The sequence below is a fragment of the Cajanus cajan genome, chromosome 2 (assembly GCF_000230855.2).
Source record: "Cajanus cajan strain Asha chromosome 2, NIPB_CcT2T_4, whole genome shotgun sequence".
In the NCBI taxonomy this organism is placed as follows: Eukaryota; Viridiplantae; Streptophyta; class Magnoliopsida; order Fabales; family Fabaceae; genus Cajanus; species Cajanus cajan.
The window spans coordinates 54,809,363-54,881,451 of record NC_138518.1 but is presented as its reverse complement, the minus strand read 5'-3'; the positions used below and the strand labels follow the sequence as shown (position 1 = coordinate 54,881,451).

Below are 72,089 nucleotides of genomic sequence, written 5' to 3'. Positions count from 1 at the left end.
ATATATATATATTACTTAATTTATCAAAACTAAGAAAAACTATTTAATTAATTAATTTTAATTAATAATATATCATAATTTTACTTTAGAAGTATACCTATATCATTAAATGATTTAGGCGTAGTTATATTGTAGTAAAACAAAAGGTATAATTATATTTCATTTAATAGCAGTACTAATTATTTTTATCGATAATAATGTTTGAATTTAAGATTTTGTATAGATATATCCCAACTCTCACCACTAATTTAATGAATACATCAACTTTCATGAAAAATAAGTGAATGTCACATTAATAGACTTTACAATAAATTAGACAAATAAAAATAAATTAACAATTAATATATTTGAAAGTGAGCGTACCTTTTATATATATATATATATTCTTTTTGTTTCTCATATATTTTTTTTGATAAAGATAAAAAAATTATAAAAATAATTATAATGAAGATTGAATTAGGTCTCCAAATTACTAACTATCTCATTCTCTACTCTCATTCTATTGATGTTGTGCTTCTTTTATATATATAAGAGATAGTAATTTTTAATTAATAATTATCTTAATTTTTATTTTAAATTTAAATATAATTTCTTTATATCATATATATAAATAAATATTTTAACTTTAACTATTTTTATTTATTATAATATGCATTTTTTAGTCTTTATTTAAACTAATTATGTACAAATTTTCCAAATTTTTTTATTTAAATATAATAAACAAGACTTAGTTATATTAACTTTCTCTCTCTCTCTATATATATATATATATATATATATTAATTAGATTACTTTACATTATGATAATACATACTTTTTCAAACTAATAATTGTAACTAATTTTTTTTAATCATTTCTTACATAAATCTTTTGAAGAAAAAGTTAAAATGAAGTGATGATGTAATTGCTTTTGAAAAAAAATTAAAAATATTTTCTCAAATCAAGCATATCTTTAATTTATCTTAAATTTTTTACTTTTACTGAGAAACTGAGGAAAAAAAAACTTTTGAGAGTTTATTAATTTTTAATTACTCTGGACTTTAACTATAACTTTATTCATTTATTAATTAGACTTTTTTTAGGCGTTAAAATATTTATGATATTATTCAAATAATAACTTCTAATATATTTTATGAAGTCATATATATATAGAGAGAGGGGGGGGGGGGGGGGGGGGTAGGTTGGAGTCAGTCATATATAAATTATCTTAATTAATTAGTTTGAGTCTTAAAAACATCAGTTATAAAAATGGACTAATATTATTTCATCTTGTAAAGAAATTTTCAAATTGAAGGAGTCGCGGAAATATATTTTATGCAAAATGGGCTTTTTGGGTAATAAAACAATCAACATCTATGCTCGTGATTCAATTAAAGTCCTAAGATTTTAAACGCAAAGACTTTTCAAATCAATCACCGAAAGATCATGCCTACACGAGAACAAGCTCCATCATGTTCTTGAACCATTTGGAAGGAAATTTATATACCTCTCATATATAGTCACGAGATTATTCTTCATGAATTCAAATATATATATATATATATATATATATATATATATATATATATATATATATATATATATATATATATATAGGAATTTATTATCAGAGATGAGAGGATTAAAATATAATCTTTAGATTAATTTCCTCTCACTTGATTAAATTTAAAATTTTTTTTCACTTGATTAATCTAAAGGTTATATTTTAACCCTCTCATCTCTCATAATAAATTCTCTCTCACTTGATATGCTCTCTCTCTCTCTCTCTCTCTCTCTCTATATATATATATATATATATATATATATATATATATATATATATATATATATATATTCGCTTACTTTACAAGTAAGTTTACTTAAATTTATTCAATTTAATAACTTATATTCTACATTAAATTTCAACGACCCAATCATTAATTTAAAAGTTTTTAATACTTAGATCAAGTCTGTAAATTTTAAATAAATTTAAGAATTATTAGATGCTTTATTTTATTAATTTAAATTAATATATAAAATATTTTTATGATTATTTGTTAATTTCAATATATATAAAGAGAGAGAGGAGGAGGAAGGATGTGTGACACATTCTATCCCATGTGTAATAATATATAATAGAAATTTCTATAAAAGAATACTCCATTAAATGATTCAAAACTAAGGTAGAAGGTACCACATTATAAATTCAAAATTTAAGAATTGAAGCTAAATCAAACTATTACAATAAATTGTGGAAACATTTTTAAAAGAAGTAAACTATAATCCCTATTGCAAAAGAATGTAAAAATAATCCTATCTAATTTTGATGTCACATGTAATCAAAACATTTCTATCCATCAAATAATCTCCTCCAAAGTGAAAATCACTTGCATACACGTACCTTGAAACAAACACAAGGAAATAAGGGAGTGAGAAAATATCTCACTCCAATTACTAGTGTAGAAGAAAATCAAGTAGTCACACACAAACAACACACACACACATATGTATGGAATATACACAAGCTCATCAATAATTAATCCATACATGACCTTACAACAATTAAAGCAATAATTCTTAATTTATACTTCATCATATCACCACATAAATCAAATTAATAATTCAAATGCAAATAATATGCAATATTCATGCAAGGAAAATACTCTCCTATCTATATGCGTTGCTAGTAAAGCATGTTATTACTGCTTGAAGGCCAAGTAGTATAGGAATACATGTTGGGTCATGTCATCACAACACTCTACATAGAAGAACATACAACTAGGGTTTCGTTGGGATAACTGAGTCATGTGGGATTTTCCCCATGCACATAATGGGTGAGACTAAGGCTTCCTAAACCAAACTATTCTCGAGGACTAATCTCTAAACTTTTACACAAGGGACCTTCCCTAACAATGCATTCCGTATCATATCCATCACAAAAACACTTATACAAATGATGAATGACATACATGACTCTATGCATATTCACGTAAACCACATTCACTTAATATTTCACAGTTCCCAACACTTATCACGATTCTCAATGTTGCTAAGTTATACAATACACCATATTGATTCTTCATTACACATTATATAAACAACTAATTCCAAACAAGTAAGTTTAAAATAAGAACCAACACTTGAAGCACCCTACCTTTGCACTAAGTGAAGAAAATTCGGTCCAAGCACCTAGAAATTCACCTTAAGCAAGCACAATTAGGGAACACCCTTGAATATTCACATCTCCTTGCTTTGAACGTGTAAATCCTTACTTTGAATGCGTAAGTCCTTGCTCGAAGCGTCCGAATTTCACTAAGAGCAATCATAACTTGCTTTGACCTAGCCAAGTTAGAAGGCAGGCTAGACTTGGTTGCACAAGCTCGCTTGGAGCAAGTAAGTTCTTGCTACACTTGCATACTTTACGATTTTCTCACATATAATTTTCCACAACTCACACGAATTAATCAAGTAAAGGGGCATCTAAAGTCTAACTAATTCATTCTATCATAAATAATTACTATAGTCAATTGTTTCTTCAATAATTTGCTTTGTATTCGTCCTTAGGGTTCCCCTAGGAACCTACAAGCAGTCACAAATTCATAAACAAAGGCAACTCATAGATCAAACATATAGTCACATGCATATATCATTCAAAACACAACAATTATACATGGCAGATTCATACTAGGTACAAGTTTAATCTCTTAAACACATACATACGTATACAACCTAGGGATTGGAGGCTAATCCCACTACCCAACAGTTAATCCACACCCCAGAGTGATGTTCTCACTCCCCGTTTACCTTATTGGATGCTAAAATCAGGGTTCTAATCTTTAAGCCTTTCTTCGACTACCTCAAGTTTTCTTTCCTCTTCAAATTGTAATACACACATCATATTTGTAAAACTGAGATAGACCTAATACTACTAACGTTTTTAAATGAAAACCCTAACCCTCATCCATACACATAACCCATTAGCAAAAGTGCAACTTAATTATCCTCACAATTTCTAATTTAAAAGGATAAATAACAACTATTATATTATCTTATCCATCAGAATATATTATTTGCCAATTAATTACCTAAAAAAATATTTTATTACTTTATTTAGGTGGGATGTTATAGGATCCACTTCTCTAAGATTATGTCTTAGTAGACTTACTCCACTTAATAACTCATCATGTATATTGAGTTTTAACAATACAACCATTAAATTAAAAGTTCTTAATGCATAGATCAAATCTGTAAATTTTAAAAAATTAAAAATGATTTAATACTCGTTTTAGTAATTCAAATTGACAGCTAATTATAAAAGTATTTCATTCATTAATTTGAATTAATGAAATGAAGTATCATATGATTTTAAATTTTTAAGCCTTTCTTCGACTACCTCAAGTTTTCCTTCCTCTTCAGATTGTAATACACACATCATATTTGTAAAACTGAGATAGACCTAATACTACTAACGTTTTTAAATGAAAACCCTACACATAACCCATTAGCAAAAGTGCAACTTAATTATCCTCACAATTTCTAATTTAAAAGGATAAATAACAACTATTATATTATCTTATCCATCAGAATATATTATTTGCCAATTAATTACCTAAAAAATATTTTATTACTTTATTTAGGTGGGATGTTATAGGATCCACTTCTCTAAGATTATGTCTTAGTAGACTTACTCCACTTAATAACTCATCATCTATATTGAGTTTTAACAATACAACCATTAAATTAAAAGTTCTTAATGCATAGATCAAATCTGTAAATTTTAAAAAATTAAAAATGATTTAATACTCGTTTTAGTAATTCAAATTGACAGATAATTATAAAAGTATTTCATTCATTAATTTGAATTAATGAAATGAAGTATCATATGATTTTAAATTTTTAAGCCTTTCTTCGACTACCTCAAGTTTTCCTTCCTCTTCAGATTGTAATACACACATCATATTTGTAAAACTGAGATAGACCTAATACTACTAACGTTTTTAAATGAAAACTCTAACCCTCATCCATACACATAACCCATTAGCAAAAGTGCAACTTAATTATCCTCACAATTTCTAATTTAAAAGGATAAATAACAACTATTATATTATCTTATCCATCAGAATATATTATTTGCCAATTAATTAACTAGAAAATATTTTATTACTTTATTTAGGTGGGTTGTTATAGGATCCACTTACTCTAAGATTAAGTCTTGGTAGACTTACTCCACTTAATAACTCATCATCTATATTGAGTTTTAACAATACAACCATTAAATTAAAAGTTCTTAATGCATAGATCAAACCTGTAAATTTTAAAAAATTAAAAATAATTTAATACTTGTTTTAGTAATTCAAATTGACAGATAATTATAAAAGTATTTTATTCATCAATTTGAATTAATGAAATGAAGTATCATATGGTTTTAAATTTGTTTAAAAATTTGCACACTAGCTTGATCAATATAAGAACTTTTAATTTAACAATTTGATTATTGAAACTTAACGTAGATAATGAGTTATTGAGTGAAGTAAGTCTACCAAAACTTACTCTTGGAGTAAGTCAATCCCTCCTTCTATATATATAACCTATCCTTGTCCTGCTCTTATACCACATATGATCATCGTAGTCTAAACCATATGAAAACACACAAGGGTAAGTTAGAATTTAAAGAATCACTTATGTACAACGTAAAAACATCAACAACTATAAATCCATCATCACATCATTGTCTCCGACACTCTCAACAAAAGACATCACAATATACAACACATATTAGTGCAACAACTCAGTTTACCACAATATAATATCAATTTAGCATCACAACATTCTCAACATAGATTAATCATCACAACAACATAATATTTTCAACACAACAATTACATGCATCATCATGCATTTTAACTAGGAGATTTATTAAAACACAAGGTGAACAGTTTAAGTGGCTTGACCCTACCGAACCGAAAATACATGGTGATCTTTTTGGGCTTGCTAAATCAACAACAAATTGGATATAAATTCACAACACAACAACTCAATTTTTTTGAATGTCGTCACTTAAACTAAGAAGTCTAGTACTACTGTTTGGGTAGAACAGTGGGGTATGAGCCTACTACAACATTAGTTAGCTTAACCAAATCTATTATGAGATTAGCCCACTAAGTAACCTCCAAATACTATGCCCTTCCGATACTCGGTTAGGAACTAAGTTCCGAATTTCATACTTTACTTGGTTGTTCGCTTGTAATTAGTATATCTTGACCTGACCCTTATACTATGGCTGCTTTATACATGTGTGCCTCGACCTTTCCCGCACACGGTGCCAACTAAGTCCTAAAAGAGACTCAACACAACTATCCACTTCAAGGGTCAACTTCCCAAGAAATATTTTCAACAAATTTAGCTCTCGGTGCTCAACACAATATCCACATAATGGGATATACAAATTTCAAAATCTCTTCTCTAGTCCTAGGTTGGTCATCACATCTCAACAACAAAATGTCTAAATGCCTGAAGCATTCTTAGCATTCCCAGCATTCCTCATCTCATCAACATAGTAACATTATGCATATAGTAATATTCAACACATCTACACAACTACACAATTTGAAACTTTCAACTAACGACTCACAATGAAATCATCACATACAATTATATCCATGCAACTCATTCATCCATATGTAGTCAACACATAGTTCAATCACCAGGTAATTCAACAATTCATCACATAATTCAACAACTTTTCTTCAGCAACTAGCACCTGACACTAACTTGGCTCAATCAAACATATAGTTCACTGGCACAAACATCTCAAATGTATATATCTCATAGCACAATAGTTTATCACACAACATCTCAAGCACATAACTTTAATCTTTAACATAATTACTCTTTAAACTTTCATACAACAAGTCTAAGACTAAGTCCCTCATAGTTTGTTCATGGTTTTTAATACTCACCATTATAACTCACAAATGTTATTTTCCTATCTTAAGTTTCTATGAGATCGTGTGGCATATTATACCTACGATATAAAGTTGGTCTTAATTTTATTAGAAATTTAAGACAATAATCTACAACTCTTGTGTTTACCTCAAGTATTAGTTTTAACATTTACTATTTTTAAAAATATAAAATTGCAATATTTAAACCTTAATTTGATAGCTTGACTTTCACTCACTAATTTGGATCATATCTTGGGTTCTATACCTCTTTTTTTTAGGTGATTCTAATGTCATTGCAAAGATAACATCCAAAGATACAACTTTTATGAAGATTACAAAACCTTATTTGATCGATCATTTAAGTCTCCTCGCAAGGCTTACAAGGTAAAAATGCTACTTTTCGCACACATGTACAAGATGTAAGACTCATCTTCTAACTCATATAACTTGGTCATTTCTTAATATTTTTTTTTGTGATTCTTGAGTCTAAACTATAGCCCCCAAATGTGTACTTTCCAAACAAATAAATAAAACTCTATTTGGTTACTCACATGAGGAAAAATAGCATAAATATTGAGATATGTTCATATGAAAAATTTTAGACAACAAAGCACTACTTTCATCATTAAACAAATTACTATGAACTATTAATTACCCATCAATTACTTGGCCACAAGTCATATGCTTCAATCTCTATCTTGCTTTATAGATTAGATCTCTTACAAGAACCTAAAGGTTCTAACAAAATTTCACAATATCATGTTGTTAAATCAAAAGATAATCTTGGATCCTTCAAGATTTGAAATTTTATTTTTAACAAATGAACCATTTTTAAAAGAGAAAATATCTTCGAAAATGATTATTAGATAAAGTGTAAGATATAGATTGTCTATAAGACGATGTGAACAATGAAGCATACAATTTGTCTCATATGTATTAAATATTCATTATTTATTGAGACTAATGATACAATTCATTTGAATGCTTTATTCCTTAACAAATTAAATTGGATAGTTATCTTGCAACTCACAAATTTGTTAAAGAGAACAAAATCATGCTTTCTGTCGGAACCTAAGTTATATATGCATGTTATATTACTCATGATCTGATATGCATCATAAGAAAGAGATAAAACAAACATGCTTTGTCATATATACAATCCATTTTGTATGCTCTACTTTAACTCTAAAATCTATGAAATGTTAAGACTAGAACTCATATGATATGTATGCACACTCAGTTTGTAGGCTCTAAAAATAAAAATTGAATGTCATTATTGCTACTTTGCTATGACCCCTTAGTATATTTCTAATGTTATATCGACTGATGATAAAACTAAGAGAATATGAGAAATTAAATGTCTTTAAGGAATGCACTCGTAAAAATCAATTTGCTTGAATGATCTTACAATGTCTTAAATGTGTGCCTTAAATCACTTTGGAAAAACGATCCAAATCGCTTTTGTTCTCCTTAAGAAAAATATCTTAGGAAAAATTTAAGAACATCTCAAAAGTTAAAATTCAAAATGCCTTTTAAGAAAAATATCTTTTAAAACATGAAAGCATTTCGAAAAGTCAAAAGTCTTTGCTGAAATTGAAAAATCATTGTGTCTTACTAAAATGAAAACATTTGCTAGAGACAAATAAAAATAGACATTTCAAAAACTCAAAATCATGTTTGTTACCATAAAATAGGGGGGGGGGGGAATTATTAATTCAAAAGACAATCTTGGATTTGAAATTTTATTGTCAACAAACAAAATATTTTAACAACAAAAAATGTCTTCGAAAATGATTATTAGACAAAGTATAAGACGTAAGTTTTCTGTAAGATGATGTGAATCAAATGAAGTATATAGTTTGTCTCATACACATTAAATATTCATTATTTATTGAGACTAATGACAATTTTTTTGAATATTTTATTCCTTACTAGATTGAACTAGAAAGTTAATTATCTTAAAAATCACAGATCTGTTAAGGAAAACAAAATAATGTTTTCCATTAGGACTAAGGACAAAGATCCTTGAAATCACAGAGAAAAGTAGATAAAGGTATTATTGTAGTTGCTCTATGCTGACATTGTTTTTACAAGCTCCGTTTAGTATGAAAAAATTAATAAGTAGCTCCCTTGATGAGATAAGAGATACCATTTGGTAAAATGCATGTAATGCTTGTATTAAATGAGTTAATGATTATCTCTCATCTCAAGGAAAGACGTTGAAGATAAATGAAGCAAACTTGTAAATTGGATTTAAAGTGTTGCAATGGTCATTTTCTCCAGAGCTACTATATAAGAAGACCTAAAGTTTAGAAAGAATAGAAATAGGAAAGATACATTCATAAAAGATGCACTTTGTAAATTATGCTTATGTATAAATTTTATTCTTTCTTATACAAAGCTTATGCACTATATTGGTTATATAACATCTATGTGAGACAAAATAACATCTTTGTAACTTTTATAACTATTGTTGTAAGGTTGAACTTAGAGAGACTCGTTTATAAAACAATACTTGATTGAGCCTAAAGAGGTTTGTTTGAAAAAGAATACTTGGTTGTTAAGCTTGGAGAAGTTTGTTGTGAAAAGAATACTTGGGTAGTTGCTTGAAAAGGCAAAACAAAGAATATTTAGGATTGAGCCATAAGTGGCTTGTTGAAAGAATACTTGTATCTTTGTTTAAAGATAATGGAATTCAATCTGTTTGGATTGAGAATTAGACATAATCTCAGTGGTTGAGATGAACCAGTATAAAATACCTAGTGTTCTGGTTGACTTTTCTTCGTATTCCATTTGACTGGCGTTACTACTTCACTGTGAAAAATGCAAGTTCTTGATATACACTATTCAACTCCCTTCTAGTGTTTATCTTTTCTCCACACACATGCACAAAGACAAACATGCATTTGAGGGCATTCATATGTCATCAAGATCAATAATTCAATATAAATAACTGACTATCTCCTTCAAACAATCAAACAAGGGGGCTCCCAAGTTCCCTTACAAATCAACACATGTTACCAAACATTTATGTGATTTTCTTAAACCAAATAAGGAGCTCTCAAGGTCCCTATAGAAAAACAAAATCACAACAAAGAGATTGTGTCCAATCTTGCTATGTAAACAATTACCTTACACTTAAAACGAGATAACTCACTCTCCTTTTACTTTGTTAAACATTAGATGAAAGACTGAGATTTCTGGGTGTGCTTTGAAAACCTCTATGTTCTCCTCAAGGGATTTTTTAGTTTTAGAGAGAAATGAAAGAAACACAAGATAAGAAACATTAGTTAACGATTGATTCTCAAACCTCCTTTTAAACCAACCGACCTTTATTTGTAATTAAAACAAGTGATAAAGTGCATATCTCTCCTAAATAAATAATATAATAAATAAATATTACAATTTCACAAAATCCATCATAATTTTATAAAAACACATTTAATAAAAGCCTTTTTAGTTATTTTTCAGAAACGTAGTTTTATTTACTTCATCTATTTTTGGAAAACCAAGGTGTTACAACATGCAATGGTAAAGCTATGTTTTTATTGTCTATTTAGTCTATTATGGATGTATAACTTCTAATTTTCTCCCAGAGCTGTCCTTAGAAAGGTAAAATAATCCTCAAATTGTGACTTTATATCCAAATTAGGAATTGAACTTTAACCCTTAATTAAAGAACACAAATATCAAATCACTTGAATTAATAGTTTTTAGTCAGTAAAGCTATATATAAATCATGGTTTTTATATGTCATCCAAAATGCGAAAGGTGGTTGCAATGTTAATTTTAATTTTTTTTATATCTTCTTGATTATGTGGCGATCAAAATAACAAGTTTTAAAAAAAGGGTCTAGTTTTACAATTTTGATCACAATGTCAAGACTTTTTACTTCTTCACAATCACTTGTAATTGTATTATTTATGTATAATTCCCTACAATATGGAAAAATAAATGCAAGAATTCAATTTAAAAGATATAATAATTGTAAATCATCCATGTGTAACAAGAAATTTGTGTTCGATCCTCGTCATGTGTAAAAACTCGTCAAGTTAGTAGTGGTGACAATATCGTAAACAAGATTAGTTTCTAATTCAATGAATTAGGAAAAACTTATGGTAGGAAAAAAAAAGGAATTGTTAAAACTCTTCGACTACAATTGAAGGCAAGGTAAAATAATTATCAAGAGAACCCTATATATATAACACATAATGTCTTTAAAAATCTTATACAACGAGATATACGACTCTAGTAAACATGTCTCGGTCTTCCAAAAGAGTGATATCCAATTAGCATTTTTGGAAGGGTGCAAATAATAGAAGTAAAGAAATAGGGGTTTTTTGTCCTCATGTTAAGAAACAAGCATAGATACCAAAAATGCTTACATCGTAGCCTAATTGGTCAGGTGCAACTGTGTTGATGCAACATTTAATACCCAAAGCGCAACCATAAAAAAATTATCAAATGACAAAGTTATTCCAAAGTCCCAAAACAAGTAGTCCTACACAAAATTGATGCTTACAGTTCCCTTGACCCAAAAGTATGAAATCAAGGTTTGTCCACTGTCATTCTAACACGACTAAAGAATAATCAAAAATGGCTCGTCAATAAAATCCCTATTGATTCCCTATCATTGTATCAGGAGTAAATGTTGGCAACTTATTTATCTACCCATTCATAACTAGAAATGGTTATAAGCGCATATTTTTTACTCGCCCCTACACGTCACATTCAATAGGGAATACCATCCGAAATGATGATGGACGACTCACCAGCTTCGCTCACCCCCCACATAACCCTATATTCTACTTTGTCACTTGTTGGAACATTTGAGGCCAAAGCAGAGTCTAGCCAAAGTCGACAATGATAACGAATTTGTATTGATTTGAGACAACGAACCACTCTAACCTCCAGATGAGGAACAAACCTCAATCATCTCCCCTTGAAACTATTCCTTAACAACTGACATGGAAATTGCAAATTGAAATGTACCTTGTTGAAAGTTCACTTGGCTCTAATCTTAGTTGCTCGAAACAAATATAGAGAATGTGAGGATGACTTTACTTCACCCTCAATCAATAACCATCATCAAGTGGAACCCTAATCGACATGACCCTTCCCAACCATTGGATTAACTAGATCTAAAGGCTCACAAGATGTGACTCTTTGACTTTCAAAATGAAGGGTCACATCCATTACACTTTTTGAGAACAACATCATCATCGACTTATCTTTTCTTACCCTTTTTGTCGCTTCACTCCTTAAGGTTGAGGGCTTGTATACCAACAAACACCGAAGGACATGTCTCGGTCTCCTCTTCGGACATTTTGGCCATCGAGATGGCCAATAACAACAGTTTGATCAAAACATAATGCACTATTATCTTAGTCTCAACCACCCTAATGGTTGAGATAGACAAAATGATCATGTTACATAGCGTAACAACAACAACACTACAATTGATATTAAGAAACTACATTGTTGTCTCAGTCTCAACAATTATAGTGTCCAATATGGTTAATGTGTTTACGCTACATGGATTTGTTATTATGAAATGGGATCATTGACAACTTAAGTAGCCAAAATGATTCATGGTAGGTTTATTTATATATGCACAACTCGTCCAAGATATTCCAAGCACTCTTCGGCATTGACCAGGTTGAGATGGTGAGATTGTCCGGTCATAAGAGCACATTATGAGTTATCTAACTAATAAAAGAAGTAAAACAAGATTAAAAGGTTAATCCATCATTAACAACTGTAATACTTAATTGGTAATCAAGGAACAAAGTCCCTTAAACTCAAGCTCATTATGATCAATATAAATAGTTACACAAAACAAGATAAAATAATTGTTCATTTATTGTTATTCTAGATACTTAAACTCGTCCTAACTTGAGTGTTAGAGTGTCTTTTGTAGATATTCTATCTCTTAGAGTTGTCAGTCAATCAAGGAATTCAGTACTCGATGTCAAAGATTTACCACTCTAACCTCGGACATGTGCATACAAGATCCAAGTCTTTTGGTTTAGTTGCTGATTTCAATCATTAGCTGTCTCAGTTGCTCTCCACTCCAAAACTTAGTAGTCCTTTTAGATTTTTGTTTCGATTCACTCCGACCACTTGCTTAACTAACATGTTGAACTTTTTAACTTCCAAGTTATCTCTGGCGAGGGTCATATACTAAAAGAAAAAAGAAATGTTTCCTATGAAATATTAGCATGAATAAATTATACATAAAGGACATCTCTTTTGTCAAAGACATACTTTTCGGATTTTTTTTATTTTTATTTATATTTTTATTTAGAATGCATAGAAAACAGCTACGTAAATTTTGGTGCAATTGTGCATGCAAGATTTCGTGCAATTCGCTAACCAAACCGGTTGATAAGAATAAGTCTCATACATCACAAATACATGAATTTGAATTTCTATAAGCACTTCTTGGCCGTGGGATCCACTCTCATATGTCTCGAAGTGTTTCTTAACCAGCTCACTTAAACTTCATATAAAAGAAAAATTCGTGCAATTCGTGCGTAAACAGGTTGGTACCATATAGCTATAGCAAGGTTCAATAAATAATCACCCCTATGATATTGGTTATAAAATATTTAATTGATCAACAAAATGCAAACATGCATACCAACCATTTCCTATAAAAGGAAACAAGACGTTAAGACCATTATCCATTTTGGTTGAAACTAAACTCGCCCGTGACTGGACTCATGCATTAATCATAACAAGTTGATACAACAACAAAAGCTAGCAAAGATATCATGTTTGATTAGACTTTCTTCTTGAGCGTTCAGCATGTTTGATAATGTCCTTGCCATTCCTCGATAAGATTTACGATGTTATAATATAATTATTTTAAAAAATAACAAATTTCTTTTTTAATAATAGTTTATGATTGAATAATAATGTGAAAAGTTTTACAAATTTATAAATATATACTTATATTTTTATATTAAAAGTTATAGAAGTTAGAAACTTAAGTCAATAAAGTTATATTAAGTTTTATTATCCATTGTTATTTATAAGATTCAACTTAAAATAATTATTTAATTCGTTATATGGGACTTAATTCATAATACATAATATTTAATGTATTAATTATTTTTAGACTAAAATACTCTTAATTAAAATATGTTATCTTAATTTGATATAATATATTAATTATAGACTATTTAAAAAACATGCGTTCTTAGTAAATAAGAGAGTAAATAATATTAATTATGAGAAGGAAGTAATATAATACACACTCTAATTGATTAAGAGAGAGGTAAGTATTAATTAAGAGAGAAAAGTAATATAAGATAATTTTAACAAAATAATATAAAAATATGAATTTATTATTATTAATTAGATTAATTACTTTTCTTTATTATAATTGTACAGGTAGGGATGTTTGGTCATTCCCACATCGGCCACCGAATGGAAGAATCAGGTAGCCGAACGCCAATCGGCCACCTGAATCAGCCCATCATCACTTAGCACTTAATCTAGGCTTAGGAGATAATTACTTGATTAAACCCTAAACCCTAAACCCTAATACGGTAAATACGCCATAGGGCCCATAAGGCTCAAGGCCCATAAATGTCGGTATAAATAGCTCAGGTCAAAAGGTAACGTCACTGTTCATTAATTACTCTCGATATTTGTGTTTGTCCTGACTTGAGCGTTGGAGTGCCTGTTGCAGGTACATTTGGCGCCCACCGTGGGGCCTGAACGAAGTTGGTTGAAAGTTTGCTGAGAAGAACGATGCCGATAACTAGGAGAACGAACACACAAGACCGTCCAGCGGAAGAACATGTCGAAGTCGTGGATGAAACAGACCTCACCGAAACAGTGCGACTACTCAAGCAAGAAATGGAGCTGATGAAACAACAGAGAGAAAAAGATGCGAGGGAGCTTTCGGCCTTGAGGGCTGAGAATGAAGCGTTGAAGAGTCAGGATACTTCCTGGAAGCCTACTCATATCACCAACACACAAACTCAAGGGTCGTATCAATCTCACGCGGTCCATACATCGGTTCCTCATGCTTCAGCAGTAGCCCCTGAGAGGTTCCCTTCGGCCTTACCTACCGTGGGTCGTCCTGCAGATATAACCACTGTCGGATCTCACCGACATCCGTTCACTCCCTCTATTATGCAACTCCCTTTAATGGATAATTGGAAGGCTTTACCTATTGACAAATATGATGGTACCACTGATCCTGATGAACATTTAGATGTTTTTCTGACACAGGTAACTCTGAGTACGACCGATGACGCTGCGTTGTGTCGGATCTTTCCTACGTCCCTCAAAGGCAGAGCTCTCAGCTGGTTCACTCGTCTCCCACCCAACTCAATAGATTCCTTCGACACATTGTCATCACAGTTCACTATGCAATTTGCGACGAGTCGCCCTCATAGTCTAACGTCTTTATCTCTGGTTAGTCTTAGACAGGACAAAAAGGAATCTCTTCGGGCGTTTATGGATCGGTTCAACAAGGCTACTTTGGAAATCAGAGATCTCAACCCAGCTGTGGCGCTACATCATCTTACAACAGCTTTGAAACCAGACCCATTCGTCAACAGCATCTGTAAAAAGCCTCGTTCGTACATGAACGACTTACGTAGGAGGGCTGATAAGTACATGCAGATGGAGGAGTTGACAGAATTCAGAAATCAGGCCCGAGCCGAGCAGTCTACTAAATCCGAAAAACCGGTAGAACAATCATACAGGGGGAGAGGCAAAGAAATATCCCTTCGGGAGCGGCCTATCCGGGGTCCAAAGTATACTCAGTACACTCCGCTTAATGCCAATCGCGCGGCGGTTCTCGAACAGGCTTTGGCGTCTGAAGTGTTGACAATTCCGAAGAGAGCTTCCACTCCACCACGGGCAGATACTAGCAAATCTTGTCGGTATCATCGGAATCGTGGACACTCAACTGATGAATGTGCGACCCTTAAAGATAAGATTGAAGACTTAATTAAGCAAGGAAAACTGCATAACTTTGTGGACCGATCAGGTTCATCCCAGAATCGTTCATATCAACCCAGGTATCAAGATCGACACAGACAAGACCGTTATGATAAAACCTCTGATAGAGTTCGACGTGAAAGAAGCAGGTCGCGCGAAAGAAAAGATGACTCGGCACCTTCGCACAGAAGAGTTATCAATACTATTGCTGGTGGCTTTGCGGGTGGGGGCACAACTTCTTCGGCCCAAAAGAGACATCTCCGAGCTATCCGATCGGTCAACACTGTTCATAGACAGTCATCTCGGCGATTGCCAGCAATAACCTTCACTGATGCTGACTTCAAAGGTATTGACCCAGAGCAAGACGATCCGATGGTCATCAGTGTAGAAATTCATAATTGCATCGTCAAGAAAACATTGATTGATCAGGGCAGTTCGGCAGATATTATATATTGGAACACATTCAAGCAGTTGGGCATTTCTGAAAAAGAATTGCTTCCCTATGACGATCCGTTGGTTGGTTTTGCAGGAGAGAGGGTCAGTACCAAGGGTTATATTAAACTCTTCACACGCTTTTGTTTTGACGAACAGGAAAGCAGAGAAGTTCAAGTAAAATATATTGTGGTGGATGCAAGTACCTCATATAATATCCTCCTCGGCAGACCGTCTTTGAATGCATTGGGAGCTATCGTTTCAACACCACATTTGGCGATGAAGTTTCCTTCCGACCAAGGAAAAGTAATCACAATTTATGCTGATCAGAAGGCGGCGAGAGAATGTTATTATGCTAGTTTGCGAGTTTTGCCGTTGGAAGAAAGAAAATCCAAGTCAAACAGAATCCATGCTGTGAACGCTTCGGCAACTGTAGACGAGGCCATATGGGATCTTGATCCTAGAATGAATAATGAAGAAAGGGTGGAGCCGATTGAGCCAAAAGTGCAGTTCCAGATAGGTTCATACCCTGAGCAGGTTACGTACATCGGTGCCAAAATCTCCGAAGATGATCGCTCGGCCCTATGTAAAGTTATAAAGGAGAATAAAGATCTCTTTGCATGGACACCTTCTGACATGCCGGGTGTAGACCCAAAAATCATGTGTCATAAGTTATCAGTATGTGCCGAAGCAAAACCAATCGCACAGCGTAAAAGAAAAATGGGGACCGAAAGAAAACTCGCAGTTGAAACGGAGGTTGCCAAGTTGCTTGAGGCCGGATTCATTCGGGAGGTCCATTACACCACTTGGCTGGCAAATGTGGTGATGGTCAAAAAGTCGAATGGAAAGTGGAGAATGTGCACTGATTACACAAGTCTCAACAAGGCATGCCCTAAGGATGCCTATCCACTTCCAAACATAGATCGATTAGTTGATGGAGCCTCAGGACATGAGATGCTGACTTTTCTTGATGCTTACTCGGGATACAATCAAATTCCCATGCATGCCCGCGATGAGGAAAAGACAACCTTCATAACCGATTCGGCTAATTACTGCTATCGGGTAATGCCGTTTGGGTTGAAGAATGCAGGGGCAACGTACCAAAGGTTGATGAATAAAGTGTTTCAACATCAAATAGGCAAGAATGTGGAGGTATACGTGGATGACATGGTTGTAAAATCCAGAAACGTTGATCGGCATGTAATGGATCTTTCGGAAATTTTCCAACAGTTGCGCAAGTACGAAATGAGGCTCAATCCGGAGAAATGCGTGTTTGGGGTGTCCGGAGGAAAGTTCCTCGGCTTCATGCTTTCGGTTAGGGGAATCGAAGCAAATCCTGATAAATGTATGGCAATCGTCAACATGCATGATAAGCCCTAGGACCCTTAAACAAGTTCAACAGCTAGCAGGTCGGCTTACAGCGTTGTCCCGATTTCTCCCGTGTTTAGCTGAAATAACAAAACCTGTGGTGAGATTGTTGAGAAAAGCAAACAAGTTTGAATGGTCCGATGAATGCGAGAAGGCTTTTCAGACTTTAAAGGAACGCCTCGGTTCCCCACCAGTCCTTTCTAAGCCCGATCCAGAAGTACCAATTGTGGTTTACTTGTGTGTGTCAAATGATACAATAAGCGCAGTTCTAATTCAAGAAAAGGAGGGACAGCAGCCCATTTACTTCGTCAGCCGTATGTCACAAGAGGCCGAAACAAGGTACCAGCTCTTGGAAAAAGTGGCACTAGGGCTGGTTCACACTGCTCGGCGCCTCCGGCAATATTTTCAGAGTCACCAAATTATTGTTCGAACCGATTGCCCAATAGCTAAAGTACTACGTAAACCTGAGTTGGCAGGAAGGATGATGGCTTGGTCTATTGAGTTATCGGAGTTCGACATTTGTTTCCAACCGAGAGGACCAATCAAGTCTCAATGTTTGGTGGACTTCATCAATGAGTTGCAGCCGAGAGGTTGTTTCGTCAACGATTTATGGACAATACATGTGGATGGTTCCTCCAACAATCAAGGCAGTGGAGCAGGTATAATTTTGGAGGGACCAACAGGATTAATCCTAGAGCAATCATTACGATTCGCGTTCAAGGCTTCAAATAATCAGGCCGAATACGAAGCATTATTGGCTGGTTTAAGGCTTGCACGAGAAATTGGTGTAAACCGACTGGAGTGTTGGACCGATTCGAAAGTTGTAGCCGAACAAGTGAATGATAATTTTCAGGTCAAAGATGCAAACTTGTTGAAATACTACCATTTGTTTCAACAAATGCGCGATACGTTCGAAGAAGTTTACGTAAAGCATACACCAAGAGAACACAACGCGAGGGCGGACCAGTTGGCTCGGTTGGCAAGCAGTACCAGAAAACCTAGACAGCTACGAACCACACTTCACTTGGATCTTGAAACGCCAAGTGTGGTAGCTGCTGAATGTTTGGTAGTAGAGGGGTCTGTTCGTACATGGATCACCGAGATAATAGATTATCTTGAGCATGGTACCCTACCATCTCACCCAACGGTGGCTAAAAAGCTCCGAACGCAGGCCGCTAGATATGTCGTGATTGGAGGAGATTTGTATAGAAGAGGATTCTCGGCTCCGTTGCTGAAATGCGTCGATGCAGAACAGGCTAATTACATATTGAGAGAGATGCATGAAGGGATATGTGGTTTCCACTCGGGAGGACGGACTTTAGCGACTAAAGTGCTTCGGGCCGGATACTACTGGCCTACTCTCAGGGAAGATTGTGTAAAGTTTGTAAAGCATTGTGTATCGTGTCAGCGGCACGGTAACCTTATCCATGCCTCGGCTGAAGAACTTCATGGCATCAGTTCACCTTGGCCATTCGCAATGTGGGGGATGGATATTCTTGGACCCTTCCCAATCGCCAAGGGTCAGTGCAAATTTTTGTTGGTTGCAGTAGATTATTTCACGAAATGGGTAGAGGTCGAGCCGCTTGCCAATATCACAGCAGCCAATGTTCAAAAGTTTTTATGGAAAAACATCATTACCCGTTTTGGCATTCCATATGCACTTGTCACTGACAATGGTTTGCAGTTCACCGATCAAAAACTTAATCGGTTCATTCAGGATCTCGGTATCAAACACAGGTTCACCTCGGTCGAACACCCGCAAGCCAATGGACAAGCCGAAGCAGCAAACAAAGTAATCCTTGGAGAATTAAAGAAACGATTGGGGGACGCTAAAGGAGCTTGGGCAGAGGAGTTATTAGAAGTTTTATGGGCGTACCGGTGTACACCTCAATCCACAACTAAAGAAACACCCTTTCGGCTTACGTATGACACAGATGCCATGGTACCTGTTGAGGTGGGCGAACCGTCTTTTCGGCGACAATATTTTCAAGAAAACACTAATGATATTTCTCTTCGAGCTGAAGTTGATATGGTCGATGAAGTACGTGTTCGAGCCGAAATCATAGCAGAAGCTTGCAAGCAGAGGATGACTCGTAGGTTTAACTCCAATCTTATCAAGAGAAGTTTCAAGGAGGGCGACTTAGTATGGAGAGTGCAAGGAACGACAAGACGCAATTCAAAAGAAGGCAAGTTGGCCGCTAATTGGGATGGCCCTTTTCGGGTCCGACACAGTTTAGAAAATGGGGCATACAAATTGGAAGAACTTTCGGGCAAGATCATTCCCAGAACATGGAACGCTTCTCATCTGAAGACATATTATAGCTAGTATACATTGTAAAAAGACTTTGTGTAAACAGCGGGTGTACTCTTTTCCTTAATCGGTCTTTTCTCCCCTTATAAAAAAGTGAAAAGGGGTTTTGGCCGATAAGGTTTTTAACGAGGCACCCAGTAATAAAACTTCATCAGTTCTTCCATTCTATTGTTAGTTTATCAATTCCTAAAGGTTGAAAAAATCTCGCAACAGGCTTCCCTCCCGAGTTGTTCAACTCGGCCAAGGACGTGCCTCGAAAAATCTCGCAACAGGCTTCCCTCCCGAGTTGTTCAACTCGGCTAAGGACGTGCCTCGAAAAATCTCGCAACAGGCTTCCCTCCCGAGTTGTTCAACTCGGCCAAGGACGTGCCTTGAAAAATCTCGCAACAGGCTTCCCTCCCGAGTTGTTCAACTCGGCCAAGGATGTGCCTTGAAAAATCTCGCAACAGGCTTCCCTCCCGAGTTGTTCAACTCGGCCAAGGACGTGCCTTGAAAAATCTCGCAACAGGCTTCCCTCCCGAGTTGTTCAACTCGGCCAAGGACGTGCCTTGAAAAATCTCGCAACAGGCTTCCCTCCCGAGTTGTTCAACTCGGCCGAGGACGTGCCTTGAAAAATCTCGCAAAAGGCTTCCCTCCCGAGTTGTTCAACTCGGCCAAGGATGTGCCTTGAAAAATCTCGCAACAAGCTCCCCTCCCGAGTTGTTCAACTCGGCATTGTCAAGAAAGCATCATAAATCCGAATGACTCTTTTCGGATTTGTCAGAAAACATCACAAATCCGAACGAACCCGTTCGGACTTGTCAAGAAAATAGCACAAATCCGAATGCACCCGTTCGGACTTGTCAAAAAAGCAAGCAATTCCGAATGCACCCAATCGGAATTGCTCGAAAAGCAAGCAATTCCGAATGCACCCAATCGGAATTGCTCGAAAAGCAAGCAATTCCGAATGCACCCAATCGGAATTGCTCGAAAAGCAAGCAATTCCGAATGCACCCAATCGGAATTGCTCAAAAAGCAAGCAATTCCGAATGCACCCAATCGGAATTGCTCAAAAAGCAAGCAATTCCGAATGCACCCAATCGGAATTGCTCGAAAAGCAAGCAATTCCGAATGCACCCAATCGGAATTGCTCGAAAAGCAAGCAATTCCGAATGCATCCAATCGGAATTGCTTAAAAAACGAGCAATTCCGATTGGATGCATTCGGCATCGCTCAAAAAGCAAGTAATTCCGAATGAACCCGTTCGGAATTACTCAAAAAAGCAGGCAATTCCGAATGAATCTCTTCGGAATTGCTCAAAAAGCATGTAATTCCACACAAGTGTTCTCTTAGTTTTGATCAAGTCAAGTTTTACAATTTAATCGGTTCAATCTGTTGGTAACATATATTTGTCGGCTTAGAACATTAGACACTCATGCAGATTGGTAGCAATTCAAGATGACACGTTTCAAAAGCGAAAATATTAATTCATTCAAAAGTTAAATGGAGGCTCTATCGGCCCCCTTGCTACCTGATTATAAAGTCCTAACACTACTCATTGGGGTTGCTCACTGGGTCATCCTGAGCTGGGGCCTCCGTTTCCTCCTCAGGACGGGGATTGGCAACTTCTTCATCTTCCTCGTCAGATGAAGTATGAACATCTGTGGCTTGGGGGGCATCAAACGGCTCCTCGTCGTCCGGATTCGCCCCTTCGGGCATATCAGCAAATGACACGAGAGATCCTTGGTAAAAATCTTGAGTCATGTCGAACTCAAAATCCTCAGGAAATTGGGCGAAGTGCTTGGCCTGCCGAACGACATGCTTAAACCCGGCCTCATGTTGAGCAACAATCTTCTCTTTTGCTTGCTCTTTAAGATTGTCATATGCAGCTTGAGCTTCCTCCATTCGGCGACGATTCTCGTTGGCTGCTTTCTGGAGGTCCAGACGAAGAGTATCGTTGTCTCGCCGAGCAGCATCCAGCTCAGCTGCCAGCTCCCGGTTCTTAACTAATATTTGTTCATTAGCCGCCATCGCCTCGGCCGCAAGCTTCTCGGCTTCCTCCACACTTCGCTTCAAATGCTCCACCTCGCCGACAGGCTCCATGGCTAGATGATGGGCTAAGGCCAATGAACGAGTTTGTACCTCGCAAAAAAGCCTCCACTTGACCTTTGTGTCCAAAGTGGCCAGAAATTCCTGTCCGAATGGAGACACCATATCAGGCCGAATTACTGTCTCGGCCGGAGCGTCATCACTCAGAAAGGCTCGAGACATCAGCGGTGGCGGTACCACAATCACAGTTCGGTTAGGCGAAGCTATAGGCGTAGATTTGGCCTTTTTAGCTTGCTCTTGACGTTCCTCGACGTTCTTCCTTTTTACATGCTCCCGACCGGAATCTTTCCCTTTCTTTTCTTTCTTCTTCTTGCGTTCGGGTTGAGGAGGCAATCGGTCATCATTGGCCGGTCGAGGGGAGCGTGCAATGGTAGAAGTCCCCTCCCCTCCGGATTGCCGAACTTGCTTCACCCGAGCAGCAAGCAAATGACGAATATCCAGCTCGTTAGCACCACTGGTAACCATGATTCCTGCAAAAAGGATTATGTAAAATATCAATAAGAATTAAGTTTACAGGTTAATTCGGACAAATAACATACCTATCAAGTCATTCCACCAACGAGGGGATTCAACCACGTTGACTAAAGACCTGATCGGCAAACGCCGAGGAAGACGAAGTAGTAACTTGAGATCTGTTCGCTCTTCGGCTGTCAGCATCTTTTTTGGTACGACGTCATAAGGCCGAGGGGTGCGCGTCCAGTACAATGGAAATAAAGGCCTTTCGTCCTTATCAAAGAAAAACCGTCTCCCATTTGGCCGGATAGTCACTCGAAAAAATCCTGCCTTGAAATTTTTGTAAGAAGAAGTGAAGCTATCTAATAATAGTCGATCACTCACTCGGCTTAGGGAATGCCATTTCGCCAATATGGTAGGCCGAGACGAATAGAAATACAAGAATAGGAAGGGAGAAAGCTTAATATTAAGACACCTGCACAAATGTTTGAACCCTTGTAACTGTGCCCAACTGTTCGGATGCAGTTGTGTCGGCGCAACGTTCAAAATCTTTAGTACTCCCATGGTAAACACATCAAATGGCAGTTTCACTTTAAGATCCCGAAGAAGACAGTCGTACATATAAAATGACTCCATTCTAGCACCACTTCGATCCAGGCAAACCAGGTCGGGATCTGAAAACGCGTTGTTTCGGCATGACCGAACCCCAATTGGGTAGGGATTCTCAGTAGCATCGAAGTTAAGACAATTGGTGTAATCCAATAGTCTCGTGACCATGTCTGTGTCTCGGTACCGAGAGTAGTAGGAAGTTACCTCCCCGTTTACCCATTCGTATCCAGGCAGCTCGGATGGACCGTATCGTTGACGATTTGACGCCTGCTTTGGCTTCTTCTCAACCTCTTCATTCCCACTAGTAGACGCCTCTCCCGAAGCGGAATCGCCCTGCTCTGACCTTTCGGCACTCACAGGAGACGAAGATGCTGTGGGACGACTCAAGTCACTGGACGAAGACCCCCCGGATGACGACGACCGCGAGCTGCTGGCCGAAGAAGTTACAGAAGTAGTAGCCATGGCAACAAAAAACTTACCAGTTATCCGAAAGACCACACTCGTTTGTTTGATCGACTTGCGAGATCTTTAGCTATCACAGTTCGGATGAGAGTAATGCGTGTGAATGGCCCTACCACACCACCTATTTATAAACTTAAAGAAGCGGGAAAATTTGAATTTTCAACTTACATATAACCGTTCGATCCTCCAGATCCAACGGTTACAATGGTGCATATAACCGTTCGATCCTCCAGATCCAACGGTTACAATAGTGCTCCCGGTCACATTCCCCTAACAATCGTCTCTTTGTTACCCTTAAGGGAAGCCTCACCTTCCCCTAAGGCTGGGGGGCAGTGTACAGGTAGGGATGTTTGGTCATTCCCACATCGGCCACCGAATGGAAGAATCAGGTAGCCGAACGCCAATCGGCCACCTGAATCAGCCCATCATCACTTAGCACTTAATCTAGGCTTAGGAGATAATTACTTGATTAAACCCTAAACCCTAAACCCTAATACGGTAAATACGCCATAGGGCCCATAAGGCTCAAGGCCCATAAATGTCGGTATAAATAGCTCAGGTCAAAAGGTAACGTCACTGTTCATTAATTACTCTCGATATTTGTGTTTGTCCTGACTTGAACGTTGGAGTGCCTGTTGCAGGTACCAACCCTTACTCACATCGGATTGGAGCAAAGCGTTCGGCCCTCTACATACAAGAAGATCATTGGTGTATCCTCTTTGCAGGTACAATAATGAATTAGGTAGGAAGGAAAATACTATATAAGTCTCGGTGTGAGTTCAAACGTCTCTTTTAAAATGAATCAACAATTCTGAAACTTCTTAAAAGGTGATTAAACATGGATTTTTCCATTACAATGCTTGTACGACTATTATTTGTGACACAGTCAACCAAAAACTATTAATTTGCCAAGTTTTATTCGTTAGTCATTCAAGTTAGATAAGCCACCTTACCATTGTTATTGCTTGCTATAAATTGTCCTCCTCTCACCCTTATTTTGAATTTTGAAACTTTTGGAAAGTAATTAGAGATTGATGTCGTGATCTAAGTGTCACATTTATCTTTTAATATATAACATAAGAGAATATAATAAGGCACATATAACGCGTGAGGGAAATAATATTAATTACCATGAAGCCACTGGATAAGGATCGCCAATTTGCGCGAGTGTAACTTTCATCATCATTTAATATATTAACTAATAAGCTTCTTTAAAAACGCACGATGAACATCTTTACCAAAAAAAATAAAATTAAATATGGTATTAGTGTAAAATATCCATTGCAGGAAGTGTATATGTCAACATTCATAATTAGGAACCAACAATTAAATAAATCGAATAAAATCATTGATTAATTAAAAACTAAAGGAGTTTATAAAATGCCTCAACAAAAAGAGGGCTAATCACATTCGTTTTCAATATAAACAAGTTCTCAACATAATATAAACTAACATGAGTAACAACTGAAAACATAAGGCACTCCAAACGTCATTACATAGTTTAAAAGATATTAACAAGACCCTTAACAAAAGTAAAATAAATGTAAAGTAAAGTAAAAGCCTAAATTAAAGATTTGGATGTCACCCTATCAGAGTTTCATCCATGAAACAAGACCTATTGATAGATCATGGGCCAAGGGCCCAGTCACTAGATATGGCTAGAAGAATTCAAGAAGAGTTGGACCTCTTGAAGATTAGTGGGCTTTTCAAGCCCAATGTATTCTTCACTTAGACCACTCAATCATAAAGAGAAGGCCTAGTTCTACTTGTGTATATTGTATAGTTTATACATAGTCTCTTGTATAGGTTATTTTTGCCTTTGTATTTGTGAGACACTTTTTCTTGCTTTTTTTAGTGTTTGTATATTGATTTTAGGGTAAGCTACTTGGAGAGTTTAACTCCATTTAACCTCCCTAGTTGATACATTCATTTTGTATTTTTTCAGTAGGGAAAAATGGGTAGCATTTAGCAATACTAGAGGGTGTGACTAGTAATTAGGCCAAAACTGGACCTAGGCAAAATTTTGCATATTGGACTCATTTTGCTCCTAATTTTTTCATAGATTTGATTTAGCTAGGTCTCATCATCATATGATGAACCTAGCTAAACCAAATCAAGGATTTTTAAAATAAATCATGGAGCAAATTGGAGCCAAGGCCGCCTAGCTTCCTTCTTTAGTTTTGGCCGAAATTTACTTGTCTCTTCTTCAAGGATTGAAGCTTGCCTTCCAAGTTTCTAAACCTTGGTAGGTTAGGCTTACCTTACCATGGTTCTTAAGTGAACCATGGTCAAAGTTAGCTTCTCCTACAAGCTTTCTAAACCGTGGAAGGTTAGCTAAACCTTACCATGGTTCCTAGTGAACCATGGTTAAGGTTAGCTTCTCCTAGAAGCTATCTCTCCCTATATATTTGTAAATACCTCTCATGTAATCACTTTTGAGTATTTTGAGAAATAAACTTCAGATTTCTCTCCAAAAGTCTCTCCTCAAAACCGTAGAGAACTATCTCTCTTAGGTTTCTCACCAAAGGTTTTCAACCTTTGCTTGGTTCCTCAAGCTTCCTACACAAGCTAAGGAGAACCGAATCTCTTCAAGACTTCTACTCCATGAAGAACACTTCGTGGAGCTTCAAGTGTCATTGAAGGTGACCTCAAGAGAACTCACGGTCCTTGCATGGAATACTTGAAGAATATCAACCTTCTCCAAGTAGTTCCATCACCTATGTTTCATCACTAACATCATCCTTTTGATGATCTTTACCTGCAAAACATATATAAACAAACAACAAAATAAATAGGAGAGTGAGATATATCTCACTTGGACTTTAAGTGTCAGATAAGATCGGACTGTCACACACATAACATAAAATACAACATTTACGAGTAATATCAAACATGTATCCATCACAATATTGATATAACAAGTAACATAAAGACATATGTAACCAATCACAATTCGCACACCAGATGCAATGGACACAAACTCATCTAGATCTAAATGCATGTGACGTTAGTAATCTCACATATGTTAATCGTTATGTATGATTATCATATTTACAATTATCAACACTTCATGAACATGATGCATGTTATGCACGCCAGACTCTATACAATACTTCACATCCTAAATTCATCACATACTCATATCATTCACATACCACATCATCATCGTTTCCTTCTCATGTAAACTTCAATCAATCATTCAAATGAAGAATCATATAACTAAGTTAAGCACCACTAACGTACCTCAAATTACATAGGCTCACTTAACAATTACGTGGTTCACACATGACCATAGTTCAAGCATAATATTAAACACAACATCCTTTAATAAAGCCTTAATTAGTGTAACACTGTAAGTTGTATAGTGTTAAAAACAATTTAGTCGTTTCTTGTTGTTAAATTGAGTTGTTACTCAATGTTGGGAGACTCTGGGATATGAGGGTCCCTTAAGTGTTTTAATAGTGTTGGGGATTTCCTTAAATAAAGATCTTGTTTGATCGTGAGAGGAAGAGTATATAAGGTTTCTATTTTGAATAGAGCCTTATAAACTCCATTCCTCAAGAGCCTAGAGAGAAGATTTTGGAGAGAAGGACTTTGGTCTGTGAGCTTCTCTTTTCTCTGAATCTTCTCCTTTTCCTTCTCTGATTCACATTGTGTTGCCTTGTTGGTGAATTCAGGTGCTTAAAGACTTGAATCTTGTTGCTTAATTTGTTTCGATGTGGTAGTGCAAAGTTTTGAGTTTTACTATTCTTCATCGGTTAACTTCGAGTCTGAGGTAAGGGAATATAGATTTATTGCATTTTGGATGAGTTTCTAGCTAGAAAATGATTCCTAAGTTGCACATTGTTTGAAATTTCAAGGATTTGTGATTGTGTTGATAAATTCAAAGTAAAAACATGTTGGAAATTAGGGTTTTGGGTAGTGAATGAAATATGATGATTTGAGGCGAGTTGATTGCTGCAAGTTTTTGAGATAGATTTGTGTTGCTTGTGTTGAATAAGATCATTTTGTGTTGCATGTGTGAATTGACACTAGTAGAAAAATAGTCTTTTACGTCACTATTTTCTCGTCGGTCTAGACAAAAACCGACGTAAAAAAAATGCGGTGACATTTTTGTAATATTTTTGAACTTTTTTACGTCGGACTTAATAAGGTCCGACGTAAAATGTAGAATCTACGTCGGAACTATTTAATATCCGACGTAAATTTTACATTTTACGTCGGACTTTATTACACCCGACGTAAAAAAGTTCCTATATTAAAATGTAGGCCAAGGCTTTCCAAGAAAGCTCCTTCTTTGCTTTTCCGCAGATCTCATTGTGGACGTGTAGAGATAGACACCTTATCTATGCAATATAGATCTCTCTAGACAGATTCGTGAAAGATCCATTTACGCCATGGAAGTTTCATTGCTGAAACAGGGCTTCTTTGAACGTGCTAAGCTGGTAGAGAGCTTGAAAGCTGGTACGCTGGTTCTCTCCGCTGAAACAGGGCTTGGAGCCTTTGAAAAATTTTGCAAATCTGCGCCTTTTGCTTGCGGCGCGGCTTTGGCTTCCACGACGACGGCGAGTCAAATGCTTACGTTTGTGAGAACGGTACGTTTGCAAGTTCCCTTTTTTATGTATTTTTCATTTCATTTTCCCTGTCTACTTTCCATCTTCACTACTACTGTTCTTTTCTTCAATAGCATGTTGGCATGGAGCTGGGTCTGCACCCTCTCGTTTCTTCACAGGGAGAAAATGCTTTGCACGTGGGTGGATCTGCAGCAGAACGGGCCGTTCTACAAGGAGAATGGGCCGTTCTCCAAGGAGAACGGGACGTTCTCCAAGTAGAACGGGACGTTCTCCTTGCAGAACGGCCCGTTCTCCTTGCACTCAACTTTTTTTTATAAATTTTTTATAACTTTTTTACGTCGGACCTTGGCATGTCCGACGTAAATTTACGTCCGTTTTCGCGCCCCGACGTAAATTTACGTCTACCGCTTCAACGTCAGAAGTTTTTCTGACGTAAAAATCCCTAAAATGGCCAACGTAAAAAGTGTATTATGTACTAGTGTGATTGAGTTTTAGGTGGAATAGGTGATCATGATTTTCATCAGTGTAGATTACTCATCATGTTAGGTGAACCTTCATGGTGTCGAATGTTGTTCCAACATGAAGCTCTTTGTCTCGATCACATCGGACGCATGATCGGTAGTGTCAAGTGTGAGGAGAGAGACTCGTCTCAGGTTAGAATAGCACTGAGAGTGTTTTAAATGGTGTTGGTCATGAGAACATTGAGAGGTATGTGACTTGGTGATGTATAGCCCAAGGTAAAGTGGCGCCCAGCATGGCCAAACCAAGACTCTCTATTTGGATGATGTCGGGCGCTAGTATGGTGATGTTGGGCGTGAGTTAGGTAAAGACTCTGCCTAAGATGAGGCTAGGCTTGATACTTTTTCATGCTAGGTGAAGGTCATAAGAGCCTCTACCTTATCCATGTTGAGCGCGAGTTGAGTAACATCATGCATGGACGAGGTAGAGAGTCCCCTACCTGGATGGCGCCAGGAGCTACGTGTGTGGCATTGGCCACTAATTGTTAAAGGAAAAACATGTTGGTTTATTTGATGATTTGTTGAATACTTGTTGATTTAGTTGTTAAGTAAATAAATGGTGATGAATAAGTTGTAGGGACAATGTGGTATGTGATGATTGTGTTGTGAGTTGCTAGTTGAAAGTTAGGATGAGGTGTAGGTTGTGTGGTTGTATATCTGTGTCGAAATTGCTATATGCATGATGTTTTCATGTTATTGAGATGATAAATATTGATAATGCTTTAGGCATTTAGGCATGGTGTTGTTGTGTTGAGATGACCAACCTAGGAGTAAAGGAGAGGTTTTTAAAGTTGTATGACTAATTGTGTAGATATTGTGTAATGGTGCTTTAAGAGTTCAATTTGTTAAAAAATATTTCTTGGGAAGTTGACCCTTGAAGTAGATAGTTGTGTTGAATCTTCTCTAAGACTTAGTTGGTACCATGTATGGTGCAAAAGTTAGATATCTCTTTTTGATCACTACCTTTGGGTGGTTCTTGTATAAATAGTAGTTGTTTGATCAACAACTTAGGTTGTATAGTTTATATTATAGGATTATTGTATTTGTATTGCATATATTTGAATAGTTATTTTTATCTCTATATACAAGCTTTATAATACATATTCTTGTATTTGTAGGTATACAACCCTAAGTTAGTAATTTTTTCACTACTAGTTGTTTGTCGTTAAGTGTAGGGACCATAACAGATTGTTACAATTAGGATCATTACAAGATGTCAAGATCCCCCATTACTACTATGATTATATATTGTTAACTTAATCACTTTTTTATTGCCATTAATGACAAGGATTGTATCCCTAAACTGACCGTCATCAAATTATCTCGAACTCCCTATTATAAACTCATCTCATCACAAATTAATATCTCAACATAGTCACTAGGAGATCAACACCAAACTAAGAAATTTAATCAATAAATTAACCAATTTCACAGCATTATTAGTATCACACACCATTCCCTCAAGCATAGTTATCACCAAATCATCTCCAATTAATATACTAATTAACCAATCAAAATAATTAAAGATTAACTTTAAATACACTTGGTCCAATATTATTACTTAAATATTATTGGATTACTCTCAATATCAAGAATTGTTAACTCAAAAGACGATATTGGATTTTTTGAATTTATAGTTTTAATATTAACAAACGAAATATTTTTATAAGAAAAAATGTCTTCAAAAATGTCTTTGTGGAAATGTTTGTCAGGCGAAATGTAAGACGCGAATTGTTTATAAGACGATGTAAATCAAATGAAGCATACAATCTATCTCATATACATTAAATCCTTATTATTTATTGAGACTAACGACATGTAATGAATGCTTAATTTCTTAACAGATCAAACCAGAAAATCATTTTGGAATTCACAAATCTATTAAAGAGAAAAAAAATTAAGTTTTTTGTTAGATTCAAAATCCTTGAAATCATGAAGAAAAGCAGGTAAAGTCATTGCTATAATTTTTTTGCACTAACATTACTTCTACAAGCTTTGTTTGGTGTGGAAAGTTGATAAGTAGCTTCCTTGATTAGATAAGAGGTACCATTGGGTAAAATGCATTTAATGCTCACATTAAATGAGTCAAACGGTTACTTGTCATCACAAGAAAAGATAATGAATTAGACAAATCAAACTTGTGAGCTAGACTCAAAGTTTTGCAACAGTCATCTTCTCCTAGCTACTATATAAAAAGACTCAAAACTCAAGAAAAAAAAGAATGCATATATAAATACACTTATACAGAAACATATACTCTCTCTAAAATACACTTGTGCATAAACTTCATTATTTCTTGTAAGTGAGACGAACACAACATTTGTGTAACTTTTATAATCATTGTTATAAGGTTGAGTCTAGAGAGATTTATTGGTAAAAGAATACTTGCTTTGAATTTGAAGAGGATTGCCTGTAAAAGAATACTTGCTTTGAATTTAGAGAGGATTGCCTGCAAAAGAATACTTAGATGTTAAGCTTGGAGAGACTTGTTATTGAAAGAATACTTGAGTAATTACTTGAATAGGAAATCAGCATACTTAGTGTTGAGCTAGAAAGTGACTTACTGAAAGAATACTTGTATCTTTATTTTAAGATAGTAGAACTCAATTTAGTTAGATTGAAAACTAGACGAAGTCTCAATGGTTGAGATGAACCAATATAAAAATACCCAATATTTCATGTGATTACTCTTCGTGTTTCAAGTGACTAGCGTTACTACTTCATTATGAAAAACATACAAGTTTTTAATACACATTTCAACCTTCCATTTCTAGTGGTTATCTTTTCTCGACAAGAATCATAATCTTAAGTTATTCACCATCAATTTACTTGAAAAACCACAATTTTACAAGTTCTCACGTGGTTTTGGGTTGGCACTTATACATGTATATAGTTGTAGTTCTTTTTACCCGTGTAAATGTATATAGTTGTATGAACTATTGAGGGATGTTGCATGATAGCCTTATACTTGGTGACCTATCAGATCATTATAGCAACAAATTTAAAAAATGTGTAAAGTATCATATTTTGCGATCCATTGTAGGAGAAGACTGTAATTCTTAACATAAGAGGTGACAATATAATATTCATGAAGAAGGAAATGTAATTTACTCAAAATAAATTATGTAATGCATTTAGCCATTTAATTAATGAGCATTAAATTAAAATATTTTTTTTATAAAGTTAATGCATACACAATTCATTATTTCTTAATTAATTTTTTTCCTAACATAAATAATATATATATATATATACTGACCATTTTACATAAATTATAAATAAAAAATAAAAAATAAATTAACACATTAAATTGTTAAAATTTGTACAACTTTTTTCAAATACTGATCAAAATATACAATTTTTTAAAATTAATTAAGCATTTTACTCCTTTGGGTATATAGCGTCCATTATGATTTCATCAGAAAATTTATCATAATATGTGGGTAATATTTTCACCGAATTTTTATTACATTATATTTAGCCTGTAATTGAATTAATTTATTTAAAATGTAATTATTGTTTTAGTTTTATGACAGAATTTAAAAACTACAATTCATTCTCTGAGACATAAGGTGAAAAAGCTGGTAATAATATGAGATTTGAATAACGTATACCAGGTCAAAGTTCAAACATTTTCAGTACAAAAAAGAAAATTCAAACTTTTTCATCTTTGTAAAAAATATTAAATGATGTAAATACGACTTTACCCTTCGGTAGACCATATAAAGCAAGAAAGGCATGCATTTTAATACGTACTCTCTTTATTTCATTTTCAAACGGAAAAGTGTGTTGAATTGATGATAATTTAATATATTTTTTTTTCTTCTAATTTGCTCTAATATATTATTTTAATTAGTTTTAGGAAACTATTACGAACGATATGTTATTTATCACAAAAGTTTATATCTCTAGTTATGGGAAAGTTTAATATCATTATCACATGTCCGTTGTCACTTGTATTCAAATTATTTTCTATTTAAATTATCCTTTATCCTTTTCATTTATCCAACTAATTAATAATTTAAAAATAAAAATCTCATTATAAATATTTTTATAAATTAATAAAATGCAATTAAATAATATACTAAATAAAAAAAATTCAAACAACAAATTTTAAGCATTAGTATAATATAGTTTGGTAAACAACCCTATACTTTAAGCACATAAATGAAATTCAAGCTTATAGTTCATATAATATAAACTTTTTAAATAAATCTCCATCCTTAAGAAAAAAAAACTAGTCATTAGTTTTCTGATAAAAAATATTCTTATTTTACTAAAAAAAAGAAATATAATTTTAATAACATGTGATAATTTTAAATTAGGTTTTATTAATTATTTAAATTTTAGATTTAGCTATATTTTTGTGTATGTTTCAATATGTGTAAAGGAATTAATGAATAATTAAATGTATGTTAATAGAGAAATTAGGAAAAGAAAAAAGGAAGAGTAGAGAGAATATGATGTTGGTGGATGATAGGTGTATGTATTGTAGGGTGACTGGGTGAGTGCGTGGAGCGTGAGTCGCTTTTTGAGGCTTGGGTCGCACTTCCCTCTCTCTCATACGTCCTTTTCAGTCATAAATTAAGATAGAAAAAACGCCACATAAAGGTAAACAAACATCTACGGAAAATCACACTCACAACGCAACAACACCCTCTTCCCTTCCCCTTCAGCGCTAAAATAATACCTCTCTCTCTCTCTCTCTCTCTCTCTCTCTCTCTTCATCTTCTTCTTCTCGTGTGTCACCCAATCATGCCAGTTACATTCCATGGATTCTCCATAAGGCATATCATATATATAGAGATAGAGCTTTCTTTATTTTAATTTTAATTTGTTTTCACTGTTATGACTGTGACTGTAACTAACCGTGTCTCTTTCTCTCTTCTGCGCTTATGATTCGCTGTGCCAGGGACTACACTTCCAAGATGAGGTCCCTCGACGTTTTCAAGTGCTGGCCATTCGCCGCCGCTGGTGTCAGTCGCCACGAGGCTCACTCCTCGCTGCCTCCGATGATGCTTCCGAAGTCGCGCCGGTGGTACGGCGACCTCGCCCGGCTGAGATCCAACCTCGCCGGAGAAGAGGAAGCGGAGATTCGGCGGAGCGAGGCGGTTTCCGACGAGAGTGAATTGGAGAACGAGGATGAGTTTGATGGAGGCGGATTTGCGGCGGAGGAAGAGGAGAAGGTGGAAATGGTTTGTCCGGTGTGCCGAGATTTCAACGCGGCCACGCTGACGGCGGTGAACGCGCACATCGACGGTTGTCTCGCGCGGACGGTGAGGGAGGAGCGGCGGCGGATGAGGCGGTCGAAGTCGAAGGCGCCGAAGAAGCGTTCCATCGCGGAGATTTTCGACCTGAGAGAGGACGTCGAGGAGAAGCCGTCGCCGGAGATCGCGACCGTGCTGAAGCTCTTGCCGTTCGACGATGACGTGGTTTCGATTGAGATGGCGAAGTTCCGGTGGCTCGAGGCGCTTAGATCCAACGGAATTTCCTTCGAATCGGCGAAATCCGTTGGAGGAAGCGCGAATTCGGCGGCGGAGGAGGAGAAATCGGAGATGTTTTGTCCTGTTTGTAGGGTTTTCAACGCCGCGACGGTGACGGCGGCGAACGCGCACATCGACGGTTGTCTCGCGGAGGCGATGAAGGACGAGCGGTGGCGGAGACTGAGCCTGAAGCCGAAAGCACCGAAGAAACGCTCTATCGCGGATATTCTCACCATCGCGCCGCAAATCGACGCCTCCGGCGGCGGCAAACCCGCGGCGGAGGCTGAGAAAGTCGGTGAAGGCGAGACGAACAGGGAAGAACTCGGGAAATATGGTTTCTCCGGCGCCGTAGTGAAGAGTAAGAAGAGTACTAACAAGAACGTGACGAAGAAGAAAAAGGTGAAGAAGAAGGTTTTGAGGAAGAAAAACACGATGGAAAAGCGTGGCGTTGTGTCTCTGAACGGTGAAAGTAAGAAGATAAACAAGAGAAAGAAGAAGAAGAAGAAGAAGCAGCAGCAGCTAAACAAGGAGTTCACTGCGAAGAAGGTACGCTGTTATTATCATACATGTCAATATGTTTATATATGTGTGTGTGGTGTTTTCATGACATAAAATATAAGTTAATCTTCATGTATGCATGCTAGTTCCATAATTTGCAAGTAAGGATACAATTGGTGGCATAAAATATAACCCAATAGGCAATAGTGTAGTTTCTGTGTTGAGGTATTTGATCGTGTCATGCGATGCGATAATAGGTTTGCGAACTCTACTTGTTGCTTTTTCTGCATAAAAGGGTGCGCGTTTGAGAGATAGTGTCACGTTTCGGATAATTAGTGGAAGAGAGTGAGTGGTTTTTAGTTAGGCACATGTGTGAAAGTTGGGGTAGAAATATTGAAGGGCCTATTCACAGAGTTGCTAGCTACTAGGTGTTTGCGTGATGGGGGGTTTTTTCTTCTTAGTTACTACTATTAGCTAATAATTTGGGCGTAATTATCTTATGGGCCACGTGAACTAGAAACTGTATTCTCTTCTATGAGGATGATGGCTAGTTTTTCTGACATAGGTTGGATAAGGTTTGGGTTGTGGGATATCAGTGATTGAAGAAGGTTCAGAATTTAGAGGATCGTTCACTGGGTTTGTAATAGGGATGTTTTGTTATGCCATGCGAGAGGGACACTGTCTGAAAACTTAACGGTTTGGACTTTGGTTGAAGTAATATGGATCTTTATCGTATGAGCGTATACTACGAATTGTGTTTATGCAGTAATCGTCATGATTCGTGAGTCAAGGCGGGGTGGGGGTGGGGGGCCATATAAGGATTATAATTATGTATAAGGATTATTATTATTATTATTATTATTATTATTATTATAAATACACTTTTTTTCATATTATTTTTCATTCACTTTTTTATTTTTAGTCTTTTATGGCATTTATCTTTTTTCTTTCACCTCAATTCTATCTAAAGTAGTGTGTAGGTTTAATATTTTTGCATAAATAATAGTTTTAGTGTTGTGGGTGGTAATTTGAATGGAAGACTAGTTTGATTTTGTTTTGTGCCAGAGGGTTTTTTTTTTTTTTTTTTTGTAATGGGAGAATAGTTCATCGTTTACACAATAATTATACTTTTTTGTAATAGCTTTTGCATTCGAAAGAGACAGAAAAACATAAAATTGAAAAAATGATAATGTGACACAGAAAATAAATTACAAGAAATAGTATAAAAACATTATGTGCAAATAACTTTATTCTTGTCAAACCAATTGAATAGGAATTTGTGTATTTTTTGATAGTGTTATTTTTAATTTTTTTTCATCACATAATCATAATTATTCATATAATGTATTTAAAACAATAGAAAATTATAATGTATATATACTATTTTCTCAAATAGGAAAAGTATGAAAAGAGGGGTGTGAGGTAAATAATTCTTATTTTTTAGATAAAATAAAATAAATTTAAGCATTGAGTGGCTAACAGATCACACAACCTAGGAGGAGAGTATATAGCTACGGAAAAGATAAGCCTGAAAGTAATACCTTTACATGGTTATTCTGGCTCATATCAGTACATATGGAGGTTGCACGATGCTGATATAGTGTGATCTTTTGGTCGGTGCTAACTTTTTCCCTAGACTGGATATGTACTCAAAAACCAACTGATCATATTAATGCAGTGCAATTCCAAAGTTGGATTGCATTAGAAGAAAATGACATCTGTAGTTATAGTTATAACTTTACCCTCCATCATCTTCCTCTTACTCTGATTCTAACCCTACTGTTATTTTTTTTTGTTATCAACTAATGAGTATAAAGATCACGATTCATATACATTTTGCTTGCCCTATAGACCCCTCTTCTTTTGTAAAATTTATTAACTCAATCTTCTCAATATCTTTTTTAAGGATTTTTTTGACTTTGAAATAGATGTTCTACTTAGATGTTTTTGTTAATTAAACGTCATTTTATAATCAGAGGTAATTTTTGCTTATTTAAATTTTGTAAGGGATTCGTTCATTCTTGAATATTTTTTCTTAAAACTAAAATGTGCACGATCGAAATATATATATTTAATCAAGATTTAGATGATTTTCACAACTGTAGTAGTAGTAATTAATATTTAACCTTAACCGTGTGACTGTACTTTTGCTAGACGTAAGTGTTTTTAATTTTGTTAGCATTGCTACTCCTGTAAATACAAATTATGAATATCCAAATTAGTTCTTGAAAATTAAAATTACACCTGGGTACTTTGATGACTAAAAAAGAAAAATCATTTAGCTTTTAAAGATTATTATAAATATGAGATATATAAGCATTTAAATGAAAGGAATAAAGTGTTCGACATTTATAATTTTAAAGGATTATTTAGTAACATTTTTTTCATCAAGAGCTAAATTATTTGAATCGAACTTTTAGGAAGAAAATTGGGTATTTAAGTTAATTACCCTTTTTTATCAATTTTATTTTTTTTAGTTTCTATAATTAAAAATATTTTATTTTAATTTTATATATATTATTTTTGTTCTTTTTTAATTCTTGTTTTCTGTTTTTATAAAAACTAAAAAATAAAATTTATAAGATTATATAAATTAAAAGAAAACAAAAACGATATATATATATAAATTATAACAAAATATTTTAATAATAAAAAATTATGTTAATAAAACCATAAAAGGGTAAAAATCTTATTTTACAAACACTTAGTAATTGATAAGATTGGTTTAATTTTCTCTCTCCAGTCTCTCTCTTGCAACATTAATAGCCATTAGATATATCTAATGACTCAAATTTAATCATTTAAGAAATTATATTAATTATAAGATTAAATTTAAGTCATTAAATATATCTCATAGTTATTAATGTTACAGAAGAGAGGCTGGAGAGAGAAAATTGCGGGAAAGATCTAAATTCATGTATACTATTCTGTGAAACATAAAGTTTCCCTTTATCATTCGTCAAAAAAGTAAATATTTTGCGACAGAATACGATTATAAAGTTACTACAACTTTAATTATTTTACCATAAAATACAATGAAAAAAGAAACTAGGAAAAATTGTTAAAGAATAAAAATATCACATAACTATCTATAAATTAGGATAAATTATAAAAATGGATTTAAAAATATTTAAGAAAAGGTTAGTTTAATTATTAAGATATTTTATTTGTAAGAAAATATAAATTACATACACTTGATTTTTTAAAATTTAAAAAACTTTTGAATGCAGTTAATTAGTGGAGTATATTTTTTTAATAATTATTTATAAACACCTCATTATACTGCACGTGAATGGAATAAATTTGAGTATTGCTTAAAAAATTAAGAAAACTTGAGTATTAATTTAATTTGTTAATAAATATTCTCTAATTTCATAATTTTTTAAATGAAAAGATCGACGATAAGCTAGCATAAATTTAATGACTTAATATATATTTTCTTAATTTAAAATTAAAAATTGTGATTTGATTTTACATTATTTAATGATTTGATATTTTAATTAGTTGTTAACATCTTCAAATTCATTAAATAATAAATAATGTGATACTACATAATTGATTTGGGAGGAAAAGGTTGCATCAGATTAAACTCATCAATTATTCATGTTGTACGTATTACTAAGAGTATGTTTGGAACCTTTTGTATTAATACAAACAAAAATTTATAATTTTTTTTTCTCTTTTAACATGAATTTGGAAATTTTCAAGCGAAACTAAACATACACTGTAAGTATTGACTATTTCTTTTAAAATGGAAAAAGAAAGTAACTTATGATCACTAATGATGCTTTGTATTGACTAAATCTTTATTAATTACTGCCTTTTGTAAGTTTTGGCACTTATCATTTGCTACAAATATTTACACAAACTGAAAATAAATAGCAAAAATAAGGGAATGATTCAGTTGTTTAGGGAATCATTCATGCTTTTTTACGATATACCAGTATATAGAAATAAATTGTTCTTTAAAGTCTTTAACTATCCCCACCAAAAGGGAAACAACAGAAGTCCTTACCCGTAATGAATTTATTTGTCTCTTCTGAAAATAAATAATTAGAAAGACAAATTTCAAGAGTTTTGTTGTGGTTTCTTGAAGAATTTATTTGCGTCAGCTGCATGTGCATGTGATATTACATTCCTCACTCCAGCTATTTATAACCAGTGCATTGAAAAAGCATCATTTTCGTCTGTTATTTCTAAAACGGTCCATCAAATACAGTTCAAGTTAAATTTTAAAAATTGTATTCCTTTTAAGTGAAACAGATAAGTTTTAAAAATTAAAATGTACGATTATTTAAGCTAAATAATGTTATATAGAAAACAGTATTAAAATATAATTTTTTTTAATAAAATTACGTAATTATTATAAATTCATAAAACATATCTTTAATTAAAAAAGTAACTTTTCTATTAGAAAATTAAACCATAACAACGGGATGCATGATGACTTAAGAAGCATTCCATCAAATCTTCTTGCATGGTATACTATTTTATTTCTGTATAAATTTGATTCGTGATTCTAAGATAAATTCTATATGCACATTCATTCTTATGTATTTCTTTTATTAAAATGACATGTCTTGTGAGGTTTCATAAATCAAATTATTATTTTTAATTATATATTATTTATCCTATTAAAAAATTCGTTTTTTCAATTATTACAATCTATGCTTAAATTCTTTCAATAACATTAACTATAATGAAATATGTACAAATCTTAACTAAAATAAAGTTGTATCAATTAAACTTTTTAAAATTTAAAATTTAAACACGCATGTATGTTTTGGATTTTTATTTCGAGTAATATATATATAGACAGGAAGGTTCAAATGAAATTAATGTAACTTTTGTTAATTATTATGTTTAATAATTTTATATTAAATGAGAATCAATATAATCTATGTTTAAAATCTAAAATGTGAATTTTGTCAATCTAAGCTTTGAATTATAACTTCATATCACTATATATATTTATATAAAATTTTGTTAAAATTGAATAATTTGATTATTTGAAACTAATTAAATTGTTCATATTTTAGTATATTTTAAAATTAATATATTACGTCAATTTTGTTTTATAAAAATGAAATATCAAGTTATTTTAGATTAATATAAGATCTTTTATATATGATCTAAGAGTAAAAGAATTTTAATCTAACAGTAAATTTTGAAAAATTTATATTTAATAAAAGTTATTAAACAATGTAATAGTTGATAAAAATTACATTAATATCATTTGAACCCTTCTTTTATATATATATATATATAATAAGAATTTTTAAGAATTTCTTTTAAATGAGAGCATTTTGTGAAATTCTTTTTAACTTTTTATCCTTTTTCAATCAAGCCTTATCATATTTATTTATTTTAAATAATTTTTAATATTAAAAAAAACTTAATTTTTTAAATAATATAAATTATTATAAATTAAAAATATAATTTATAAGTTGAAAAAATATTTATTTATTACAAATTTTAATTATGATATCTATAACAATATATAAATGGAATACTTTCCTCTCAACCGTTTTTAGTCTTTATCTTTAAGATTATTTTGTCCTTCAAAATTTTCATTAAATAATTGCACATTACATTTATATTGTATTTGAAAATTTTTCACTACTCACACATTGTCTTTTTTTTTTTTCTTTAAATACCTCTTTTTTTTTTTTTATCCCGATGCAAAACTTTCATCTTTTTTTATTATTGTCGATACACAATTATTCTCAAAATTATTATTTTTTTATAAAAAATAGATAGGAGTATAAAATATTTCGACCACATTTTATAGTTTAAAAGTATTTATTTATTATAAATTTTAATTAAATAAATTAAATATTTAATATATGTATTGAACAAATTTTTTTGGTTTTGATGGGGATATGTCGTGTCTCGAACATAAGACACAACAATTGTATTATAAATTTGTGCAAGTTAAAATATTAGTTTCACGTATAAGTGATTAACTCATATTCTTATAATTCATCGGTCGGGATGTATACTTGCTAGTTTTAAGACGTGTAATTCCTCTGCGTGAAAATTGCAGGAGCTTGAGGGAAGAAGCAAATTAGATAAGGATAGGAAATAAGCCGTTTGGAACCCGAAATTTGGTTCCATTGAGCTGTCTTTCCTTTCTGAATAGGTGTTGGATTTATTTATTTATTTTTTTCCGCAAAATAGGTGTTGGATTTGAAATCTTGACTTGCTGTTACGTTACTTATGTGTGTTATTATTGTTATTTATAATTATTACTATTAGGCTCAATCAAGTTGGTTAATTTTGAATGTTTCAGGAAGATGCTTATAAGCGCAAGATGCAGAATCCAGTATATAGCTTCAGAAAGCAACGTACTGCTGGAAATAAAAAGGTGAAACTTGATGACGACATTGATGCTTCTTCAGCACATGAAAAGAAATTGGGTTTACAGACGTTATCAGAAAAAAAGAAGGAAAAAGTAAGAGTCCGGGACTCAGTTGGAAAGCAACAAAAAACAGTGTCTCCCATTCGTGGTATTCTTAAGAATCACAAACATATTTCTGGAAGTACTTCAAGTTGTAGTAATATTCAAGATGTTACTGAGGAAATCCATTTTGATGTTCAAATGCCATCATCAAACAAGCATGTGAGATTTTCTGCTGAGGATTACGTACTTGGTCCAAAAAAGAGAAGATCATTTGATGAGACCGTTTTCGATTTATCTTCAGATGCGCTAGATTCTTCATTTGGAAAGGAGCAGTCCTGTGGAAATGTTGAAGGAATTGCGAATTTGGAGCAAAACAGAAATGACTACATTGCCAATAGCATAGACAAGAGAAAGGAGGTGTGTCCTATAGTTGAAAGTAAACAGTTTTCTAATACTCTGGGACAAGTTGCTGCACAAAATTTATTGAAGCACACCATTCAAGATAAATCAAACCACTTAGTTGAGAAGTCTGAATCATTATCGAATGTGAGGATTTGTGATAATGATTTACACCGGTTTGATAGAGGCAACACAACTACTATGCATTTTTCCCCACATGCTGACGTTTCAAGATCTCTTTCAGCATTTCAAGGGGGGCAGACTTCTGGTATAAATACACTAGCGTGTGAATCCGAAGCTTTTAGTTATACTGGGAATTTCATGTATCATTTGGGAGATCCAACTTTTCAGTCTAGAACTGTGCATTCAAAGGCAGATACAAGGACATATATGGAGCCATCACCGTCTTATTCTGCTTCCTGTATTGAAGTAAATGATAGATCTGAATTTCCATTGCATACTTGTGGAGACAATGATAATAATGGCCAAGCTTTGAGTGGCAGATCGTTATATGCAGATATGATTTATAATTCTTTTCTGTTGCCTGGTTGGGAGAAAGGAAGTATAAGGAATAACTACATGGAGCAGAACATTTATGGTTTGCCCCTCAATTCTCATGGTGAGCTAATCAACTTAGGTTCGAGTGGAAAAGTTGGGATGAACCAGCCAGAGACATCATGTACGTCAAGAGGTTCTTTAAATGTCATGCCTGTGAATAATGTTCTCCGTCAAAATAGCCAGGAATGTTCAAGTATTGGTAAGAGGCATGTTGTTCAGAAAACTCTTCGAGATCAGGTAATTCCAATTTCGCATTATCCAGGCGGGTTAAGTGTTAGAGATTTACATGGACATGGAAGGGAGAGAGCAGATATCTACCAGCATAATTCTGACTGGGGTTCCAATCACTATGTCCAGCCACTTGATTCAGAGTTGAACCTTATGAGAAACCCTGTCATTGAACAGAATCAACTTCAAAAGGTGCCAAATCACAAGGAATATGGAATGGTTTCCCCAAGAGGAGGCTCGGGTCTTGTTTCACCAAGTTCCAGCCAACCAACAATGAGGTTGATGGGTAAAGATGTTCCGATTGGAAGAAGCAGCAAAGAAAAGAACCAATTTGTGGGAGGAGTTCTTTGGGCTGATGAGGAATCCAGAAGAAGGCATTATTCTGTAGATGCTGCTAAGGACAATTCTTTATTGGGGAGATGCTCTGTGCCGGATAGGGCACCTGGTTCTCAACTACAGATGCAATCTGAGAATGTGTCACAATCAGTGAACATTCAGAGCAATCAGGCATTACAAAGTACCTTACTGTTGAATGGTCCAAACTCTGAATTTCTTAATCTGCAAAGTAATCATCTATCCCAAAATGGAGTCAGCAGAAATGCTAGTTCTAATTTTCAACCTATTACCCAAGCGCCTCCTTCGGGTGCAATGTACAATAGAGCACCTCAAGGATTCTTCTTTCATTCTCAGATACCATCTAGTCCTTGCGATTTCAATCAGTCTACTTCAAGCAACGGTGAGCTGAATGCCTGGAATAAGCACCATCGTGTCACAAATTCATTCCTTGGATTTCCTTTCTTGCACCCAATTGTTGAAGAACAGGCCAGATCATCTTGGTTCAAGAGGTCCTATAGAAATTTGCCACCATGGTCGTTAGGTTCAAAATACGAAAGGATACCAGGGAGCTCCTCTAGTACGTGTTTTCCTCCGAATACATGGAGAAATTCTACTGTCCCATTTGTGAATCATTCAGCAGATCTTTTGTATCCTCCTAATTGTGTGACTTCTGACTTTCCCACGAAGGCCCTGTTTTACCCAGCATCAATTTCTCAGCCTTCACATGCTACAGTTTCCCCTTTTACCAAACCACCCTCTGCCATTGATGGTTGTAGAAGCATATTTAAGTTAGATGATATCACTGCCAAAGACTATCATCCAAGCACAAATTCCAGGAAGAGACCCGCAGATAATCTTGTTGATCCTGAAACACCTAACAAGTTACCTCGCATACAAGTGCACAAAAACGTAACTCGCATGACTGAGCTGGCTCGAGAAACCTCTGGGACAAACTTGCAGCAAAACACAAGAGCAGTTGAACTCGATCTCCAAGTGGGTGCAAGAAGTAATGGTTGTCAGGGTGAGGCTCAAAATCTAAATCCAAGAAGTTATCTTGGTTTTGATTCTTATCCCCTGGATGGCATGGTAAAATCAGGTCCTGTGAAACTTAGTCCAGGTGCTAAGCATATCCTGAAACCTTCTGAGAATCAGGATAACTCAACACCGATCCATTCTGCCATTCCTATTGCTGCGACTAACGACTGTGGTAGGGATCTAGAACTTCAAGGGAAATTGACAAAAATGTACATATTTTAGGTGTAACACTTCACTTTATGATGCTAGTTTTTGCCTTATTAGTGGATCCCCGTGAACATAACAGACTTGTCCATGTATAATACTGGCAGGTTTCTGAAAAACAGATGGAAAATCAATGGTTCCTTTTAGCCTCTTAACAATCCAGGTCTAATTTTTGAAGTTTCATGCTGCTTAAGAATTTATCTCCAAAGATGGTCGCTGATGCCTTTGATTATTTTAGAATCTGCCATTGTCCACTTCACAATAAGGGATTAGTTCATTCCTTTACACAGATATCCCAAACTAATCTGAAGTTAAGGTTTTAATTAGCCACTGATTAACCATTAGGTGTTTCTTTTAAGCTTGAATGACAATGGAGTGAGAGAAAATACTGGCGTTATGTTGTGTTATCATTTGAAATCATTGTGCCATTAGGAAATTCAAAACTAAAGCAATTTGAAATGGTTTTAATTTGTAAGGACTAAAGTCTCACATAAGTCGAGATGGTAAGGACTATTTATTCTCATCCTAGATTACTAAATTTCTAATCTCAAATAGTGCTAGAAATATATTCTCTTAACACTCTTTAATATGATGTCAGACTCACTAAATTAAATAAATTTTAATAATTTTAAACCATTAAGAGAGGGGTAAAAAGTGTTACTAGGATTTCTTTTGCAACCTTTGTCCTTCACTTTGATTGTGTTTGGAATGGTATCTAATATATTACTGTTAGATAAACGATATAAAATTAGATAATCATGTTTTTCTTTTATTTTTTCTGTTTTTACTTCGGTTGTTAGAGAATTTGTTGTATATAAGAGGAGCTGTCCTCTTTTTTCTTTGTAATTGTAATCACTTTTGTATCTATCAAAAGATGTTTGTTCAGCTCTCACATTGCACACTCTGATAATACAATACATGTGTAAATGTATAAAATTATGTCACAATGAGAAATAATACAGAAGATGTTAATTTACTTCAATGAGGATCAGGTTCGGGTAACCTAGTATTTTGAAGGCAATGGATGTTAATGTCACTTTAAGTAATACTCAGTAGTTCAGAACTCACTCCGATCTTAAATAAAAGGTAAAAAGAAAAACATGTATATTAGTCTCAAATATAAACAAATATCAACTAATTTTATTCTTTTTAATGATAATATTTTTAAAATATTCCTTCGTTTAAATGATCTCATATTTAACAAAATATGATTTATTCTAACAATAAAATTTAAAAGTAGTCTAAGATCAACTGCCCAACATTTTTGTTATGAAATAACTATATATATATATATATATATATATATATATATATATCACCGGAATGGAACTGTGGAATCCCCTTAATTTTCATTTCATGGGAACAATACATGCAGATAATTTTACAGGGTAAAAACTAAGCTTAAGATTGATGGCATTTAATTAAAGGGTAATTCTTAGACCTAGTTATCCATGCACAAGAATTAATGATTACAACTGTAAATTCTTAAAGAATCAATTTCGAAAAATTGATCTTCAGTGCTTCCTTGCTTCTTTATCAGCCTGCAATTAAATTCAAGAATATATAAAATATATATTATCTATAACAGATAAAAATTTCTATATGATAAGAAGAACTCCATAAATATGTAAAAATTTATTTTTAAAATGTCAATATATAGTCTTTCTTTAAAATGTGTCAAACTTTACGGTTATTATAAATTTTGTTAATTCAATTTAACATGGTGCCACCAAACGTGTTACACACATATACTAATTTATAAGTCCAAAAGTATTGGAGTTGACTAAAATCACTATTAAATTAGATTAACAAAATTAGTGATAGAGATAAAATTTAACACATTTAAAAAAAAAAAAAGAGATAAAAAATCGACCTTTTAAAAATGAAAAACTAAAAACGAATTTTTATATATTTACAGGACAATAAAAAAATGTTTAACCAAATGATAAAGTAAGTTATTTATAACATACTGCTCTTATTACTCTCTCAAAAGCTTCAGAGCCATATGTATCTATATAACGTTCAACTGCTTTCCTTGCATCAAAACTCATCATCTGAAGAACTTTCTTTTGATCCTCAGGGTACTTGGAATTTCCATAGTAGCTTCCTATGTTCTTCATGTATTGCCTCACAAAGTTTTCATAAATGTAAGCAGCTCCATTGAACATTGGCAATACCAGCCACAGGCAAAACACTAGCTTCATGTATGGCCAAATTGGAAACCTAAAAATATATAATAATTGTTTACTCGCGGAAATAATGTTAAGTTGCTATTACAATCGGTTTAATTCAGCTTATTTTAGAGATTTTTTTATTTTATATTTTTTGCTAAAGTTCATATTAGTTTATTACACTAATTTGGTTATCTTGGTCATATGTGACAAATTATGAGAAGTATCACATCATTTCGGTTTTTGCCACATCAACGATAATCAAAACTATTAATTGAAAAATAATAATAATAATAATAATAATTATTATAATAAACTAAGGGAATGATTAATTTAGTCTAATGGAGATTCTATAAGGAACTAAAGAAAAAAAAACTAAGAGCAAACTAAAACAAAAAAAAAATAGAAAAATAATGATACTTGTACAATAAATTTTACAACAAAGAAAAAGAAAGAGATAAGAATTTGAAATATAATAAATAATATGATAGATAGAGATGGACATAAAATAAATGTATAAATTGTTATATGTATATCACATCTTAAAAAAATGAAAGACTACAAATCTATTTTAGCCATGTTTTTCTAAAGAATTGAAAGATTAAAATAGATTGTAAATATATTTAACTTGTGCTTCTTTTTGGTTATGAATATATTGAATTTTGTATGTTATAATATGTACGTACCATGCTAGGATCTTGTAACATGAAAGCTCAAAGAGGGTGATGAAGGAGTATAAAACCCAATATGTTAGCCACTGCTGATCATCTAAGGTTGAAGGACTCTCAATTGCCCTCATTGATGCGTATCTGTTATATTTACTCACAACACATCACATTTAGTTATCATATCCAATAGTAATCCATACATCAGATTATGTGCATGCCTTTGATCAGTTTGTGTTTCTTCTTGTTTCAATTAAAATTAATTAGGAAGTTGAAAATTACTGATATAGAATATGCCCATATACTTACAAAGGATAAAGAAGCAACACTCCAGGCCTGTTATACAGAAAATAATAAAAGAAAAATGAGAAAAGAAAGTAGAATGTTATATATTTACTGATAAAAAAATTGAAATTACACTATATATACAATTAATTTTATGCAATAGACATTGTGAACTATTAATTCAATGAAAAATATAGGCATATCATGATTGTAGTTAACTATACAGTGGAGTACTGAAAACAATGCATATGTATGGAACAAAATGAAAAGACCAAAATTTAAATCAAGTTTCTTCTGTTCTTATCATTAAATTATTAAATTGTATAAGAGGCTTAAATATTTTATGACCCCCATAAATGTAGAGATTCATAGTCTCAAAGTTAATCTCTATCTATTTGATGTTTACATGACTAACAAGAGCTAAGTCATTTATGTCATATCACTTAGTGAGGCCACATTTGAACACTTAAGATTTAAGAAGCTGACATGGTAGAGACTTTGACCTATACTAGGGGTATAGAAGCTTTTTGGAATTCAATTTTTTCCAACTTGAGAACCATAGATGTTTCAACTTGAGAACTCGAATTAATGAGACACTGGCAAAGTTAGCAATGCCAAAGGTGTACTCTTAGGACTATTGTAGTGAATCATCCAAAATTGATGGGAATTCAGAGTTTGATTTTCGTTTAAACAAACAAACAATACATACTTGAAACAGATGTTCTAGTATGTCACTACTTGATCCCCGTGGCCAATATATCAACCAAGCAAATTCATGCATGGACCGGGTTATATGGTAAAACATGGAATTTTACTAACATTAAATAGCTTCCATTAAGAATATGTTAACGGAATACAGAAATTATATATCATTAATTGATTTGAAAACTTAATGGTGTAAGAACATAAAGAATTTGATCTAATTTTTGTCTTGATGAAAATAAGTTGCATATATGATGAGATATGAGAGAGATTCATTTACCCCACTATTGTATCCATATGTCTTGCTATTGTTCCAAGGATGCCCATGATGAAGAAGTTGAGTTATTAAGACCTTTTGTCGCAAGTCCACAAAGAAATGGTGAAATGAGTCGAAGTGTAAAGTTAGATATACAAGCAAGTAGTTTCGAGGGTATATATATTGAAGTGCTAGCAAAGTAAACAAAGCAAGCAAAGAATGTTTGAGGGACAACCCAAAAGTCTTCTTTTCCCTAATGAGAAGAAAGAACCATAAAGGTTAAGCATGTGCAAGGGAAGGATGTGAATTTGAAAAGATTGGGATTTGCATGTGCTTTTGAACTTGTAAATAGTATATTCAATTAACATATCAAAATTCCTTACTTTCTTTTCTCGACTTTCACATAATGTTAGCATGTATGCTCGTACTAAAACTCTTTCCACCTCCTGCCAATTTCTACTCACTAGCATGATACTCAAAAGGGAAAAACTCAGTTAAAAAAAAAAGGTCTAATTAGTACCTTAGGGTTAATTGGTAACAAGAGTAAGCAGTTAATACATTTTATTTAAAATTAGCAAAATAAAGACAATTTTGTGTCTTGTAAATATTGTGTGTAAGTTACAAAGCTGTAGTGGAGTTGCAATTTATTAGAAAAAAATGTTTTGGATAAATTAATAATTTTTGTTTAATTTAATAAAATAAAATTAATGAATTGTCTTATATTAAAAACAAAAGTATGCAACTATCAAAATAAATAAAAGATATAAATGTCTTAAAAATGTGTAAAAAAATATTATATCCTAAAAGATATAAATGTCTTAAAAAAAATATATTATATCCTCGTTATATATTGTTATAGATAATTAATTATTCAAAAGTAAGCATTTATGTAAATAAAAAAAATTCATCATAATTATAAATAGTTGCTCTGTTACTATCTGTCTCTAGTGCATTTTTAGGCTAGAAACTAAATCAAAATATGAAATTGGTAGATGTGATATTGGAATTCATACAACCCTTTTTTCTCATTTATGCAAGACTTAATCACCTATACAATATCAGTGAAATTTTTTTACATTGACAACCAATTATATCTTTTAATTGTGCCATGTCATTTATAATAACTTGGCACAATTAAAGGATATAATTAGTTGCTAATGTAAAAAAACTTTACACTGACAGTATATAGGTGATTAACTCTTTATGCAATATGTCCTGCCAAGGTAAGAATCTTGACATGCTTCTTTTGTCTCAGTTCACGAGGCACTGGTCCAAAAACTCTTGTTCCAATAGGTTGGCCTTGCTTGTCAACAAGCACCACAACATTATCATCAAACTTGACCTCACTGCCATCACAACGCCCCCTTTGCATTGCTGCAAGCACAACTACCCCATATGCAACCTTCCCTTTCCTCACTTTTCCATTAGGAGGTGCTTCCTTCACAGATGCTATTATTGTGTCACCTAATCTTGCCCCTTTCTTCCCTTTCAATGCTTGTATGCACATCACCTTCTTAGCCCCGGAGTTATCCACAACCTTCAGAACAGTCCTCATCTGAATGAAGGTGCGTTGTTGCTGCAAAATGGCAAGAGATTTGTTGGTTTAGGGTAAGAGAAAAGTGTAGCAGAGGCTGAAGGAATGGATTTGTGACTTATTTAATAACATGCATATGTTTGTAGTACAAGGAAAAGTTAATGTTTGCAGCAATATAGGTTCACCAACACCATGTGGGGCACACATGAGTATAGTGTTGATGAAAATATATAACTAAAAATAGTCCAAACATGATCTTGCATTTAATTCATACGCTGACCTAAGAAAAGAAATTGCTGCATGTCAGCTCATGTGATGTGGAAAATAAACTAGGGGAAATATTGCTTAATCCCCCGAGCAGAGAACAACCTACTATTTTGGTTTTTCAACACATGAAATTAAAAGAAGTAAAAAGTTATAAGTGAAAATATCATCTTATTTATAATATATATAAAGACAAAAGCCTAATTTGATGTATACATTTTTTAAACGATTTTATCTTTAAATTTTTAAATAATAAAAAATAATTACTTTTACAAATACAAGATTTTAACTTAATGTCTTGAGATTTGAAGACCAAGTACAACACCAGTTCATCTAATAAATATTAATAATTATTAAATATTATTATTAAATAAAATATAGACACACAAAGTATCTCGATTCCACTAGTCAACATAAAAAGTACTCATGTAATGATTTTATTATTATGAAAGAGAATGATAGGAGGAAGGCATCTGAGGCATGAGAGAAAAATGGAGCTTAATACATGAGATTTCAGGCTAGCTCTAAAACTAGTTGTTGAACAAAAGGATTATTGAAAGCATAAAATTTGGCCAATGCTACATTTTTCCAAACAATAAAATCGTCTTGCAATAGTTAAGGATAGAAGCACGTAACAGGAGGTTCAGGAATGTTCTCAGTGATACAAATGATACTACAACAAAAAAGAAAGGAAGAAAAAAATACATCAGCTCTAAATAGCAAATATTCCTTAGCATGTTATGCATAAAAAAAGCCTTTCAAACGTCAAATGCATAAACATAAAAGGAAGCTAAGAGTACAAACCCACCCTATATGAGATGAAGAAGAAAATTTTGGCTAAAATGCTGGAATTACACTGCATCCAAATGCATGCCACTCTTGCTAAAAGGGCACATTTCCAAAGCAACTTATTATCTTTCTAAGTCCCAAAAGATTGTTCATTTTCACCAAGGCAAAGAAAGCTTCAGCAGAGGCAACAAGAAAAACCGGAGCTTGCCTTATGAGTTAGAACTTGAATCATTCACGGCCTTTAAAATTATGAAATTCACTACTTCATCTTGCGAAGGGGTATGTGAGTCAACTTTTATGAATTGAGCTTCATTTCTGTGGGTTTCTAAAAGATGTTTTAGGTATTTAGTTCTCTTACTTGACAACTTATGAAAGTGGAATTGATTCTTGACTTTCATGGTCCCTAAGATTTAGCCATTTGTTCAAATTACACAATGAATAAAATTATCTGAGATTTATATTCTACTTCTAAGAGAACAAAGCTAACAGACATGGTATACATCGTGTAGTTGTAATTCTAGATAGGTTATCAACCTCGATTGGCAGAATATCACAGAAGGCCAAAATTTCACCATATAAAAACACCATTGCGGCCTATGGCACCACCATAGCAGGCCTCCCTTCACAAATTGCCTATAGTGGGTAGAGGGGTCGAAAAAAGCCACGTTATAGCTTCATGGCGGCACTATAACAGTTATTTAACATATATGATTCTAGGCATGAAATTTTTTCCTTGCTCTAGAAAAAGAGTAGTAAAAAGACAAACTAAGACAACTCACAACTACACATAATGTATAACTATGTAAAGGTAGTTCAATCTCCCGGACTTATTGACTTGACAGTTAAGTGAAGTGGCTTCCCGGTCAGCTAAACATAAAACAATAACAACAACTTGAGTCAACAATCCTAACGTATTTAAAGAGTTAGATGAAATTTAGCTTAGGGCCATATCTAGTAGTATTCATGAATCATAACTCAATCTCGAAAATTAAACAAAAAACTTAGAGATGCTGCCAGTATGAATAGGAAATCAAATTCAATGTTAAAGATGCATGTAATCAGAGAAAGTAATGGAAAGTGCATAACCAATGAGTTACGATGCACAGGTACTCTTATATGGCTACCATACCCAATTACCCATATCAGGAACATGTCAAGTTCTAGTACTCATTTGGTACATGTGGGTATGTAGCTAATTCACAAAGCATTTTTTCTAAACAATTTTTCTTTGTACTTTGACACAACTTAGTTATCAATTACAGTAACACTGTATCAATATATTTAAAGTATAAGTCAATCAATGCAAAAAATCTCACTATTTGTCACTAAGTAGTATGTTTTGTTACTACATAAGAAACACGCAACACAACTAAACAACTAGTTCATTCTTTCAAATATGACAGGTATACCTCAATTCAGCAGTCAAAAATACTGGCAATTGTATCACTGCAACCAAATTGGTGGTTGCATCATAAACTTGGTCGTTGAGTAGCGTTACTCATATTCAACAATCACAACTACCCCCTCCCCTCAAAAATAAGATTCAGGGTTCCATAACCATAGTACACACCAGAAACATCAAAATCAAAATTAAAATTTTGCCACTTTTTAACATGCCAAAGGAATCCTACAATAGTCAAAACATTAAAAAAAAAAAAAAAAAAACTCCCTAATACTGTAAAGTCAAACATCAAACTAATACATAAGGGGTAAATACCAAAAAATGAATCCGAGCAGTGTCCTTTATAATTTACACAAATATCAATTACATTGGAGACAACATTGAAGCTCACAGAGCCAGAAATAATATATACTTGTGATAAAATGAACCTCAAACTTCCATTGAACTTATTAGAGCATGAATGCAACGCATTATCAGGTTTTGGAAATAAAAAATTTAATCTTTGAAAAGAAAAAGACAATTTGGGTTGTGAAAATAACATACCAGGAGAACATTGGAAGCAAAGGTTGCAGCCATCATGGAAATTTCAAGTCTTTTTTATTCCTTAGCAGAATAAAGACATCAGATTTTGAGTCAACAAAAAGAGCACGCATTGCCCACAGTACAACTAACAACAGATGATGGACCGGCTCAGCCCAAAAGTGAACACTCAAGAGGACTTTTAATTAAAACTAATTTATTTGATTTTTAAAGGGGCTAACAGTTTTTTTTAAGGTGGAGAAATATTCTCCACCGATAGAAAGGTGAACAGTAAATATTTTTATTTATTTTTCTTATTTAAATTATTTAAAATTACTAAAAGAACTTTTTTTTTATATAAACTATTTGGACTTAATCCAGTGGCTATTGCTTGTCTTTCACTGACAGCAATACATTCTCGTGGCTGCAGTTGCAACTATAACATGGGCGGGGAGGTTGACTACCACTTTGGTCCCCTACTTAAAGGAAGTCAATTTGGAAATCTTATTTTCATCGGTCTTCTCTACTTTTTCGATGCTTGTTGGTTTCTCTTCAGGTTCAAGCTCACCTTCGATGGTGATTATTGGATTTTTTACAAGTTCTAGTTTAGCTTAGGTAGTTGATGGGGGGTTGTGACAAGTTGCACTTCTTTTATCGAAGCTAGTTTTTGGAGTTCATCGTGTAACTGGTTTTTTGGTTCCTCGTCCATGGATGGATTGGAAAGAAAAGAAGTATAAACAAAAAGAAACACATGTGAAGGTGTTGATGGCATTGATATGAGGGTGTCATCTAGTGGCCGAAGTTGAAGTCAGAGAAGTGAAAGGGGGGCAGTGGCAGTGGAGAAGTGGAAAGGAGTGACATTTATTTTCTCCAGACTTTAATAATGATAGAAATTGAAACTTGTTCTTAAGTGATGCTTTAACAAAAAGTATGTAATATTTTGTTTTTCTATTTTGGCTTTCTTTTTGCAAATGTATTAGTCATATGAAAAGGAAACACTAAACATAAAACTTGTTTGAATACAAATTTAGAAACACTTTTTAGAGTTTCATTATTAAAAATATTTTATATTTTATTTTGAATAAAGAAGTTCTAAAAAAAAATACTTCTAACTTGTATCAAACATGTTCATAACAATTGGAAATCTATATAAATTTAATTTCTTAAAAAATTATATATATAAGAAAAAATATATTTACTTACATTTATTTTATTTTATAATTCATATCTTATGTGAAATTTAAATATTTTAATACAATTATAAGAGATATTTACTTTCATAAATTGGACACAATTTAAGTGGTTCAATTCAAAGCCCCCAAAACCTCCCCATTCTTCTGGCTTCTTCTTGTATGCTTCTCTTGTTGGAACCATGCTCCCGCGTCTTTCCACTTTCAACCTTGTCCGCACCACAATCAACGCCCGCACACTCTCTCCATTCGCTTCTCACTCCCCTCGCGAGCTCCAAAACGATGCCGTTTTGCGGCCCACACTCTTCAGCACTATCGACGAAGCTCCTCAACATAACCCTATCCTCTCTCTGCAAAGCCAAGCAGTTGCCGAAAGCCGAGTCCGCGATAATCGACGCCATAAAACTCGGCGTGCTCCCCGACGCCGTCACCTACAACACCCTAATCGCCGGCTACTGCCGTTTCGCCTCCGTCGACGCCGCTCACTCCGTCCTCTCGCGGATGCGCGCCGCCGGGATCCCCCCCGACGTCGTTTCGTACAACTCCCTGATCTCCGGCGCCGTCCGCCAGTGCCTGCTCTCCAAGTCCCTCGACCTGTTCGACGAAATGCTCGCGCGCGGCGTCGCCCCCGACACGCGGAGCTACAACATCCTCATGCACTGCCTGTTCAAGCTCGGCAAGCCCGACGAGGCGAACCGCGTCTTCAGGGACGTCGCGCTCCGCGGCGTGGCCAGCGCCGCCACGTACAACGTCATGATCAACGGCCTCTGCCGGAACGGCCACGTCGCGCACGCGCTGAGCCTCTTCCGGAACCTGCGGCGGTTCGGCTTCGCGCCGCAGGTTCTGACCTACAACGCGCTCATCAACGGCCTCTGCCGGGCGAAGCGGCTGAAGGCCGCGAGCGACGTGCTGAGGGAGTTCGCCGATTCGGGACTCGCGCCGAACGCGGTTACCTACACCACCGTGATGAAGTGCTGCTTCAGGTGCGGGAATTTCGAGCAGGGGTTGGAGATTCTGTCGGAGATGAGGGATTTAGGGTTTACGTTCGATGGATTCGCGTACTGCACTGTGATCGCGGCGATGATTAAGACCGGTAGGATGCGCGAGGCGAATGAGATTATTGAGATTATGGTGGGTTCCGGCGTGAGGCCGGATCTGGTGGCGTATAACACTTTGATTAACCTTTATTGCAGGCAGGGGAAGCTGGATGAGGCGTTGAAGGTGGTGGAGGAGATAGAGGAGGAGGGTTTGGTGTGTGATAAGTACACGCATACTATTATCATTGATGGGTTGTGTAAGGCAGGGGATTTTGCTGGGGCTGAGAGGCATTTGAGCTATATGAATGGTTTGGGGTTTGGGTATAATTTGGTTGCGTTTAACTGTATGCTTGATGGGTTGGGGAAGGCTGGGCATATTGATCATGCTGTGAAGTTGTTTGAGATGATGGAGGTTAAGGATTCGTTTTCTTATACCATCTTGGTGCACAACCTTTGCAGGGCGAGACAGTTCCTTTGCGCCTCGAAAGTTTTGGTTTCGTGTTTGAAATGTGGGTATCAGGTGTTGAGGGCCACTCAGCGGGCGGTTATTGATGGGCTTCAGAGTATTGGGTTTACAAATGAAGCGAGGAAGGTTAAGTTGAGGATCAGATTGGCACGGTTTGTGCCTTGATTGTGTGGTGATTGTTGGAGGGGCCTTTGTTGGAGTGAAGTCACTGATCCGTGGGTCTTGTGATTGATGATTGCCATGACTGTCATGGAAAGGGAGACTGTTATCGTTGTGCTGCAAGACATTTGGTAAGTTATTGTTTCTTGGTCTTGGTGGATAAATGGCTCTCATTGTAATTGATGAGTGATGTTGACTTAATGAAGTTCTTGTGAACCAGATGGAAACTACTATGGTTATGCACAAGATTACCAAATTTGAAATGATGAAACTGGAAATTTGGTACTTGGGGACATGCTTAGTGCGGCATTCGGATAATGGGAAGGTTCACTACTGCTACATGAAACGTGCGGTATTGCTGAAAATTGGGAAGCGAGGTAAATTCTCAGGTGTTCATATATACACCAATGTGGTTAAGTCTTCTTTTGATCAGCTGGACTTTGATGCTGGAAGTATATTATTTGTAAAATTGCTATGCTGCTTTGTACTTCTAGAGTACCTTAGTTTAAGCTGATTTTAACAATTTAGATATAGGGAAGTTGCAACTTTCACCATTCTGCTTGAAAGCTGAAACTGCATGTTAAGGGATTGATCAAGGCTAGAGCTACATAGCAGGTATCATAACACTGAACATGGTGGCTTTGGTCACATTCAAACTCAAATTTAGTGGTTAACATTGCATTAAAATACCTGGGTTAGTGTTTCGAAATAGATTTGAAATTTGTGTTTATTGGCAGAAAAATGGAGCTGGTTACAATATCATTAGGTTCAAAAGTGGGGTTGTGTCATGTGCCCAAATCCTCCAGAAAGGATCCTGTTATCTACATGTTGATTACTTCATCAATGTGGCCAGTCTTTGTACACAATACATTCCTTTGACTTGTCAGAGCACATAGTTTTATATCAAGACTAAGGATGAAGTGTATGTAACATGCAAATAGTTGAAAAAAATTGGTAACATATAGTTTGAAAAATATCGTTATGTATCACTACTACCTTGAATTCTGTTTATCTTATAATATTATATCTTAGAATCATATTTTGTAGTTGCTTCCAATTTCGCATTATCCAGGCGGGTTAAGTGTTAGACATTTACATGGACATGGAAGGGAGAGAGCAGATATCTACCAGCATAATTCTGACTGGGGTTCCAATCACTATGTCCAGTCACTTGATTCAGAGTTGAACCTTATGAGAAACCCTGTCATTGAACAGAATCAACTTCAAAAGGTGCCAAATCACAAGGAATATGGAATGGTTTCCCCAAGAGGAAGCTCGGGTCTTGTTTCACCAAGTTCCAGCCAACCAACAATGAGGTTGATGGGTAAAGATGTTCCGATTGGAAGAAGCAGCAAAGAAAAGAACCAATTTGTGGGAGGAGTTCCTTGGGCTGATGAGGAATCCAGAAGAAGGCATTATTCTGTAGATGCTGCTAAGGACAATTCTTTATTGGGGAGATGCTCTGTGCCGGATAGGGCACCTGGTTCTCAACTACAGATGCAATCTGAGAATGTGTCACAATCAGTGAACATTCAAAGCAATCAGGCATTACAAAGTACCTTACTGTTGAATGGTTCAAACTTTGAATTTCTTAATCTGCAAAGTAATGATATATCCCAAAATGGAGTCAGCAGAAATGCTAGTTCTAATTTTCATCCTATTACCCAAGCGCCTCCTTCGGGTGCAATGTACAATAGAGCACCTCAAGGTTTCTTCTTTCATTCTCAGATACCATCTAGTCCTTGCGATTTCAATCAGTCTACTTCAAACAACGGTGAGCTGAATGCCTGGAATAAGCACCATCGTGTCACAAATTCATCCCTTGGATTTCCTTTCTTGCACCCAATTGTTGAAGAACAGGCCAGATCATCTTGGTTCAAGAGGTCCTATAGAAATTTGCCACCATGGTCGTTAGTTTCAAAATACGAAAGGATACCAGGGAGCTCCTCTAGTACGTGTTTTCCTCCGAATACATGGAGAAATTCTACTGTCCCATTTGTGAATCATTCAGCAGATCTTTTGTATCCTCCTAATTGTGTGACTTCTGACTTTCCCACAAAGGCCCTGTTTTACCCAGCATCAATTTCTCAGCCTTCACATGCTACAGTTTCCACTTTTACCAAACCACCCTCTGCCATAGATGGTTGTAGAAGCATATTTAAGTTAGATGATATCACTGCCAAAGACTATCATCCAAGCACAAATTCCAGGAAGAGACCCGCAGATAATCTTGTTGATCCTGAAACACCTAACAAGTTACCTCGCATACAAGTGCACAAAAACGTAACTCGCATGACTGAGCTGGCTCGAGAAACCTCTGGGACAAACTTGCAGCAAAACACAAGAGCAGTTGAACTCGATCTCCAAGTGGGTGCAAGAAGTAATGGTTGTCAGAGTGAGGCTCAGAATCTAAATCCAAGAAGTTATCTTGGTTTTGATTCTTATCCCCTGGATGGCATGGTAAAATCAGGTCCTGTGAAACTTAGTCCAGGTGCTAAGCATATCCTGAAACCTTCTGAGAATCAGGATAACTCAACACCGATCCATTCTGCCATTCCTATTGCTGCGACTAACGACTGTGGTAGGGATCTAGAACTTCAAGGGAAATTGACAAAAATGTACATATTTTAGGTGTAACACTTCACTTTATGATGCTAGTTTTTGCCTTATTAGTGGATCCCCGTGAACATAACAGACTTGTCAATGTATAATACTGGCAGGTTTCTCAAACAGATGGAAAATCAATGGTTCCTTTTAGCCTCTTAACAATCCAGGTCTAATTTTTGAAGTTTCATGCTGCTTAAGAATTTATCTCCAAAGATGGTCGCTGATGCCTTTGATTATTTTAGAATCTGGTATTGTCCACTTCACAATAAGGGATTAGTTCATTCTTTACACAGATATCGCTAAACTAATCTGAAGTTAAGGTTTTAATTAGCCACTGATTAACCATTAGGTGTTTCTTTTAAGCTTGAATGACAATGGAGTGAGAGAAAATGCTGGGGTTATGTTGTGTTATCATTTTAAATCATTGTGCCATTAGGAAATTCAAAACTAAAGCATATTGAAATGGTTTTAATTTGTAAGGACTAAAGTCTCCATAAGTCGAGATGGTAAGGACTATTTATTCTCATCCGAGATTGCTAAATTTCTAATCTTAAATAGTGCTAGAAATATATTCTCTTAACACTCTTTAATATTCCAAAAAAAAACACTCTTTAATATATTTTTTATTAGTTAAAATTCATTAAAAATTACAAACTTATAAGTATTAAATATGGTGTAAGACTCACTAAATTATAGAAATTTTAATAACTTTTAACCAATAAGAGAGAAGGGTAAAAAGTGTTACTAGGATTTCTTTTCCAACCTTTGTCCTTCACTTTGATTGTGTTTGGAAGGTATCTAATATATTACTGTTAGATAAACGATATAAAATTAGTTAATTATGTTTGTTTTTTATTTTTTCCGTTTTTACTTCGGTTGTTAGAGAATTTGTTGTATATAAGAGGAGCTGTCCTCTTTTTTCTTTGTAATTGTAATCACTTTTGTATCTATCAAAAGATGTTTGTTCAGCTCTCACATTGCACACTCTGATAATACAATACATGTGTAAATGTATAAAATTATGTCACAATGAGAAATAATACAGAAGATGTTAATTTACTTCAATGAGGATCAGGTTCGGGTAACCTAGTATTTTGAAGGCAATGGATGTTAATGTCACTTTAAGTAATACTCAGTAGTTCAGAACTCACTCCGATCTTAAATAAAAGGTAAAAAGAAAAACATGTATATTAGTCTCAAATATAAACAAATATCAACTAATTTTATTCTATTTAATGATAATATTTTTAAAATATTCCTTCGTTTAAATGATCTCATATTTAACAAAATATGATTTATTCTAACAATAAAATTTAAAAGTAGTCTAAGATCAACTGCCCAACATTTTTGTTATGAAATAACTATATATATATATATATCACCGGAATGGAACTGTGGAATCCCCTTAATTTTCATTTCATGGAAACAATACATGCAGATAATTTTACAGGGTAAAAACTAAGCTCAAGATTGATGGCATTTAATTAAAGGGTAATTCTTAGACCTAGTTATCCATGCACAAGAATTAATGATTACAACTGTAAATTCTTAAAGAATCAATTTCGAAAAATTGATCTTCAGTGCTTCCTTGCTTCTTTATCAGCCTGCAATTAAATTCAAAAATATATAAAAATATATATTATCTATAACACAGGTAAAAATTTCTATATGATAAAAAGAATCCCATAAATATGTAAAAATTTATTTTTAATCCTTTAATTTTAAAATGTCAATATTTGGTCTTTTTTTAAAATGTGTCAAGCTTTACAGTTATTATAAATTTTGTTAATCCAATTTAACATGACGCCACCAAACGTTTTACACACATACTAATTTATATAAGTCCAAAAATATTGGAGTTGACCAAAATCACTATTAAATTAGATTAAAAAAATTAGTGACAGAGATAAAATTTGACACATTTAAAAAAAATCGACCTTTTATATATTTCCAGGAAAAAAACTGTTTAACCAAATGATAAAGTAAGTTATTTATAACATACTGCTCTAATTACTCTCTCAAAAGCTTCAGAGCCATATGTATCTATATAACGTTCAACTGCTTTCCTTGCATCAAAACTCATCATCTGAAGAACTTTCTTTTGATCCTCAGGATACTTGGAATTTCCATAGTAGCTTCCTATGTTCTTCATGTATTGCCTCACAAAGTTTTCATAAATGTAAGCAGCTCCATTGAACATTGGCAATACCAGCCACAGGCAAAACACTAGCTTCATGTATGGCCAAATTGGAAACCTAAAAATATATAATAATTGTTTACTCGCGGAAATAATGTTAAGTTGCTATTACAATCTGTTTAATTCAGCTTATTTTTTAGATTTTTTAATTTTATATTTTTTGCTAATTAAAGTTCATATTAGTTTATTACACTAATTTGGTCATTTTGGTGATATGTGACAAATTATGAAATATCACATCATTTCGGTGTTTGTAACATCAACCATAATCAATATTGAAAAATAATAATAATAATAATAATAATTATTATTATTATAATAATAAACTAAGGGAATGATTAATTTAGTCTAATGGGGATTCCATAAGGAACTAAAGAGAAAAAAAAAACTAAGACCAAACTAAAACAAAAAAATATATATAGAAAAATGATATTTGTAATATAAATTTTACAACAAAGAAAAAGAAAGGGATAAGAATTTGAAATTTAATAAATAATATGATAGATAGAGATGGACTAGAATAAATGTATAAATTGTTATATGTGTATACATTTAAAAAAAAAATTGAAAGACTACAAATCTATTTTAGCCTTATTTTTTATCTCCGGTTCATGAAAGAACTTTTGAAAGATTAAAATAGATTGTAAATATATTTAATTTATGCTCTTTTTGGTTATGAATATATTGAATTTTGTATGTTATAATATGTACGTACCATGCTAGGATCTTGTAACATGAAAGCTCAAAGAGGGTGATGAAGGAGTATAAAACCCAATATGTTAGCCACTGCTGATCATCTAAGGTTGAAGGACTCTCAATTGCCCTCATTGATGCGTATCTGTTATATTTACTCACAACACATCACATTTAGTTATCATATCCAATAGTAATCCATACATCAGATTATGTGCATGCCTTTGATCAGTTTGTGTTTCTTCTTGTTTCAATTAAAATTAATTAGGAAGTTGAAAATTACTGATACAGGATATGCCCATATACTTACAAAGGATAAAGAAGCAATACTCCAGGCCTGTTATACAGAAAACAATAAAAGAAAAATGAGAAAATAAAGTAGAATGTTATATATTTACTAATAAAAAAAATTGAAATTACACTATATATACAATTAATTTTATGCAAATAGACATTGTGAACTATTAATTCAATGAAAAATATAGGCATATCATGATTGTAGTTAATTATCCAGTGGAGTACTGAAAACAATGCATATGTATGGAACAAAATGAAAAGACCAAAATTTAAATCAAGTTTCTTCTGTTCTTATCATTAAATTATTAAATTGTATAAGAGGCTTAAATATTTTATGACCCCCATAAATGTAGAGATTCATAGTCTCAAAGTTAATCTCTATCTATTTGATGTTTACATGACTAACAAGAGCTAAGTCATTTATGTCATATCACTTAGTGAGGCCACATTTGAACACTTAAGATTTAAGAAGTTGACATGGTAGAGACTTTGACCTATACTAGGGGTATAGAAGCTTTTTGGAATTCAATAAGTCGAGATGGTAAGGACTATTTATTCTCATCCGAGATTGCTAAATTTCTAATCTTAAATAGTGCTAGAAATATATTCTCTTAACACTCTTTAATATTCCAAAAAAAAACACTCTTTAATATATTTTTTATTAGTTAAAATTCATTAAAAATTACAAACTTATAAGTATTAAATATGGTGTAAGACTCACTAAATTATAGAAATTTTAATAACTTTTAACCAATAAGATAGAAGGGTAAAAAGTGTTACTAGGATTTCTTTTCCAACCTTTGTCCTTCACTTTGATTGTGTTTGGAAGGTATCTAATATATTACTGTTAGATAAACGATATAAAATTAGATAATTATGTTTGTTTTTTATTTTTTCCGTTTTTACTTCGGTTGTTAGAGAATTTGTTGTATATAAGAGGAGCTGTCCTCTTTTTTCTTTGTAATTGTAATCACTTTTGTATCTATCAAAAGATGTTTGTTCAGCTCTCACATTGCACACTCTGATAATACAATACATGTGTAAATGTATAAAATTATGTCACAATGAGAAATAATACAGAAGATGTTAATTTACTTCAATGAGGATCAGGTTCGGGTAACCTAGTATTTTGAAGGCAATGGATGTTAATGTCACTTTAAGTAATACTCAGTAGTTCAGAACTCACTCCGATCTTAAATAAAAGGTAAAAAGAAAAACATGTATATTAGTCTCAAATATAAACAAATATCAACTAATTTTATTCTATTTAATGATAATATTTTTAAAATATTCCTTCGTTTAAATGATCTCATATTTAACAAAATATGATTTATTCTAACAATAAAATTTAAAAGTAGTCTAAGATCAACTGCCCAACATTTTTGTTATGAAATAACTATATATATATATATATCACCGGAATGGAACTGTGGAATCCCCTTAATTTTCATTTCATGGAAACAATACATGCAGATAATTTTACAGGGTAAAAACTAAGCTCAAGATTGATGGCATTTAATTAAAGGGTAATTCTTAGACCTAGTTATCCATGCACAAGAATTAATGATTACAACTGTAAATTCTTAAAGAATCAATTTCGAAAAATTGATCTTCAGTGCTTCCTTGCTTCTTTATCAGCCTGCAATTAAATTCAAAAATATATAAAAATATATATTATCTATAACACAGGTAAAAATTTCTATATGATAAAAAGAATCCCATAAATATGTAAAAATTTATTTTTAAAATGTCAATATATAGTCTTTCTTTAAAATGTGTCAAACTTTACGGTTATTATAAATTTTGTTAATTCAATTTAACATGATGCCACCAAACGTGTTACACACATATACTAATTTATAAGTCCAAAAGTATTGGAGTTGACTAAAATCACTATTAAATTAGATTAACAAAATTAGTGATAGAGATAAAATTTAACACATTTAAAAAAAAAAAAAGAGATAAAAAATCGACCTTTTAAAAATGAAAAACTAAAAACGAATTTTTATATATTTACAGGACAATAAAAAAATGTTTAACCAAATGATAAAGTAAGTTATTTATAACATACTGCTCTTATTACTCTCTCAAAAGCTTCAGAGCCATATGTATCTATATAACGTTCAACTGCTTTCCTTGCATCAAAACTCATCATCTGAAGAACTTTCTTTTGATCCTCAGGGTACTTGGAATTTCCATAGTAGCTTCCTATGTTCTTCATGTATTGCCTCACAAAGTTTTCATAAATGTAAGCAGCTCCATTGAACATTGGCAATACCAGCCACAGGCAAAACACTAGCTTCATGTATGGCCAAATTGGAAACCTAAAAATATATAATAATTGTTTACTCGCGGAAATAATGTTAAGTTGCTATTACAATCGGTTTAATTCAGCTTATTTTAGAGATTTTTTTATTTTATATTTTTTGCTAAAGTTCATATTAGTTTATTACACTAATTTGGTTATCTTGGTCATATGTGACAAATTATGAGAAGTATCACATCATTTCGGTTTTTTCCACATCAACCATAATCAAAACTATTAATTGAAAAATAATAATAATAATAATAATTATTATTATAATAAACTAAGGGAATGATTAATTTAGTCTAATGGAGATTCTATAAGGAACTAAAGAAAAAAAAACTAAGAGCAAACTAAAACAAAAAAAAAATAGAAAAATAATGATACTTGTACAATAAATTTTACAACAAAGAAAAAGAAAGAGATAAGAATTTGAAATATAATAAATAATATGATAGATAGAGATGGACATAAAATAAATGTATAAATTGTTATATGTATATCACATCTTAAAAAAATGAAAGACTACAAATCTATTTTAGCCATGTTTTTCTAAAGAATTGAAAGATTAAAATAGATTGTAAATATATTTAACTTGTGCTTCTTTTTGGTTATGAATATATTGAATTTTGTATGTTATAATATGTACGTACCATGCTAGGATCTTGTAACATGAAAGCTCAAAGAGGGTGATGAAGGAGTATAAAACCCAATATGTTAGCCACTGCTGATCATCTAAGGTTGAAGGACTCTCAATTGCCCTCATTGATGCGTATCTGTTATATTTACTCACAACACATCACATTTAGTTATCATATCCAATAGTAATCCATACATCAGATTATGTGCATGTCTTTGATCAGTTTGTGTTTCTTCTTGTTTCAATTAAAATTAATTAGGAAGTTGAAAATTACTGATATAGAATATGCCCATATACTTACAAAGGATAAAGAAGCAACACTCCAGGCCTGTTATACAGAAAATAATAAAAGAAAAATGAGAAAAGAAAGTAGAATGTTATATATTTACTGATAAAAAAATTGAAATTACACTATATATACAATTAATTTTATGCAATAGACATTGTGAACTATTAATTCAATGAAAAATATAGGCATATCATGATTGTAGTTAACTATACAGTGGAGTACTGAAAACAATGCATATGTATGGAACAAAATGAAAAGACCAAAATTTAAATCAAGTTTCTTCTGTTCTTATCATTAAATTATTAAATTGTATAAGAGGCTTAAATATTTTATGACCCCCATAAATGTAGAGATTCATAGTCTCAAAGTTAATCTCTATCTATTTGATGTTTACATGACTAACAAGAGCTAAGTCATTTATGTCATATCACTTAGTGAGGCCACATTTGAACACTTAAGATTTAAGAAGTTGACATGGTAGAGACTTTGACCTATACTAGGGGTATAGAAGCTTTTTGGAATTCAATTTTTTCCAACTTGAGAACCATAGATGTTTCAACTTGAGAACTCGAATTAATGAGACACTGGCAAAGTTAGCAATGCCAAAGGTGTACTCTTAGGACTATTGTAGTGAATCATCCAAAATTGATGGGAATTCAGAGTTTGATTTTCGTTTAAACAAACAAACAATACATACTTGAAACAGATGTTCTAGTATGTCACTACTTGATCCCCGTGGCCAATATATCAACCAAGCAAATTCATGCACGGACCGGGTTATATGGTAAAACATGGAATTTTACTAACATTAAATAGCTCCCATTAAGAATATGTTAACGGAATACAGAAATTATATATCATTAATTGATTTGAAAACTTAATGGTGTAAAAACATAAAGAATTTGATCTAATTTTTGTCTTGATGAAAATAAGTTGCATGATGATGAGATATGAGAGAGATTCATTTACCCCACTATTGTATCCATATGTCTTGCCATTGTTCCAAGGATGCCCATGATGAAAAAGTTGAGTTATTAAGACCTTTTGTCGCAAGTCCACAAAGAAATGGTGAAATGAGTCGAAGTGTAAAGTTAGATATACAAGCAAGTAGTTTCGAGGGTATATATATTGAAGTGCTAGCAAAGTAAACAAAGCAAGCAAAGAATGTTTGAGGGACAACCCAAAAGTCTTCTTTTCCCTAATGAGAAGAAAGAACCATAAAGGTTAAGCATATGCAAGGGAAGGATGTGAATTTGAAAAGATTGGGATTTGCATGTGGTTTTGAACTTGTAAATAGTATATTCGATTAACATATCAAAATTCCTTACTTCTTTTCTCGACTTTCACATAATGTTAGCATGTATGCTCGTACTAAAACTCTTTCCACCTCCTGCCAATTTCTACTCACTAGCATGATACTCAAAGGGAAAAACTCAGCTAAAAGAAAAAGGTCTAATTAGTACCTTAGGGTTAATTGATAACAAGAGTAAGCAGTTAATACATTTTATTTAAAATTAGCCAAATAAAGACACTTTTGTGTCTTGTAAATATTGTGTGTAAGTTACAAAGTTGTAGTGGAGTTGCAATTTATTAGAAAAAAATATTTTGGATAAATTAATAATTTTTGTTTAATTTAATAAAATAAAATAAATGAATTGTCTTATATTAAAAACAAAAGTATGCAACTATCAAAATAAATAAAAGATATAAATGTCTTTAAAAATGCGTAAAAATAAAATTATATCCTCGTTATATATTATTATAGATTAATTAATTATTCAAAAATAAGCATTTATGTAAATAAAAAAAAATTCATCATAATCATAAATAGTTGCTCTGTTACTGTTTGTCTCTAGTGCATTTTTAGGCTAGAAACTAAATCAAAATATGAAAATGGTAGATGTGATATTGGAATTCATAACAACCCTTTTTTCTCATTTATGCAATATGCCCTGCCAAGGTAAGAATCTTGACATGCTTCTTTTGTCTCAGTTCACGAGGCACTGGTCCAAAAACTCTTGTTCCAATAGGTTGGCCTTGCTTGTCAACAAGCACCACAGCATTGTCATCAAACTTGACCTCACTGCCATCACAACGCCCCCTTTGCATTGCTGCAAGCACAACTACCCCATATGCAACCTTCGCTTTCCTCACTTTTCCATTAGGATGTGCTTCCTTCATAGATGCTATTATTGTGTCACCTAATCTTGCCCTTTTCTTCCTTTTCAATGCCTGTATGCACATCACCTTCTTAGCCCCGGAGTTATCCACAACCTTCAGAACAGTCCTCATCTGAATGAAGGTGCGTTGTTGCTGCAAAATGGCAAGAGATTTGTCGGTTTGGGGTAAGAGAAAAATGTAGTAGAGGCTGAAAGAATGGATTTGTGACTTATTTAATAACATGCATATGTTTGTAGTACAAGGAAAAGTTAATGTGATTGCAGCAATATAGGTTCACCAACACCATGTTGGGCACACTTGAGTATTGTGCTGATGAAAATATTTAACTAAAAATAGTCCAAACATGATCTTGCATTTAATTCATACACTGACCTGAGAAAAGAAATTCCTGCATGTCAGCTCATGTGATGTGGAAAATAAACTAGGGGAACTATTGCTTAATCCCCCGAGCAGAGAACAACCTACTATTTTGGTTTTTCAACACATGAAATTAAAAGAAGTAAAAAGTTATAAGTGGAAATATCATCTTATTTATAATATATATAAAGACGAAAGCCTAATTTGATGTATACATTTTTTAAATGATTTTATTTTTAAATTTTTAAATAATAAAAAATAATTACTTTTACAAATACAAGATTTTAACTTAATGTTTTGAGATTTGAGAACTAAGTACAATATCAGTCTATCTAATAAATATTAATAATTCTTAAATATTATTATTAAATAAAATATAGATCCATAAAGTATCTCGATTTCACTATTCAACATAAAAAAGTACTCATGTCATGGTTTTATTATTATAAAAGAGAATGATAGGAGGAAGGCATTGAGGCATGAGAGCAAAATGGAGCTTAATACATGAGATTTCAGGCTAGCTCTAAAACTAGTTGTTGAACAAAAGGATCATTGAAAGCATAAAATTTGGCCAATGCTACATTTTTCCAAACAATAAAATCGTCTTGTAATAGTTAAAGATAGGAGCACGTAGCAGGAGGTTCAGGAACGTTGTCAGTTATACAAATAATACTACAACAAAAAGAAAGAAGAAAAAATACATCAGCTCTAAATAGCAACTATTCCTTAGCATGTTATGCATAAAAAAAGCCTTTCAAACATCAACTGCATAAACATAAAATGAAGCTAATAGTCCAAACCCACCACCCTATATGAGATGAAGAATAAAATTTTGGCTAAAATGCTGGAATTACACTGCATCCAAATGCATGCCACTCTTGCTAAAAGGGCACATTTCCAAAGCAACTTGTTATCTTTCTAAGACACAAAAATTTGTTCATTTTCACTAAGGCAAAGAAAGCTTCAGCAGAGGCAACAAGAAGAAAAACCGGAGCTTGCCTTATGAGTTAGAACTTCAATCATTCAGGGCCTTCTAAATATATGAAATTCACTACTTCATCTTGCGAAGGGGTATGTGAGTCAACTTTTATGAATTGAGCTTCATTTCTGTGGGTTTATAAAAGCTGTTTTAGGTATTTAGTTCTCTTACTTAACAACTTATGAAAGTGGAATTGATTCTTGACTTTCATGGTCCCTAAGATTTAGCCATTTGTTCAAATTACACAATGAATAAAATTATCTGAGATTTATATTATACTTCAAAGAGAACAAGGCTAACAGACATGGTATACATTGTGTAGTTGTAATTCTAGATAGGTTATCAACCGCGATTGGCAGAATATCACAGAAGGCCAAAATTTCACCATATAAAAACACCATTGCGACCTATGGCACCACCATAGCAGGCCTCCCTTCACAAATTGCCTATCGTGGGTACAGGGGTCGAAAAAAGCCACGTTATAGCTTCATGGCGGCACTATAACAGTTATTTAACAACATATGATTCTAGGCGTGAAATTTTTTCCTTGCTCTAGAAAAAGAGTAGTAAAAAGACAAACTAAGAGTGCAGGGTCACAACTCACAACTACACATAATGTATAACTATGTAAAGGTAGTTCAATCTCCCGTACTTATTGACTTGACAGTAAAGTGAAGTGGCTTCCCGGTCAGCTAAACATAAAAAAACAACAACAACAACAACTTGAGTCAACAATCCTAACGTATTTAAAGAGTTAGATGAAATGTAGCTTAGGGCCATATCTAGTAGTACTCATGAATCATAACTCAATCCCTTAAATTAAACAAAAAACTGACTTAGAGATGCTGCCAGCATGAATAGGAAATCAAATTCAATGTTAAAGATGCATGTAATCAGAGAAAGTAATGGAAAGTGCATAACCTGAGTTACGATGCACAGGTACTCTATCAAGTACATGTCAAGTTCCAGTACTCATTTGGTGCATGTGGATATGTAGCTAATACACAACATTTTTCTAAGAATTTTTCTGTGTACTTTGACACAACTTAGTTATCAATTACAGTAGCCCTGTATCAATATATTTTAAGTACAAGCCAATCAATGCAAAAAATCTCACCATTTTGTCACTGAACCGGTCTAAGGGTACACTCGTAATCTTCTAGTACTTGGAGGGTCAAACGAGAGTTTCAGGCAGATGCTTCAAAGGGAGGAGGTACCTGCAAAAGGCACTCCGATGCTCAAGTCAGGACAAACACGATTCTCGATGATAATAAATGAACAGTGGCATACCTCGTTTTACGTGACTTATTTATACTACTCGCGATGGGCCTTGATCATGGTGGGCCTCTTCTGACACTTGCCGAATTAGGTAATACGGTACTAATTCGCTGATTATGCCTTAATCACATACTTGTCCTTGTTATTCATGATTATCGTCTTAATCGCTTTGACCCTATCGGCCGTTGGCTGAGCCGAGAGGTAAAAGATCGAGGTTGTCTTTTGGTCAACCCCTTTTGCCGGGCCGAGGCGCTGTTGAGGTGGCCAGCCAATTACATTGTCCTGGTGCTTGGTCTTATCGGCTGTTGGCCGCACCGAGAGATGTATGATCGGGGTCATCTGTTGGTCTCGACCTTTTGCCGGACCGAGACGTTGGTAAGAAGGTTGGTTAGTTCCACTGTCCTAGCCAAGCCCTTGATGGTCTCGTAGGTTTGTTATTACGGTTGTTGCCGTGTCCGAGAGCCGTCTCGGTGGCCAATAGGGTATCACGTGCCGCTCCACGTGGTTGATAGGACCCTTCCAGTACACAAGCCCCCTAGCCTTGAGAAGCTAAGCGACGTAAAGGGTAGTCGTGGCGTTTAGCGTCGTGACCGTTGGGGATTGTAACAGTTGGGGGTTGTAACCGTTGGGCATTAATGACGAGGGGACGTGAAGGGTTGTCTTTTGTGGATCGTTGGATTTAGTTGATCCAACGGTTCATAGGGGCATGTCATTTGGGATCCCGTCTCAGAGAGGCATTATAAATAGGCGTGGTGGGGACCAATCTAAGGTGTGTGTACTTATTTACTTGCTCCGGGCCGTGATAGAGATCAAGCGTGAGCGATTTAGAGCATCCAACCGAGAGCGACCCAGTTTAACTTTAAGGTACGTTTCTATGGCCGATATAAATGTTGTTCGGGTCGATTCCTCTGGGGACGCGAGTGGGTCAAACAACGCTGATTCGTATGCGGCACCTAATCAGCATCATGCGTCGACTTCAGCATCAAACGGTTCAAATAGTGTGGAGGTCATTATGGGGTTCGAGCGTGCCAGAGTGGGGAGGAATCTTCATCTGTGTCGGTATCAGATGGTCGTCCCGCTACTCATAAAGTTGGATCGGCTTCTCGCCGTTTCCCTCCTATAGAAACCCCTGGTTACAAGTGGGTGCATGGGGAAGTGGGCAGCGTATATTCACGATATACTGATAGGAATTCCACAGCGCTGTTCGTGACTGCCGAGAAGTTCCTGACCTTTTCGGAAGAAGAGGAGTCGTCATCCATCTTCTTTCAGCCGTGCCGAAGCGATGGGGGTTGAATCTGGACTTCGTCTACTTGGACCAACGAAACTGCAAATATCAACACTTCTATGTATATGATTACCTGTTTTGAGACTTGAAAGTGACGCTTCCCTTTGATGACTTTTTCGTGGGTATCCTCCGGTTACTTAATGTGGCACCGACCCAGCTTCATCCCAACAGTTGGGCGGCAATGCAAGGGTTCTGACAACTATGTTTGGCCCTTAGCATTAAGCCTACTCCCCTTCTTTTCCTGTATTACTACTTGTCTCAGGCGACCAGGAAGGCGAAATGGATCTCCCTGTTTCGGAAGGCCAATTGCCTGTTACAGCCGTATACTACGTCCTACAAAAGATTCAAGGTAGGATTCATCAAGGTGATGATTTGGCCGAGTACTGGGAACAAATATTTTTTCGATGCCGAGGGGAAGTCACTGTTTCCCTTGTATTGGACTCGGGCACCCCGGAAGTACGACATGGTGTCGAGATCGAACGAGCCAACCCTACCTTTCTAGAAAAGCTATCGCGGCCGATGCCGTGCCAACCGTCACGAATCGACCGATGTGATGGATGAACTAATCGGTATAGTAGCTTCCTTATGTGTTTAAATTCATGCGTTACCATTGATTTTGACTAATGGTGTGCATGTATCATGACGAGCTACGGGAGCGACGATTTGGACATCCACAATCTTATCCAAGGCCGAGTGGTTGCGCCGGCTGGAAGGGCTAATGAGGGGCAGCCCATCGGGAGCGGAGCCCCTCAAGGCATGGGGGGAGAGCTGACCGCACAAGGTAAGGTCAAGGGGCCCAAGGGTGCTACTCGGCCTATGCCGACAAAGAGAAGGCCTGAGGGGGGGAGGGCTGAGGAAGAGGCCTGAAGGCTGAAACAATCGAGGCCGACCACCATCTCAGTGCCCCGAAATTTGGTGGGGTCAAGTTTTTTGGCGTTTAACATCAATGCTCAGAACTTCCTTAGTTAGGACCTGACATCCGAGGAGGGGCAGGCCTGCCTCGACAAGTTGAGCGTCGCTCGGAAGTGGGGCTACTTCTACGAGCTTCAAGTTCCCGCCCTTGTTTTGGCGCAAAGCATTGTCATGGAGCCCAACTCTGAGGCTGACGAGCTCTTCCCACAGCTGGCCGACTCGGAACGGTTAATGCGTGAAACTTTGACTGCACTAACTGAAGCTCAAACTAGCAGCGCCAAGTATCACGCTGAGATGGATCGTCGAGGCCGACTGGCAGATCATCTTCAGTTGCAAGTTCAGCGGCTGGAGAACTCGCTGAAGGCTGAGACCGAGAAGACATCCTGGCTGAACGAGGAATTGGAGGCCGAGAGGAAGGCCTATGGGTCTTATAAGGAGAAGGCATGAAGTAAGGTTCTCTCCCAGCACCAAGCCGGCTTTTCGCAGGCGGCTCGGCAGGCCCGATTTTTTGGGAGCTTTCTCGATGACTTCGTCTTCGACATGTCGAGGGATTTCTTCCGTGGGGAGTTTGTTAACTTGACACGAATTCCCTCCAACGAGCAACCAGATGCCGAAGCTCCTCTCCCTCATCAGGTGGTGCCGGCTGTTGAAGACGAGACGGTGTACGAGGAGGAGGCGGCTGAGGACTAGGGGCAGGTTAATGAAGAGCCCGATGTGGTGTCTTAGGTATTTTCATTTTTGCTTGTAATTGGGGGTTAGTAAAGCCTCTTATTTTGTGATTTGG

At 34.5% G+C, this 72,089-nt stretch overlaps 7 protein-coding genes across 9 annotated transcripts; 3 read left to right on the top strand and 4 right to left on the bottom strand.

Moving 5' to 3' along the window:
- The first annotated feature begins 14,684 nt into the window (after positions 1-14,684).
- On the top strand, positions 14,685-20,013 carry LOC145955050 (uncharacterized). Its single transcript, XM_083069747.1, has 2 exons — positions 14,685-17,664; positions 17,768-20,013. Exons 1-2 carry the CDS (start codon positions 14,685-14,687, stop codon positions 20,011-20,013), a joined length of 5,226 nt encoding a protein of 1,741 aa, XP_082925873.1.
- A 13,293-nt stretch (positions 20,014-33,306) lies between these two features.
- On the top strand, positions 33,307-44,026 carry LOC109814661 (uncharacterized). The gene is made up of 3 exons (XM_029274630.2): positions 33,307-33,489; positions 33,615-34,731; positions 40,976-44,026. The coding sequence occupies exons 1-3, from the start codon at positions 33,458-33,460 to the stop codon at positions 43,862-43,864; spliced, it is 4,038 nt and encodes a 1,345-aa protein (XP_029130463.2). The 5' UTR covers positions 33,307-33,457; the 3' UTR covers positions 43,865-44,026.
- Positions 44,027-44,687: 661 nt separating this feature from the next.
- LOC109814662 (HVA22-like protein f) lies at positions 44,688-48,129 on the bottom strand. Its single transcript, XM_020379145.3, has 5 exons — positions 47,950-48,129; positions 46,992-47,018; positions 46,704-46,826; positions 45,817-46,069; positions 44,688-45,387 (listed from the first exon to the last, which is right to left on the bottom strand). The coding sequence occupies exons 1-5, from the start codon at positions 47,994-47,996 to the stop codon at positions 45,361-45,363; spliced, it is 477 nt and encodes a 158-aa protein (XP_020234734.1). The 5' UTR covers positions 47,997-48,129; the 3' UTR covers positions 44,688-45,360.
- Positions 48,130-49,001: 872 nt separating this feature from the next.
- LOC109814663 (large ribosomal subunit protein uL14mz) lies at positions 49,002-49,947 on the bottom strand. The gene has a single exon (XM_083068450.1). It carries the CDS (start codon positions 49,478-49,480, stop codon positions 49,127-49,129), a length of 354 nt encoding a protein of 117 aa, XP_082924576.1. The 5' UTR covers positions 49,481-49,947; the 3' UTR covers positions 49,002-49,126.
- Positions 49,948-53,731: 3,784 nt separating this feature from the next.
- LOC114916926 (uncharacterized) lies at positions 53,732-55,900 on the top strand. Of its 2 annotated transcripts, XM_029274632.2 has the most exons (3): positions 53,732-55,416; positions 55,506-55,662; positions 55,814-55,900. In XM_029274632.2, exon 1 carries the CDS (start codon positions 53,786-53,788, stop codon positions 55,289-55,291), a length of 1,506 nt encoding a protein of 501 aa, XP_029130465.1. In that variant the 5' UTR covers positions 53,732-53,785; the 3' UTR covers positions 55,292-55,416; positions 55,506-55,662; positions 55,814-55,900. The 2 variants fall into 2 exon arrangements, with proteins under 2 accessions (XP_029130465.1, XP_029130464.1); XM_029274631.2 differs by having other exon boundaries at positions 55,506-55,900.
- Positions 55,901-58,816: 2,916 nt separating this feature from the next.
- On the bottom strand, positions 58,817-65,391 carry LOC109814657 (HVA22-like protein f). 2 transcript variants are annotated; one of them, XM_020379132.3, is made up of 5 exons: positions 65,283-65,391; positions 61,093-61,119; positions 60,805-60,927; positions 59,895-60,147; positions 58,817-59,496 (listed from the first exon to the last, which is right to left on the bottom strand). In XM_020379132.3, exons 1-5 carry the CDS (start codon positions 65,327-65,329, stop codon positions 59,470-59,472), a joined length of 477 nt encoding a protein of 158 aa, XP_020234721.1. In that variant the 5' UTR covers positions 65,330-65,391; the 3' UTR covers positions 58,817-59,469. The 2 variants fall into 2 exon arrangements, with proteins under 2 accessions (XP_020234721.1, XP_082924574.1); XM_083068448.1 differs by lacking the exons at positions 58,817-59,496; positions 59,895-60,147; positions 60,805-60,927; positions 61,093-61,119 and adding exons at positions 61,951-62,718; positions 63,151-63,403; positions 64,038-64,160; positions 64,326-64,352.
- A 661-nt stretch (positions 65,392-66,052) lies between these two features.
- LOC109814658 (large ribosomal subunit protein uL14mz) lies at positions 66,053-66,894 on the bottom strand. The gene has a single exon (XM_083068449.1). It carries the CDS (start codon positions 66,714-66,716, stop codon positions 66,252-66,254), a length of 465 nt encoding a protein of 154 aa, XP_082924575.1. The 5' UTR covers positions 66,717-66,894; the 3' UTR covers positions 66,053-66,251.
- Between the last annotated feature and the right edge of the window lie 5,195 nt (positions 66,895-72,089).

Excerpts from the sequence above, each read along its gene's own strand:
- LOC109814657 (XM_020379132.3), bottom strand. The coding sequence starts at position 65,329 with ATGGGCATCCTTGGAACAATGGCAAGACATATGGATACAATAGTGGG. Across the intron at positions 61,120-65,282 it reads CATATGGATACAATAGTGGG|GCCTGGAGTATTGCTTCTTT; the intron begins GTAAATGAATCT and ends TCTGTATAACAG. Across the intron at positions 60,148-60,804 it reads TGTTACAAGATCCTAGCATG|GTTTCCAATTTGGCCATACA; the intron begins GTACGTACATAT and ends ATATATTTTTAG.
- LOC109814662 (XM_020379145.3), bottom strand. The coding sequence starts at position 47,996 with ATGGGCATCCTTGGAACAATAGCAAGACATATGGATACAATAGTGGG. Across the intron at positions 46,827-46,991 it reads GTGTTGCTTCTTTATCCTTT|ATACGCATCAATGAGGGCAA; the intron begins GTAAGTATATGG and ends TAAATATAACAG. Across the intron at positions 46,070-46,703 it reads TGTTACAAGATCCTAGCATG|GTTTCCAATTTGGCCATACA; the intron begins GTACGTACATAT and ends ATATATTTTTAG.
- LOC114916926 (XM_029274632.2), top strand. The coding sequence starts at position 53,786 with ATGCTTCTCTTGTTGGAACCATGCTCCCGCGTCTTTCCACTTTCAACC.
- LOC109814663 (XM_083068450.1), bottom strand. The coding sequence starts at position 49,480 with ATGAGGACTGTTCTGAAGGTTGTGGATAACTCCGGGGCTAAGAAGGTG.
- LOC145955050 (XM_083069747.1), top strand. The coding sequence starts at position 14,685 with ATGCCGATAACTAGGAGAACGAACACACAAGACCGTCCAGCGGAAGAA. Across the intron at positions 17,665-17,767 it reads CGAAGCAAATCCTGATAAAT|CTGAAATAACAAAACCTGTG; the intron begins GTATGGCAATCG and ends TCCCGTGTTTAG.
- LOC109814658 (XM_083068449.1), bottom strand. The coding sequence starts at position 66,716 with ATGTTATTAAATAAGTCACAAATCCATTCTTTCAGCCTCTACTACATT.
- LOC109814661 (XM_029274630.2), top strand. The coding sequence starts at position 33,458 with ATGCCAGTTACATTCCATGGATTCTCCATAAG. Across the intron at positions 33,490-33,614 it reads TTCCATGGATTCTCCATAAG|GGACTACACTTCCAAGATGA; the intron begins GCATATCATATA and ends TCGCTGTGCCAG. Across the intron at positions 34,732-40,975 it reads AGGAGTTCACTGCGAAGAAG|GAAGATGCTTATAAGCGCAA; the intron begins GTACGCTGTTAT and ends TGAATGTTTCAG.